Source organism: Carcharodon carcharias, chromosome 9, assembly GCF_017639515.1.
Source record: "Carcharodon carcharias isolate sCarCar2 chromosome 9, sCarCar2.pri, whole genome shotgun sequence".
Classification (NCBI taxonomy): domain Eukaryota; kingdom Metazoa; phylum Chordata; class Chondrichthyes; order Lamniformes; family Lamnidae; genus Carcharodon; species Carcharodon carcharias.
The window spans coordinates 55531960-55601957 of NC_054475.1; the positions used below are offsets into that span (position 1 = coordinate 55531960).

At 50.0% G+C, this 69998-nt stretch overlaps 1 protein-coding gene across 1 annotated transcript; it reads right to left on the reverse strand.

The window, feature by feature from the left end:
• Positions 1-9966: 9966 nt before the first annotated feature.
• On the reverse strand, positions 9967-42516 carry sike1 (suppressor of IKBKE 1). The gene is made up of 6 exons (XM_041194663.1): positions 42368-42516; positions 26948-27109; positions 25365-25470; positions 23171-23313; positions 14086-14199; positions 9967-11392 (listed from the first exon to the last, which is right to left on the reverse strand). The coding sequence occupies exons 2-6, from the start codon at positions 27104-27106 to the stop codon at positions 11300-11302; spliced, it is 615 nt and encodes a 204-aa protein (XP_041050597.1). The 5' UTR covers positions 27107-27109; positions 42368-42516; the 3' UTR covers positions 9967-11299.
• Between the last annotated feature and the right edge of the window lie 27482 nt (positions 42517-69998).

The following is a 69998-nucleotide window of genomic DNA, read 5'->3' on the forward strand; positions in this document are numbered from 1 at the left end:
AAAAACCATCTGGTACACACTGCAGGGATTCATCCGCCACTGTATTTTGCGAATTTGGTTTGCCCAATCTATACATAAAGTCACCTGATTACAGTAGCACCCTTGTTAGATGCATCTCTAATTTCCTGTTTAATGCCATCCTCTACCTTACCACTACTGTTTGAGGACCTATAGACAACTCCCACTAATGTCTTCCGCCCCTTGTTTCTCCTAGCTCCACCCAGATTGATTCTACATCTAGATTTTCTGAGCTAATATCCTCTCTCACTATTGCACTGATTTCATCCTTAACTAACAACGCAACCCCACTTCCTTTTCCTTTTTACCTGTCCTTCCTAAATACCAAGTATCCCTGGATATTCAGTTCCCAGCCTTGGTCACCCTGCAGCCTTGTTTCTGTAATCATAACCATAATCATATCGTACCCGTTTACACCTATCTGCACTACTTATTCATCTACCTTATTGCAAGTGCTCAAGGATTCAGATACAGTGCCTTTAGACTTGCCTTTTTAACACTTCTACACATTTTTTTTGTACTACAGCCCTATTTGTTGCTAGTCCTCGTTTACTCTGACTTCCACTTTTGCTTTCTACTTTGGTCTTTCATTCCTATCTTTGTTTCCCTCTCTTGTGTCTCCCCGTTCAGCTTCCCATCCTCCTACTACTTTGGTTTAAACCCTCCCCCACAGTCCTCGTGAATACCGCTGCAAGGATATTGACCTTGGTCCTGCTGGTGTGCAACCCGTCCAGCTTGTACAGGTCCCATCTTTCCCCTGAATTGGTCCTAATGCCTCAGAAATCTACACCATCTCTCCAGCCACACATTCATCTGGTCTATTCTCATATTCCTGATCTCGCTAGCATGTGGCACTAGAGGTAATCCTGAAATTACTACCTTTGAGGTCCTGCTTTTTAATTTGTTTCCTAGCTCCCTATATTCTGCTTTCAGGACTTCATCCCTCTTTCTATCTGTCATCGGTACCGATATGAATCATGACCTCTGGCTGTTCACTCTCCCCCTTCAGAATGTCCTACAGCTGCTCAGTGGCATCCTTGACCCTGGCACCAGGGAGGCAGCATACCATTCTGCTATCATGCCTGTGGCCACAGAAACATCTCTCTGTTCCCTTTATGATAGAATCCTCTGTCACTATTGCTCTCTCACTCTTTCTCCACCATCCTCCACCCTGGTGCAGCTGAGCCACTCGTGGTGCCATGGACTTGGCTGTTGCTGCATTCCCCTGAAGAACCATCTCCCCCAGCAGAATCTAAAACGGAAAATCTGTCAGAAAGGGAGATGGACTCAGGGGACTCTTGCACTACTTGCATCGTGCTTTTACTCTGTCTGGCAGTCACCTTTTTCTGCCTGTGCACTCTTTACCTGCAGTGTGACCACCTCACTGTATGTGCTATCCATGAAGATCGCATCCTTGTGGATGTTCCAGTGATTCCACCTGCAGCTGCAGCTCCAGCTCCAGCTACGAAACGCAGATTTCAAGTATCTGCAGCTGGAGACAGTTCCTGCACACATGGTCCCCTTGTCCACTGGAAGTGTCCCTGACTTCCCACAAAGCACACGAGGGGCATTCCATGTGGCCGAGCTGCCCTGCCATGACTTACCCTTAAATTGTTCCTTTTACTTTTACTTCCTCTAGTTTAGACAATATCAAAGACAGTAGAAATACTCACCAGGTGCTACTTACCTAGGCTGCTGCTCTTCTTTGAGGAAAGGTAGAAAATGAAAGGATCACCTTCTTCACCAAACTCTAACGTAAGCACTCGAATGCAGCCCAAATCAGTACTCCAGTGCAGACCTGATTCTGCCCCATGACGCATCATCGTAATGCATAACTATCAAAATAAAATAGAGACCTGTTTCCTAAGGTAAATGATTTACCTGGTTTTGTTATGTGCCACCTTGCTGTTGAGGTGTGGCTTTGGTAAGTGGGATTACTGGAATGAGATCTCTGGATTTTTGGTGGAGGGTTATAAAGAGGCAAAAAAATATCAAGACGGGTTTGCAGATAATTCAAAGTTCAGGCAGAATTCTTCTACAGCAGTGCAGGGCTTGCGACACACATACTACTTCTAATAAAACAAAATGAAATACAGCAAAGTCTAAATCCCCAATTAGTCATGTAAAACCCCATCTGCTGACTGTCGGAACAGTCTGAGAGATCTCATTACTGCTAACAGTAACCAGGTTTTTTGTAGTAAGCAGCAATCTGCTCAGTTATTTCTTAAAAGGCATTTTTACAACCGTTCTTCCTTTCCCCCCCCCCCGCCAAAGCATGAATAAAAGGAGAAAAGCAGCAAGCATTGTAACACAGAATGGCCTAACCCAATTTTAAATTGGCCCAGCCCAGCTGCTCTAGTCATTAACATTACTGCAATGCAGATGATATGAGATATCACTTCTTAAAAGGTAGGAATTTGATTTCACTGAGAAAAACTGTCTGAATTGTTTGGGGCACTAATACAGAGTAACCTTTAATGAACCACAAATTAAAATCAATATTTCAAATTAAACTCAATATTCACTTCTTGGCATACTACTAGAGACATTAAGTCATTCAAAACAATGTTCCCAGATTTTAATGTCATGTGGAAAATGTGTTATTGAATCAATGTGATGCCGTCAAGATTTCCAACTCAGGATGGGCTGCAATTCCACACATGGACATATTCCAATCTTATTCACATGTCAGGGTGAGGTACTGAGAAGGGCACCAACTCTCTGTGAGGGGACAATTGTCAACAGGGGCAAAAGGAAAGGCCAGCAAGTCTGCAGGTTATTCATGCACTTTGTTGTGATCTGCCAGCTAGAGTAACAGAGGTCTAGGAGCGATAGGGGAACAAAATTCAGGAGGAAAAAAATCTTCAAATTACAATAATATCAGGATTCCTCCAATATCCTATCATCTCGCAATAAATTTAAATTCACAGAAGGCAAAATACATGGATGCCAGAAATCTGAAATAAAGACCCTTCTGATGAAAGGGCATCAACCTGAAATGTTAACTCTTTTTTTACTGTCCACAAATTCTGCCAGTTCTGCTGAGTGTTTTCATCAAATTCAACTCCTGATTTAACAAATCGTTAGTCGCGGAGAGGTCATCCAGTCAGTTAGCAGCTTTGGAAACAATGAGAATATATTTATACCTCCATTATCTCCCAATCATAAAAAAAACTCTTCTCGACAATATTTATCATTGCTATACATTTAAAAGAGGAAATTTTCCCACTGAACATCATTTATATGATGCCACCACCAAACACATCTTCCCTTCCCCCCCCCCCATCGGCATTCCGTAGGGATCGCTCCCTCCGGGACGCCCTGGTCCACTCCTCCATCACCCCCTACTCCTCAACTCCATCCTATGGCACCACCCCATGCCCACGCAAAAGATGCAACACCTGCCCCTTCACTTCCCCTCTCCTCACCGTCCAAGGGCCCAAACACTCCTTTCAAGTGAAGCAGCATTTCACTTGCATTTCCCCCAACTTAGTCTACTGCATTCGTTGCTCCCAATGTGGTCTCCTCTACATTGGAGAGACCAAACGTAAACTGGGCGACTGCTTTGCAGAACACCTGCGGTCTGTCCGCAAGAATGACCCAAACCTCCCTGTCGCTTGCCGTTTTAACACTCCACCCTGCTTTCTTGCCCACATGTCTGTCCTTGGCTTGCTGCATTGTTCCAGTGAAGCCCAACGCAAACTGGAGGAACAACACCTCATCTTCCGACTAGGCACTTTACAGCCTTCCGGACTGAATATTGAATTCAACAACTTTAGGTCTTGACCTCCCTCCTCCATCCCCACCCCCTTTCTGTTTCCCCCTTCCTTTTGTTTTTTCCCAATAAATTATATAGATTTTTCTTTTCCCACCTATTTCCATTATTTTTAAATATTTTTAAATCTTTTATGCTCTCCCCACCCCCACTAGACCTATACCTTGAGTGCCCTACCATCCATTCTTAATTAGCACATCTGTTTAGATAATATCACCAACTTTAACACCTATGTGTTCTTTTGTTCTGTTGTTTGTGACATCTTTTGATGATCTGCTTCTATCACTGCTTGTTTGTCCCTACAACCACACCAACCCCCTCCACTTCTCTCTCTCTCTCTACCCCCCCACCGCCACCCCCCCCCCACACACACCTTAAACCAGCTAATATTTCAACTCTCTCTTGGACTCGAACTCAAGTTCTGTCGAAGGGTCATGAGGACTCGAAACGTCAACTCTTTTCTTCTCCGCCGATGTTGCCAGACCTGCTGAGTTTTTCCAGGTAATTCTGTTTTTGTTTTGGATTTCCAGCATCCGCAGTTTTTTTGTTTTTATCATTTATATCATGTTCTGGATACACTTCAAATTCCACGAGGTCAGCGAGAGTTTGCCTGTTAGGTCACTCCATGAAATGACAGTACAGAAAAAATCAGAACAAGGTACTTGCTAAATTAAACAATAAAAACATTTTGGTAAGGCTTAACATTTTGGAATAGCATATACATTTTCCTACAGATTTTTTTTCTTGTGAGACCAAATCTTTTCAGATTACTGCCTTCTTCCTCCTTTTTCTTACCAATTGCCATTTCTTTCCCTGAACCTGTTAACTACATGGTGCTCCAGGGGTACCTACCTACCCTGCAACCACCTGCCCATTAATCATGGCTGAGCCTTGACAGTCGTTTCAACTGTGGGGGTGTGGGTCATCACAGCCAAGGCTGATGTTGTTCTTGTCTTGCATGCACGCACATCCACTTTCCTGTGACTGGATAGCAATCAAGTGCAGTAACCTTGGCAGATTTTTCCTTCTAAACACAATGGCACTGAAGCTAGTTATAAAACCTTTACAGCAAGGAAAGATCAGGTTAAAACCTGAAACCATGTGATACTGGATAGTCCAAATACTGAGCACAGGTAGAGTCAGATAACAAATCGATAATTGACTGATTAATTTGGGGGTTAACTTTTTTTGCTCACAACACGAAGGATGTATAGATTGTGCAGATCTCGTGTAATCCCAGACCTCTCTGCCAAATTGATCTCAGTAACTGTCTGAATCCAAATTTAGTTAAATTTCCAAGCTTACACCAGTTGTACTCAAATAATTTTTTAAAGTGGCTGTTCATTTGTACTGAATTCTAGTTGTGGGTCCAAACCTATTAAAACCTGGGTTGGTTGCCAGTAATTTAACTTCCATGAAGGTCGGAAGAAATTTCCATCAGTCTGGGCCAAATTCAAAACTATGTTTCGAAAGATAAGCTCTTAAACGTTAATTATTGGGATATGGCATCACTGGCATTTATTGCCTAACACTTGTTGCCCTTGAGGTGCTGGGGAGCCATCTTATTGAACCGCTGGTGAAAGTGCTCTACAGTGCTGTTAGTTAGGATTGCGTCCCAACGATAATGAAAGTGACATTTTTCAAGTCAGGACAGAACGTGACTGGAGGAGAACAAAGGAAATAATGGAGTTCCCTTACCCTTCTAGCTACAGGAATTCACAGATTTGGGAAGTGCTGTCAAAGAAGCCTTGGTAAGTACAGCAGTGCTTCCTCCTACCTCTTCCTGGACCATGACCCCACCACTGAACATCAAGCCATTGTTTCCAGGACTGTCATTGACCTCATCTCCTCTGGAGATCTTCCTCCCACAGCTTCCAACCTGATAGTCGCCCAACCTCGGACAGCCCGCTTCTACCTCCTACCCAAAATCCACAAACAGAACTGTCCCGGTAGACCGATCGTGCCAGCTTGTTCCTACCCCACGGAACTCATTTCTCATTATCTTGACTCCCTTCTATCTCCCCTTGTCCAGTCCCTTCCCACCTACATCCGTGATTCCTCTGACACCTTACGTCACATCAACAATTTCCAGTTCCCTGGCCCCAATCACTTCCTCTTCACCATGGACGTCCAATCCCTCTACACCTCCATCCTTCACCAGGATGGTCTGAGGGTCCTTAGCTTCTTCCTCGAACAGAGGCCCGAACAATCCCCATCCACCACTACTCTCCTCCGTCTGGCTGAACTTGTTCTCACACTGAACAATTTCTCCTTCAACTCCTCTCACTTCCTCCAAATAAGAGGTGTGGCTATGGGTACCCGCATAGGTCCCAGCTATACCTGTCTCTTTATGGGGTATGTGGAACATTCCTTGTTCCAGTCCTACTCCGGCCCCCTTCCACAACTCTTTCTCTGGTACATCGATGATTACTTCGGTGCTGCTTCTTGCTCTCGTCGGGACTTGGAAAAATTTATTAATTTTGCTTCCAATCTCCATCCCTCCATCATTTTCACGTGGTCCATCTCTGACACTTCCCTTCCTTGACCTCTCTGTCTCAATCTCTGGTGATAGACTGTCCACCAATATCCATTACAAGCCTACCGACTCCCACAGCTACCTCGACTACAGCTCCTCACACCCTGCTTCCTGTAAGGACTCCATCCCATTCTCTTAGTTCCTTCGCCTCCGTCGCATCTGTTCTGATATTGCTACCTTCAAAAACAGTTCCTCTGACATGTCCTCCTTCCTTAACCGAGGTTTTCCACCCACGGTCGTTGACAGGGCCCTCAACCGTGTCCGGCCCATCTCCCACGCATCCGCCCTCACGCCTTCTCCTCCCTCCCAGAAACACGATAGGGTCCTCTTGTCCTCACTTATCACCCCACCAGCCTCCGCATTCAAAGGATCATCCTCCGCCATTTCCGCCAACTCCAGCATGATGCCACCACCAAACACATCTTCCCTACACCCCTCCTGGCGGCATTCCATAGGGATCGTTCCCTCCGGGACACCCTGGTCCACTCCTCCATCACCTCCTACTCCTCAACCCCCACCTATGGCACCTCCCCATGTCCACGCATAAGATGCAACACCTGCCCCTTCACTTCCTCTCTCCTCACCGTCCAAGGGCCCAAAAACTCCTTTCATGTGAAGCAGCATTTTCCCCAACTTGGTCTACTGGATTCGTTGCTCCCAATGCAGTCTCCTCTACATTGGAGAGACCAAACGTAAACTGGGCGACCGCTTTGCAGAACACCTGCGGTCTGTCCGCAAGAATGACCCAAACCTCCCTGTCGCTTGCCATTTTAACACTCCACCCTGCTCTCTTGCCCACATGTCTGTCCTTGGCTTGCTGCATTGTTCCAGTGAAGCCCAATGCAAACTGGAGGAACAACACCTCATCTTCCGACTAGGCACTTTACAGCCTTCCGGACTGAATATTGAATTCAACAACTTTAGGTCTTGACCTCCCTCCTCCATCCCCACCCCCTTTCTGTTTCTTCCCCCTTCCTTTTGTTTTTTCCAATCATTGATATAGATTTTTCTTTTCCCACCTATTTCCATTATTTTTAAATCTTTTATGCCCCCCCCCACCCCCACTAGAGCTATACCTTGAGTGCCCTACCATCCATTCTTAATTAGCACATTCATTTAGATAATATCACCAACTTCAACATCTGTGTTCTTTTGTCTGTGACATCTTTTGATTATCTGCTCCTATCACTGCTTGCTTGTCCCTACAACCACACCACCCCCCTCCACTTCTCTCACCTCACCCAACTCCTCCCACCCCCCCTCCTTAATCCAGCTTATATTTCACCCCTCTCCTTGGATTCACCCAGTTCTGCTGAAGGGTCATGAGGACTCGAAACATCAACTCTTTTCTTCTCCGCCGATGCTGCCAGACCTGCTGAGTTTTTCCAGGTAATTCTGTTTTTGTTTTGGATTTCCAGCATCTGCAGTTTTTTGTTTTTATTTACATGGTCCAGTTGAGTCAATTTCAACCTCCAGAATGTTGCTGATTGGGATTTGGTGATAGTAATGCTATTGAATATCAAGGGGAGGTTGCTAGACTCTTGTTTTGATGGTTATTGCTTGCCACAGATTCACTTAATACTGGTCAGCTGAAGCCTAGATATTGTCCAGGTCTTGCTGAATGAGAGCACAGACTGCTTCATTATCTGAGAAATTGTGAATGGAACTGAACATTGCAGTCATTCATGAACAATCAAACACTTGACGATACAGTAGAGGATGAACATTGATGAAGTAGCTGGAGATAGTTGGGCCTCAGATGCTGTCCTAAGGAACTCCTCCAGCAATGTAAAAATTTGGTAGTGCACAGGATCATCCAGTTCCTCAGCAGAAAGTTTACAGGCAACATGACATTGCCCTTTGTACTAACAAGACACAATTGAACTATTGGCAGGGTAGCACCTTTAATATCTCAAGGCACTTCACAGGAGTATTAAACAAAATATGAGAGATAACCAAAAAGCTGGCCAAAGCTTTAAAAGAGCAGAGCATAGGTCCTAGGCAGCTGAAGGCAATGATCAAATAGTTAAAATTGGGATATGGAAAAGGATAGGACTGAACCAGAAGGACCCATTGCAAACAAAAAACTCAATTAGACCTTCATGATTAAAGTTTTGGATCTTTTCATACTTTGGATAGATCTGCAACAACTCTCCATAGGTAAGTTCTTCATGCAGTTTTAACCAAAAGTGATTGTTCTGTATTGTAGGTTTTTAAACCTGTGCTTTTTAACCATTTTTTGTGACTTACCTATACATTTATTCAATCTGTAAATGGTTGGCACAAACATTCAAGGTGGTATATATCTTGAAACATTTGGTAAAAATTGAGAAAATTTATTTGGACATTTACAAACTTTAGGCTAGGCTGAACAAGTTAAAGGTTTCAGCTATAGCTCCCCAGTCTTATAAATGATGAGATGCAAGATGAGCATAACTCCCATTACTCATACCCTAGGCTCCTCTTAAGTCTTGCTGTCAATGCAGGGCAAGCAAAACTCTTACTGAAAATAAAAGCTCATGGTGTAATGGATATTGGCATGGATAGAAGATTGGCTAGCTGACAGGAAATGGAAAGTAGGCATAAATGGCTCATTTTCTGGTTGGCAGGTTATGACAAATGTTATCCAACAGGGATCAGTGCTGGGGCCTCAATTCTTTATAATTTATATAAATAATTTGGAGGAAGGGAGCAATGGTACGGTTGCTAAATTTGCTGATGACACAAAGGTAGGTAGGAAAGTAAGTTGTGAAGAGGATGCAAGGAGGATACAAAAGGATATAGAAAGGTTAGGTGAGTGGACAAAGATCTGGCAAATGGAGTATAATGTAGGAAAATGTAGGGTCATCCATTTTGGCAGGACGAATAAAAAAAGGCATATTATCTAAACAATGAGGTTGCAGAGCTCTGAGATGCAAGGGGACCAGGGTGTCCTCGTGCATGAATCGCAAAAGGTTAGTAGGCAGGTGCAGCAAGTAATTAGTGAACCTAATAGAATGTTATTGTTTATTGCAAGGGGAATTGAATCCAAGAGTAAGGAGGTTATGTTTCAGTTATACAAGGCATTGGTGAGACCACATTTGGAGTACTGTGTACAGTATTGGTCTCCTTACTTAGGTAAGATATAAATGCATTAGCAGTTCAGAGAAAGTTTACTAGATTAATACCTGGAATGGGCGGGTTAGCTTATGAGGAAAGGCTGGACAGGCTAGACTTGTATCTGCTGGAGTTTAGGAGACTGAGAGGCGATTTTATTGAAACATATAAGATCCTGAGGGTGGATGTGGAAAGGATATTTCCTCTTGTGGGAGAATCTAGAACTCGGGATCACTGTTTCAAAATAAGGGGTCGCCCATTTAGGGCAGGGACAGGAGAAGTTTTTCTCTCAGAGGATTGAGAGACTTTGGAGTTTTCTTCCTCAAAAGGTGATTGAGGCAGAGTCCTTGAATTATCTTTAAGGCAGAGGTAGATAAATTCTTGATAAACAAGGGGATAAAAGGTTATCAAGGGTAGGCAGGAATATGAGGTTAAAATCAGATCAGCCATGATCTTATTGAATGGCACAGCAGGCTAATTCGGATGTTCGTATATCTCCAAATCGTCCCAGAACAGAGAGACTTCCATTCTGGATAAAATATTGTTGTACTGACCATTTTTGTTTTAATCAACAACAACATTTTCCAAACTATTCTCTCAGAGTAGGTTAAGTGCATAATAAGTAATGATCAGAACTCAACGATGTGATCCTTCTAGCCACACAGAGCCATATAAATTGTGGAGGAAAGACAGGAAGGAAAAGAACAAGGAAAACAAAGTAAGATTTGCTTGTGTGGAGCAAGAACACCAGCTGGGCTTACTGTTCTATTTGTTTTCTAAATTCTTGTATATTCTAACTGATTAATCAGCAGAGAAAAAAAGATAACGTGTTACAGTTTAGATCTGCTTGAGCCTTCATCGTAACCATCCTTCTGCATAACGAGAGGGGGCAGCGCGATCACTAGTCTTAAATATTTGCTGCCTCAATTATTCCCCCACATCTCTTCTAAAGATGCTAGCCCATGTTGGGATGACATGTTGACAGTAACAGTAGTCCTTTAGTGACTTATCCAGGTAGTCATTCATCCTGTGCAAGCCTGCGATAGGAGGATAGTCACTCTGTGGGGCATCAGAGTCCGATCTATGCTCATCCCAAGTCCACACACATTCTTCAAAGAGTCAACGAATAAGGAGCCTAATTCTTGGTGGATTAACCCCTCTAGGCTGGAAGATTAAGGCCAATAATACAACATTGGCTGAGATCAGCTAACTCAGCAAGGATCAATCGTGAAGCTTTCAGGCCTGTACAGCTGCGACACCAAGGGGAACTCGGGAATACACATTCACACACACACCCCCAATATTTCTCAGGTCAGAAGTTTGAAGTCAGAGCTGCTGGTCCACTGAAGATTTTCTTTTTGTTTCTCAATTGGCTCATTGCACAGTGCACGAAAGATCTGAGGCAATCTTCCTGGATAAGAGGACCAATAAATCAGGCAATAAATCAGAACCAGACCCACCAAATCTGAGGTGATTGTCCTATTGGTGGGTTCTGGAGCAGTGGCCATCACGTGAAGAGATCGACAGGCTTAGTTCGAAGTGTCTTCTTACCAGAAACAGATCTCAAGGAGATGAGTGACAGTGATGGTGGGATAGAAATGTCAATGCGAAAAAATAAAATGCACCTTTTTTTTGGAACAGGTTGTATTGGGGAAAAGGACACTTGGTTCACTAAAATTTCCCCAAAGCCAATGAAAGCACCGTAACATTCAAATTTAACATACAGCTGCATTGATTTCTAGTGAAAGCTTTGATCTTTGTTCCAACGTCAGTAATATCAGTAGTAACACAGCCACCTGTGAACTGGAGGCACTGTTCCAGTGGCTGCAAGGCAGTGCAGGAGCCTGATTCAGAGATGTTCCAGCACAGTAAATTTACTTTCCACATTGAGGAGGCAGGTGAAGATTCTCTGGAAGTAATATTTCCTTACTGAATGACATAAGCTCCCGTAATTCTTTATTTTCAAGCTTGAAAACAACAGAGAAAAAAAATGACATGAGACTTTGTGCAGCTTAAGATACGTTAATGTACAAGTAATTTCTAGGCCTCGCTTATGTCCCATTCTCTTCTTTCCCCTGTCTTATTGCTTCTGGAGGAGAGTTTAATGCTGAGCTAAGTCTGTAGCTATCAGCTTCACTCTGCCAGCCCAAATAATGAGTTGGCAGGTATTCAATAAAGTGGTGTCACAACCAGACTGCATCCTCCACAGATGTTGTCTGACTGGCTGAAGATGTCCAGCCTTTTCCATTCAAGAAGGGTTAGGTTCGGCTGTGATACCCCTGTTGTTGAATATCTTCCAATTCACTACCTCGACTCATATGAAGAATGTCCGCGGAGATTGTGGGGGGGTAGAACTGAGTCCTATTAATGCATATCGAAGATTAACCCATATTGGTGGATACCATTGCTAAGGGACAACATGAGGATAAGGAAATGAGGCAGATGGATCTTGGGGAACCGGGGATAATGGGACAGGGGCCAAAGCAATAGATTATGATTTTCTAGGTAAGAGTGGAACCAAGTGAGGGTAGTCTCACCAAGCTGAACAATGGAGGAGAGGAGTTGAAAGCTAGAGTGCTGTGTACAGTTCTGGTCATCACATTACAGGGAGGATGTGATGGCGCTAGAGAGGATACAGAGGAGATTTACAAAGATGTTGCCAGGAATGGAGAATTTTAGCCACAGGGAAAGATTGGACTGGCTGGGGTTATTTTCTCTGGAACAGAGGAGGCTGAAGGGAGATTTAATTTAAAAAAAAGATTCATTCATGGGATTGGGTGCTGCTGGCTAGGCCAGCATTTACTCCCCATCCTAAATGCTCTTGTTCAGAGGGCATTTAAGAGTCAACCACATTGCTGTGAGTCACTTGCCTTCCTTCCCTAAAGGGCAACAATGGTTCATCATTAGGCTTTTAATTCAAGATTCTTATTGAATTTAAATTCCACCATCCGCCATAGTGGAGTTTGAACCCGGGTCCCCAGAGCATTACCCTGGGTCTCTGGATTACTAGTCCAGCGACAATACCACTACGCCATCACCTCCCTGAGGTTTACAAATTATAAGGGATCTAGATAGAGCGAATATGAAAGACTTATTTCCCGTAACAGAGAGGCCAATAACCAGGGGATATTGATTAAAGTAATTGGTAGAAGGATTAGAGGGGAGTTGAGAAATGTTTTCACCCAGAGGGTGGTGGTGGTCTGGAACTCTGCCTGAAAGGGTGGAAGAGGGAGAACTCCTCAGTGCAATTAAAAAATACTTGAATGTTAATGCTGCAATCCTGTCACAATGAAGCGCACGCTCTAGTTGTAAAGAGAACAGCCATTACTAACTGGGGAACGGTTAGGAAATTATTCTTAAGTATATATAAAAACCAGTGTGTGGGGGCAAGGAAAAGGGAGTCTTTGCCTGTGTTCTCTGGGTTTTGTTAATAAATGTGTTAAGGAAAGACTAGCTCCAGATTCTTCCTTTACTCAGCGAACGAGCAGTGATTTCCAACATTGAAGCGCTGTAACCTACAGGGCTCCGAACCAAAAGCTGGAAATTGGGATAGCTCTTTTACAGTCAGCATAGACACAATGGGCTGAATGGACTCCTTTTGTGCCATACATTTTCTGTTTCTAAAGAGGATGGGGAAGTTGACTGCAGAGTGGTTGAAATTGTACTGCAGGCACAAGAGGATCTTAGTTAGGACTATGGTAGGGTTGGGAACCAGATTGGAGAGTCGGAATTGGAGGAAAGAGGAGCAGAAATTTGGGAAGTGACCACATGTTCAAGGACATGAGAAAAGGGAATTTAGAGATGCAGCAGTAGTGTGCAAGTAGAGGGGGGTCAACAGGGGGTGGCAGCTAAGTGAGGACGTCAGATTTGAAACAGAAAGGTGACCCATTTACAATATCAGGCAACATGGGGTCAGGAAGAAGAGGTGGATGGTCAGCAGTTTAGAGTCAATGGGATTAATGGAGAAGGAGGTGGGTCTCATGGATAAAATGAGCTTGGAGGTGATACGAAGAGAGATAATGTAGAAAGAGGAGAGAGTTCAAGGCTAGGGCAAGGTCAAAGGGGAGCAAGGTAGATGACGAGAAAGAAATGGTGGCTGAAACAGCATAAACAGAATGGATGAATTCAATTCTAGTGGCAATCAATCCACGAACTCCTCACTAGGTTGAAGGCTAGGGTGGAGGGTGCTTGGAAAAGAGTTTAAGAAGATGGTGGTTAGTGGACAAAATAATTTATGGGTTGTCTTAGTTTTCCAGGGTGGTTCTGGAATAATGGGAGTTTTAGTGGAAAAGAATGAGACCCAATAGCACTTGGCGTGGTCCAGCCAGATGTGATGATGGATGCCTAAACCTAGGCCGCCTTCTTTTGCCCTGTCCCTACTTTTATGTTTTCTGCACCTGTAAATCATCCACCATTCGCTCCAGGTCCACACCAGGACCGACACCCAAAACACACTGTACCAGAAGTCCACCAGCAGGGTACTGGTACCAAGTAAAATATCATAGTGAAGGAACCCACTAAAATATCACAACAAAAGGACAATGAAAAGGAAACCAAGGATATATTGACTAAACAGGTTTTACAGATGTTAACGCATTTCAGAGCTGCACCTGCACAGGGGCTATGTGAAATCCTGCAGCATCCACTGAAAATTTCTTACCTCCAGCTGGGCTATTTTCTCTTGAATTTGACAATACTCTTGATCATCCACTTGAACGGCTTTTCTCATTACTGTGGCCATGTCACATATCTGTTCTACCTGGGCTTGCAGCTCCTGGAAGTACAATAGTCAATAAGGATCACTCAGCTCCATTGGACCTAGCAAAGTACGGAGTCTTGTGTACACAATGACCAAGATGCTCAGTTCTGTAAACATCTTAACCCAACAGGTTTGGATTTTGGGAGAGCCTGCTGGAACACTGCAGCAGTCAGACGATTGTGGTCAGATGCTGCTTGGACATGAGATACCTTGGGGTAGGGTTTGCAAAAAGTCAGACAGCACTTCTAATTCTCACCAAACCTGTTACAAAAAGAGTGTACATGTGGGCATTGGCATGTTCAGGCTCTTTGTAATTCCCTAGTCAAATAGCTGAATAACAGTGTTGTACAGCAACCCAGCAGAGCCCTAATTCAGTATTTTATACCATTTGCTGTGTTGAAGACTTTACTGAACAGCCTTCAATAGAAGTTATAGGAAGCTCAATTGATAACTTGTACGAACATACATATGAATATACAAAATAAGAGCAGAAGTACGCCATTTGGTTCCTCGAGCTTGGTCCGCCATTCAATAAGATCATGGCTGATCTGTTTGGGCTTTGAATTCCACATTCCCATCTACCCCCAATAACCTCCGATTCCATTGCCTAACAAGAACTTGTTACCTTCTGGGGCCTGCGAGGGAGCACGTTCCAGAGCTGTGAAAAAAGAGGGGCCGAGTCTTGGGGCCTTTCACTTACCTTCCGGGGCTGAGAGGAGTTGGACTTGCATGAGAGCACATTCCAAGGCTGTGAATAAAGAGAGGCCGAGGCTTGGGGCCTTTCATTAACCTTCCGGGGGTGAATGGAGTTGAGCCTGCGTAGGAGCACCCCTCGCGAGTTACTCCTTTTGAAAAAAGTGCGAGAATGACATCACAGGAAAGTCGTGAGCTGATTGGTTCTTCAGTAGCTGCTGTTAGGGACTGTGTTTCAACCCCAGTAATTTCGAAAAACATAAACTTCTAAACTAGCGCTGGGAAAGTAAGAATTTATAGGCACAGGAGAGGGGGCGGATTTATGAGTAAGGCCGAAGAATTTCTACTTTCTATTAATCTCCAGTTTATAGCTAATAGCACAGGAGTAAGGTTAAAGTAAGTAAAAGTAACTAAAGTTAAAGTAAACAAAGTGATTTAAAAGTTTGAGGTTAAGGTATGTCAGGACAGCTCAGCCAAGTGGAATGCCTGTCTTGTGGCATGTGGAGAGTAGTGGACACTTCTCATGACACAGAGGAGCCCATGTGCAGTAAGTGCCATCAGCTGCACAGGTTTGAGCTCCGCTTTTCAGAGCTTGAGCAGCGGCTGGAGTCACTGAGGTGCAACTATGTGGATAGCACGTTCAGAGAGGTGGTCACACCTCAGGTTAGGAGCAAGCAGGCAGATAAGGAATGGGTGACCGCCAGGCAGTCCAAGAGAAACAGGCAAGTGGTGCAGGAGTCCCCAGGGGAACTGCTCACTAACCAGTTTTCCATTCTGGAAAGGGAAGTAGTGATAGGAGATTCTTTAGTTAGGGGAACAGACAGGCATTTCTGCAGCCATCAGTGTGACTTCAGGATGGTTTGTTGCCTTCCTGGTGCTACGATCAAGCATGTCACAGAACAGCTGCAAGACATTCTTGTGGGGGAGAATGAACAGCCAGAGGTCGTGGTCCACACTGGTGTTAACGACATAGGTAGGAAGGGGGATGTGGTTCTGCAATTGGAATTTAGGGAGCCAGATAGAAAATTAGAAAGCAGGATCTTGAAAGTAATCTTCTCTGGATTACTCCCACGTGCAAGTGAGTACATATATAGGAAGATTTGACAAACGAATGCGTGACTGGAAAGATGGTGCAGGAGGGAGGGTTCTAGATTCGTGGGATAGTGGGACTGGCTCTGGGGGAGATGGCACCTGTACAAGCTGGATGGGTTTCATCTGAACCGAGCCGGGACTGAGTTCCTTGCGGGGAGTTTTGCTAGTGCTGTTGGGAGGGCTTTAAACTAACTCAGTAGAAGGGTGGGAGCCAGGAGAGAATATTAGAAAGTAATACCAGGGTGCATGAAATGCTGGAAGAGGCAGATAGCACTAAAATAGAGAATAGTAAGTTAATAGATGGAGTCGGAGTAAGGGAGCAAGTAATAAAGTCTAAATCAGGCTTACACTGCATGTACGTGAATGCATGGAGTATAGTTAATAAAATTGGGGAGTTACAGGCACAGATTGCCCCATGGGATTATGATGTTGCGACGATAACGGAGACCTGGCTTAAGGAAGGGAAGATCTGGGAGTTAAATATTCCTGGTTATAAGGTGTTCAGAAAAGATAGGAAGGGAAAAAAGGAGTAGGGGTGGCGTTTTTGGTTAAGGAGAATATTCCAGTACTGGAGAAAGAGGATGTGTCAGACAATTCAAGGACAGAACCAATTTGGCTAAAGCTAAGGAATAAGAAGGGTGCAATTACATTGCTCGTTGTAATATATAGACCCACCAGCTAATGGGGAGGATATAGAGGAACAAATCTGCAAGGAAATTACAGAGAGGTGTAAACATCATAGAGTAGTTATAATGGGAGACTTTAATTACCCATATATAGACTGGAATAGTGGTACTGCAAGGGGTAGTGAGGGACAAGCTTTCCTAGATTGTGTTCAGGAGAATTTCCTACAGCAGTATGTGTCCAGTCCAACAAGAAAGGAGGCACTGCTAGACCTGGTTCTTGGCAATGGGGTGGGCCAAGTAGATAAAGTGACAAGAGGGGAACATTTAGGGGACAGTGATCATTGTATCATAAGGTTTAGGATGACGGTGGAAAATGACATTGGTCAATCCAGAGTAAGGATAATCAACTGGCAGAGAGCGGACTTCAATGGGGCAAGAATGGAGCTGGGTCGGATAGACTGGAACCAAAGGTTGGTAGGAAAAGCAGTAGCTGAACAATGGGCTACCTTCAAAGAGGAGCTGGGTTGGGCACAGTCAAGGTATGTTCCCTCAAAAAGGAAGGGTAGGATAAACAAATTCAAAGTTCCCTAGATGACAAAGGGGATAGAAATTAAGCTAAAGAAGAAAAAGTGTGCTTACGACAGGTGTCAGGTAGTAAATACAATTAAGAACCATGCTGAATACAGAAGGTTCAGAAAGGATGTGAAAAAGCAAATATGAGAAGCAAAGAGGGATTATGCAAATAGACTGGTGGCTAACATAAAACGAAATCCCAAAGCACATCAATTGTAAAATGGTGGTAAAAGGAGTGGGGCTGATTAGGGACCAAAAAGGAGATTTACACATTGAAGCAAGGGGCATGGCTGAGATGTTAAATGAATACTTTGCATCTGTCTTTACCTACGAGGCAGATGCTGCCCAGGCCATGGTGAAAGAGGAAGAAAGTCAGTCACCGGAAGGGTTTAAAATTGATAAGGAGGTGGTATTGGATAAGCTGTCAGTACTTAAATTTGATAAGGCACCAGGACCAGATGAGACGCATCCAAGAATACTGAAGGAAGTGAGAGTGAAAATTGCAGAGACACTAGCAATGATCTTTCAATGTTCCCAGGATTCGGGCGAGGTGCCAGGGGACTGGAGAATTGCAAACGTTATGCCCTTGTTCGAAAAGGTTGTAAAGATCTGCCTTGCAATTACAAACCAGTCAGTTTAACTTCAGTGGTGGGGAAACTTCCAGAGACAATTATTCAGGATAGAATTAATAGTCACATGGAAAAACGTGAATTGATTTGGAAGAGTCAGCATGGATTTGTTAAAGAAAAGTCGTGTCTAACTAACTTGGAGTTTTTTGAAGAGGTAACAGGTTGAAGAGGTTGATGAAGGCAAGGCTGTTGATGTGGTGTACATGGACTTTCAAAAGGCGTGCAATACAGTGCCACACAACAGACTTGTGAAGAAAGTTATAGGTCATGGAATAAAAGGGACAGTAGTAATGTGGATGCAAAATTGGCTGAGGGATAGGAAACAGAGAGTAATGGTCAATGGATATTTTTCGGGCTGAAGGAAGGTTTGCAGTGGAGTTCCCCAGGAGTCGGTATTGGGACCCTTGCTTTTCCTATATATACACACACACTTGAGAGACTAGAATTGTAAACAGTGAGAGCTCCAAAAGGACATTGACCCATTGGTGGAGTGGGCAGGTAGGTGGCAGATGAAATTCAATGCAGAGAAGTGTGAGGTGATACACTTTGGTACAAAGAACATGGAGAGACTGTATAAAATAAAGGATGCTATTCTAAAAGATGTGCAGGAACAGAGAGACCTGGGTATATATGTACATAAGTCATTAAAGGTGGCAGGACAGGTAGGGAGAGCTGTTTATAAAGCACACAGTATTCTAGGCTTCATTAATAGGGGCATAGAGTATAAGAGCAGGGAGCTTATGATGAACTTATATAAGACACTGGTTAGACCTCAGCTGGAGTAATGTGTACAGTTCTGGGTGCCACACTATAGGAAGGATGTGAACAAATTGGAGAAAGTGCAGAAGATGTTTAGGGGAACGGTTCCAGGGATGAGACACTTCAGTTATGAGGAAAGATTGGAAAAGTTGGGGGACTGTTTTCCTTGGAGACGAGAAGGCTCAGAAGAGACTTGATAGAAGTTTTCAAAATCATGGGGGGTCTGGACACAGTAGATAGGGAGAAACTGTTCCCACTTGTAAATGGATCGAAAACCAGAGGGCACAGTTTTAAAGTGTTTTGCAAAAGAAGCAATTGCGAGGTGAGAAAAATACTTTTCCGCACAAAGAGCAGTTAGGGTTGGAATACACTGCCTGGAAGTGTGGTGGAGGCAGGTTCAATTGAGACATTCAAGAGGACATTGGATAACAGAAACAATGTGCTAGGTTACGGAGAAAAGGCAGGAGATTGGCACAAAGTTAAACTGCTCAGAGAGCTGATGCAGATACGATGGGTCAAATGGCCTCCTTCTGCACCGTAACAATTCTCTGATTCTGTGAAGAATCCATTTACCTTTGTCTTAAAAACGTTTAAGGATCCCACCTCCATTGCCTTTGGAGGCAGACAGTTCCAAAGTCGCACAACCTTCAGAAAAAAATTTTCATCATCTCTTGTCCTAAAAGGGCAACCCTTAATTTTAAAACAGTGCCCCCTAGTTCTAGACTCACCCATAAGACGAAGCATCCTTTCCACCTTGTCAATACCATTCAGGATCTTATATACTTCAATCAAATCACCCCTCACTCTGTCTAACATTTCCTCATAAGACAACCCATTCATTCCAGGTATCAATCTAGCAAACCTCCTCTGAACCACCTCCAATGCATTTACATCTTTCCTTAAATAAGGAAACCAAAACTGCACACAGTATTCAAGGTGCGGTCTCACCAACGCCCTGTACAACTGAAGCATAACATCCTTACTTTTATGTTCAATTCCTTTTGTAATAAAGGATAGCATTCCATTGGCCTTCTTTAATTATTTGCTGTACCTGCATACTAACGTTTTGTGACATATTCACTGGAACACCTTGATCTCTCTGTAGCTTGGAATTCTGCAGCCATTCTCCGTTTAAGTAATACTCTGCTTTTTTTATTCTTCCTGCCAAAGTGAACAACTTCATATTTTCCTACATTATACTCCATCTGCCAGATTTTGCCCACTCATTCAATCTATCGATATCCGTCTGCAACCTCCTTGTGTCCTTTTCACAACATACTTTCCTACCTATCTTTGTGTCATTTGCAAATTGAGCTACCATGCCTTCATTCCCCTCATCTAAGTCATTGATATAAATTGTAAAAAGTTGAGGCCCCTGCAGGACTCCACTCATCACATTCTGCCAATCAGGAAAACATCTATTTATGCATACTCTGTTTCCTGCCAGCCAGGCAATTTTCTATCCATGCTAATATGTTACCCTCTACACTATGTTTTTATTTTCCGCAACAACCTTTGATGTGGCATGTTATTAAATGCCTTCTCAAAATTGAAGTACAGCAAGCCTACAGTCTTCCCTTTATCCAAAACACATGTTACTCTTTCAAAAACGCATGTTACTCCTTCAAAGAACTCCAATAAATTGGTTAAACGTGATTTCCCTTTCACAAAACCATGCTGGCTCTTCTCAATTATCTTGAGTTTCTCTAAGTGCTCAGCTATAGCCTATGATCGATTCTAACGCCTTCCCCATGACAGATGTCAAGCTAACTGACCTATAGTTTTCTGCGTCCCTCCATTCTTGAAGAGGGTTATATTTGCTACTTTCCAGTCAGATGGAAACTTTCCAGAATCTAGGGAATTTTGGAAAATTAACACCAGCTGTATCTACTACCTCATTAGTCACCTCTTTTAGGATGAAGTCCATCAGGACCCAGAGACTTGTCAGCCCACAGCTCCATCAGTTTGCTTAGTACTGCTTCCTGAGTGATTGTAATTTCACTAAGTTCCTCTCTCCCTTCCACCTCCTGACTTACAGCTATTATTTTTTTTTAATCCTCTATAGTCAAGACAGAAGCAAAATATTTGTTTGTTTCACCTGCCATTTCATTATCATCTATGATTTAGTCCCCACTGTCACTCTCTAGAGCAGTGACAGGCAACTTAGGCTAGTGAGTGGTGCCGAATGGGTGGCCATCCTTCATCTCAATAACCCACAAAATTGAAATCAGACATATATGATCCATTATATAAAATTTGGGCAATTAAGTTACCAGCAAAAGTTACATAAAAATGGACATCCTCCCAAGTCCACGAGTGTCAGAACCAAGATGATCTCATGGGATAGGGTAATTTTGCTAACTGTATTGGTGCACCTAGAATTTTTGGGGCATGTCGATTGAACCGTAGCAGCATCTTGATTGGGCACAGTTCTCTCAGCCAATGTTGTGTGTAATCAGCACGCACCTCATTTCACGTGCCCTTGATTTGCAAGCGTATAATTTTAGTTATACCGGTAGGAAAAAAAACTAAACGGACAGAAACCAGCAGACTCTGGCAATCCTGCACGCGGGCAACGGTCAACAAAATGTCTCGCAGGCCGCACTCAGGACCCTGATGGACCACATGCAGTCCACGGGCCGTAGGGAATTGCCCATCACTGCGCTAGAGGACCAACACTTACTTTACCTACTCTTTCCCTTTTTAAATATCTGTGGAAACTCTTGCTATCCGTTTTTACATTTCTGGCTAGCTTCCTCTCATTCTCTAATTTCTTTCTCCTTATTAACCTTTTAGTCATTCTCTGCCATTCTTTATATTCTGACCAATCATCTGTCCTGCCACTCCATCTTTGTGCAATTATATGCTTTTTCCTTAAGTTGATGTTTTCCCTAACTTCTTTAACCACGTATGGTGGGTCCTCAATTTAGAATTTTTCTTTATCGTAGGAATATACTTATTCTGAGTATTCCGAAATATCCCCTTAAATGTCTGCTACTGCTTCTCTATTGATCCATCCCTTAGCCTAGTATCCCAGTTCATTCAGCTAACTCAGCTTTCATACCCACATGGTTGCCCTTATTTAAGTTTAAAATATATTCTTAGACCCACTCTTCTCCCTTTCAAACTGGATGCAAAATTCAATCATATTGCTGCTACCTAGGGATGCCTTCACTCAGAGCTCATTAATTAAACTTGTCACATTGCAGAATACCAAGTCTAATATAACCTGCTCTCTGATTGGTTCCAGATGTGTGGCTCTTAAAAAAATCTCTCAAAAGCATTCTATGAACTCCTGATCCAGGCTACTACTGGCAATCTGATTTTCTAGTTTATATGAAGATTAAAATCACCCATAATCATTGCTGCTCCTTGATCACAAGCACCCATTATTTCTTCTTATATAATTTGTCTTTGTCCTATATTGTGGTTATTGTTAGGGGGTCTGTAGATCACTCCCACTAGTGACTTCTTTCCCCTACTATTCTTCATCTCCACTCTAACCAATTCTACATCTCAATCTCCTGCACCAAGGTCATTTCTAACTAAGGCACCAATGCCATCCTCGTTCACTATGCTACTCCTCCACCTATATCTAGCTTCCTATTCTTCTTGAATATCGTACAGCCCTCAATATTCAGGACACAATCCTTGATATCCTGCAGCCACGTCTCCATAATGGCTATCAGATCATATTTATTCACTTCAATGTGTGCTATTAATTCATTTATTTTGTTATGAATTCTACGCGCATTCAGATACAGAGCCTTTCATTTTGACTTTTTGTTATCTTTGTAACATCTAGTCTTGACTTCTGGTGTACTCTTAGGTTTGATCTCCCTGTCCTTTCCTGCTATTTTATGACCCTCATTTCCCAAATTACTATAATGGTCTCCTGCCTTGAATCTACCCCTTGATTTGCCACATCCACCCAAACATGATCCCTCACCCACCTTGTTTAGTTTAAAGCCCCCTCTATGTCCCTAGTTATGCAATTTGCAAGAACACACATCCTAGTACAGCTCAGGTGTAAACCATCCCAAAGTTACAGTCTCCATTTTCCCCAGTATTGATGCCAATGGCCCATGAACCAGAACCCACTTCTCCCGCGCCAGTCTTTGAATCAGGCATTGCCATTGATTAAACTGGTGTTCAGTACTTTGAAACAATCTAGAGTGGTGAATCAATTATACACTATAAAGATCTTAGTTAAACAAAACTAATGTACAATAGAAGCAACTTTCTGTACAAACACAAATTTAATTACATATAACAGATATATGCTTTATAATCTCAATGCTTGAAAAAAAAAATCAAAGTCAAACTGAACGCAGCATAACACTGCTGGAGCTCTACAACAGACACCATTTACACTGATGTAAATTGCCCCATAACCCATAAAATGCAGAGCATAGAACATCATGTAACAGTATTGGTATGGAGAGCCAGCTTGGCTTAAGGACCTTTACTGTAACCTTTTCCAAAGTTGAACACTTCTCAATTAAAGTGCAAACGGAGATGAATTTGCACGTTGAGCCTCAAAGGAAAAATCCGATTTCAGGAATATAGCCTGTGCCTGTATATTAGAATGCAGTTAGGAATGTAGCTTGTTACCTGGGAATGCTCCTGGTGTAAAGTGGTAATTGGTGCACTATCCAGCTTTTTTTTTGATGCTAGAAGCCGTAACATCTGCTTTCGGTATTTACTCATGATCAGTTCTAAGGCATAGCGGTGCTCCTCCAGGGAAAGCCACAACTCTGACAGAAACAAGAAAAGTCACCAGCAAGCTAAAAGATAACTGCTATAATCTCAGGCCATGCAGGTAATAAAAATGTTCAAAACAATCCTCACTGTAGATCTTCACTTCTTAAAAATAACATATTACCACACAGAACTGGATGAAACAGGAAGCCTCCTCCCCCGCCCCCCCGCCTTGATGTGCCATCCTCATAGGAATTTCTGGCTGAAAATGGCCAGTGTCATTAGTTTACCATTTACCATCCTGGCATTTGCACAACAAAGACAACCAAGTTGTTGATTAATCAGTCTCTGTCGATTAGTCCACAGCAGACTCAGGCATGGTGTGAAAAGAAACCACACATGGAGGAGAGCTCTGGGAATCCTTGGCCCCTGTTCCAAGCATGTTGCACTTCAGTTATTGTTCAAATGATTCATTTTTCAGAAAGGAATTTAAATAGAATCCAAAAAGTTCAGTTCTAATCTATTTCATGAGGTACATATTTAGTGAGTTTCCTCTGATAAACTCATGTTCATATTAGCCAGCTGAGTTAAGGCACAATCTCTTTTCTTCAACAATTTAAAATGGTAAGCTTTTGTACTAGTGTTTTGCCCTGTATGGCTTCCATTCCTGTTGAGAAAGTTTAACAGCTTCTGATAACTCATCCAGAAAATCAATTCTTCATGTTTGAGTAAGTAGCCTCTTGCCCACAATTTTTACCAGGAGTTATTGGGTTGTGTTCAAGAGCAGGAACCACCTGCTTTCTTTTCCCTAAAGCCCTGGGCAGAGACTAAACTGAATTACTTCCACCAGTATCCCAACTAATGTACCACAACTATGATGGCAAGCAAATTTACCACAGGGCCATCAAGCCAGGCCAGGGCCTTCCTTCACTGACATATTTGCGCCTTCCAGAAGGGCACACTATCCGGTGTCCCAGGAGTGGGAACCTTGGCTGACTTTCCTCTCCTTAGTTCAGGGGCAGCAATTGTGATGTCACAGACACCCTAGTCGAGATCACCTAACACCACACAGACTTCCAACAGTTCAAAGCTGGAACACACTTGGTCCCGAATACTCAGGACTACACCATGTAATACCCCTACCTCTGTTGGGGAAAATTATCCACTCTTAAATCAAATGTCAAAGATTAAAGAGTAGAAGTTATAGGTACCAGGCTTCAGAAGAAATAAAAATTTAGAAGGGTGTGCAGCACAAAAATTATAGAGTGCACAAATGTTCCCCTACGTCATAGAAATTTGTGACAGGAGCATTCAAAAGGTATACATGCTCAGTGAACCCACCAAATACAGTTTTATGCTGCTGAGAAAAGAAGTTCTATGGTGACTCTCACTTCCTGCTAAACATTTACACAAAATTATTTGACAATTGAACATTTTCAAACTTCCAGAAATAAGCATGGTTCATTTCAAAATATCTAGCTGCTGGGAATTTGAGTTTCAATAAAGTGGTTTCTCTTTGCAGAGAGGGTTTGACAGGCTTTCTGTCTTCAGCTGCCTGTACACACCCACACATCAAGAGACAGATTACAACTGGGAAAGAATTGGATAACCTCATTCAGGTGCCATAAAATAACAGGAATGGCATGATGTTCACAGCTTAGAGTCTATCTTTTCTACAGGCTGTGTGAAATTGCTCTCTCATGGACACTATCCTCTTAATCACCCAATTATCTGAATAACCACACTGAAAGTGTACAAGGTGAAACTCTTGGTTGAGGAGGAATGGCAGAAGAAACAGTACAACCATACTGATGCTGCTGTGAATTATGATGCAATTTCCCTCTGCTTCTTTGAGCCGGGGTTTGCTAGGTTACTGTAGAGGGAGCTCTAAACCAGGCTTCACTTGACGTGCTCACTGAAGGCAAGGAAAAAAATACATTGAAACTGAATTTGCTCAGCATGAAATCCCTCTTCTTCGGTAAACATGTGATATACCATAAAATACGCATCAATATCAGGTTGTAATTGTGTCAACTGAAATAACTAGACACTAGTTCACCATACACATGCACTGTAAATGGGTTTTAATTTGGAAGGAAAGAAAAACCTTTATTTTCCTGCTGCAGATCCCGGATCTGTGTGTTCTCCTGAGCGAGGATAGCATGTGGTTTGTGACTGGCCAGCTTTTTCAGCTCAGCAAAATCTTCTTGGCTCTGAAAATTGAGCAAAGCAAAATTACAGACAATCCGCAGGCCAAACCGTCACCATTTTTCCCTACTCTTCTGAACTTGGAGGCCTGCTGCTATTATCCACTTTACAAATTGTTCATAGGACACATATATGCAGGTGCTGCTGCTTGTTCTTTTAATTAGACTGACACATAGAGCAATTAACAAGTCAGTTTTAATTGGCACGGAGAAATTTCATTCGGCAGTTCCAATTCTGGCCTGCTCCAACTCCCTGCACCAAGCTGTTCCTCTATTCCAGGGGATCCTGAACTTGTAAAATATTTCACTGCAGCTCTGTGACTTGGATCACCAGAGGGCTCCATTCACTGCTGGGAATTAAATGGTCAGCAACAGGGCGTTGTGCGATGACTGAATCCAGCAGGTCCCATGGAAAATGTGTCACAGAGGTGAATGGGAAATAGAAGAGGAACAACTGTAGGGAGGGACTGCAGAAATAAACTGGACTGCTAATGTTTATAAAAGCAAGGCATTTCATAATTAGGTGTTTGGGCCGAATGAAAAAGACACTAAGCTGGGAAAAGTGAAATCAAAGGAGGCCTGACCAAAAACTTGGTGAAATAGATTTGGTTTTTTTTTTGAGGTTTTTAAAGGAGTGAGGTGGAAGTTACAGACAGTAATTTCAGGTGGCTGAAGGCTCTGCTGCCAATGGTGGGCTGAAGGGATGATATCCAACAGCGCTACAGGATCACCATTTTTTTAATTCTTTCATGGGATGTGAGCATTGTTGGCTAGACTAGCATTTGTTGCGTATCCCTAATTGCCCTTGAGAAGGGGGTGGTGAGCTGACTTGAACCGCTGCATTCCATGTGGTGTAGGTACGCCCACAGTACTGTTAGGGAGGGAGTTCCAGGATTTTGACCCAGCGACAGCAAAGGAACGGCGATACATTGCCAAGTCAGGATGGTGTGTGACTTTGAGGGGAATTTCCAGGTGGTGGTTTTCACATGCATCTGCTGCCCTTGTCCTTCTGAGTAGTACAGGTCCCTGCAGGTTTTCTCCCCTTCCTGTTCCCCAGCAATATGTGTACTTCCTCTTCAAACCCCAACTCACCATGTGGACTGAGAAGTTTCAAAGTGGCAACTCGCTAATACCTTGGTAAGGACAACTAGGGATGGGCAATATATGACAATTGTGCCAGCAGCACCCACACCCCAAGAACTAATTTTTAAAAATGCACAAGAGACTGCAGTCAGAGCAATGGAGAGCAGAGGAGCTGAGGGGCCCCTAATGGAGGTGATTGCAGAGTTTGGAGGGGAGGCCCTGGAAAGTGTAATGATGAGGGTAGAAAGAACAAGGGTACAGTTACACAGGGAAAGCTTTGTGGACTGAGCAAAGAACTAGCACAGAGCAGCACAGATAAATGGAAGAAGGCAGCCATTCCATGGCACAAACAGTGCCAGTTAGAGTTTTAGATTTATTTGCCAGCTGGCTTTAGACTTACCCTGTCTGGGATGGCTGTCCCAACTTCCTTCATGCTCTCCACCCGCTTGTTGAGTATTGTTGTCTGTTCAATTAGAGATTCAGCTGCATTATCATGATCCTTCAGTCGCTCCACCAAGACCTTTGCATCAGCCAACACCTTCTCTATTGTACAGGCCATCACCTGGGAACAGAAATAGAAAAAACTGTTGGCTTGGGAACTAACTGAGAGCTGGGTTAGTGAACCTGCTGGTCTAATCTGGTTTTTACTTCTCACTCTCCTTCTGTGAGAATGTTTTAATTCTGAGGTGAACTCCTGCAGTGCATCTTATAGATGGTACACAATGCTGCCACTGTGCGTCAGTGGTGGTGGAAGGGGTGAAAGTTTATGAATGGGGTGTCAATCAATGGGCTGCTGTGTCCTGGATGGTGTCAAGCTTCTGGAGGTTGTTAGAGCTGCACTCATCCAGGCAAGTGGGGAGTATTCCATCACACTCCCGAATTCCGCCTTGCAGGTGGTGGACAGGGTTTCGGGAGTCAGGAGGTGAATTACTCGCCACAGGATTCCTTGCCTCTAACCTGCTTTTGTAGCCACAACACCCAGGATGTTGATAGTGGGGGATTCAGTGACGGGAATGCCATTGAATGTCAAGGGGCAATGGTTAGATTCTCTCTTGTTGGAGATGGTCATTGCCTGACATTTCTGTGGCACGAATGTTACTTGCCACGTGTCAGCCTAAGCCTGGATATTGTCCAGGTCTTGCTGCATTTGGACATGGACTGCTTCAAAATCTGAGGAGCTGCGAATGGTGCTGAACATTGTGCAATCATCAGCAAACATCCCCACTTCTGACCTTATGATGGAAGGAAGGTCATTGATGAAGCAGCTGAAAATGGTTGGGCCAAAGGCACTACCCTGAAGAACTCCTGCAGTGATGTCCTGGTACTGAGATGATTGACCTCCAACAACCACAACCATCTTCCTTTGTGCTAGGTATGACACCAGCCTGTGGGGAGTTTTCTCTAGATTCCCACTGGCTCCAGTTTTGCTAGGGCTCCTTGATGCCACACTCAGTCAAATGTGGCCTTGATGTCAAGGGCAGTCACTCTCACCTGAGGAATTCAGGTCTTATGTCCATGTTTGAACCAAAGCTGTAATGAGGTCAGGAGCTGAGTGGCCCTGGCAGAACCCAAACAGCATCAGTGAGCAGGTTATTGTTAAGCAAGTGCCACTTGATAACACTGTTGGTAGCCCCTTCCATGACTTTACTGATGATGGAGAGTAGACTGATGGGGTGGTAGGGTAGGTAATTGGCCGTGTTGGATTTGTCCTGTTTTTTGTGTACAGGACATACTTAGGCAATTTTTCACATAACTGGGTAGATGCCAATGTTGTAGCTGTACTGGAACAGCTTAAACATAGAAACTAGGAACAGGAGTAGGCCATTCGGCCCTTTGAGCCTGCTCCGTCATTCATTATGATCATGGCTGGTCATCCAAATCAATAGCCTGCTCCCGCTTTCTCCCATATCCTTTGATCCCTTTCACCCTAAGAGCTATATCTAACTCCTTCTTGAGAGCATACAATGTTTTGGTCTCAACTACTTTCTGTGGTAACGAATTCCACAGGCTCACCACTCTCTGGGTGAAGAAATTTTTCCTCATCTCAATCCTAAATGGTCTACCACATATCCTCAGACTGTGACCCCTGGTTCTGGACTCCCCCACCATCAGGAACATCCTTCCTGCATCTACCCTGTCTAGTTCTGTTAGAATTTTATAGGTTTCTATGAGATCCCCCCTCATTCTTCTGAACTACAGCGATTATAATCCTAATCGACCCAATCTCTCCTCATACGTCAGTCCCACCATCCAGGAATCAGTCAAGTACATCCTTCCTCAGATAAGGAGACCAAAACTGTACACAATATTCCAGATGTGGTTTCACCAAGGCCCTGTGCAATTGCAGCAAGACATCCCTGTTCCTGTACTCGAATCCTCTGGCTATGAAGGCCAACATACCATTTGCCTTCTTCACCACCTGCTGCACCTGCATGCTTACCTTCATCAACTGGTGTACAAGGACACCCAGGTCTCGTTGCACATTCCCCTCTCTCAATTTATAGCCATTCAGATAATAATCCGCCTTCCTGTTTTTGCTACCAAAATGGATAACCTCACATTTATCCACATTATACTGCATCTGCCATGCATTTGCCCACTCACTCAGCTTATTCAAATCACACTGAAGCATCTCTGCATCCTCCTCACAGCTCACCCTCCCACCCAACTTTGTGTCATCTGCAAATTTGGAGATATTACATTTAATTCCCTCAGCTAAATCATTAATATATATTGTGAATAACTGGGGTCCCAGCACCAATCCCTGCGGTACCCCACTAGTCACTGCCTGCCATTCGGAAAAAGACCCATTTATTCCTACTCTTTGTTTCCTGTCTGCAAAACAGTTTTCTATCCATTTCAATACATTACCCCCAATCCCTTGTGCTTTAACTTTACACGCCAATCTCTTATGTGGGACTTTGTCGAAAGCCTTCTGAAAGTCCAAATAAACCACATCCCCTGGCTCCCCCTCATCAACTCTACTAGTTACATCCTTGAAAAATTCTAGTAAATTTGTCAAGCATGATTTCCCTTTCACAAATCCATGCTGACTTTGTCCGATTCTGCTAGGGACGCGGCAAGTTCTGGAGCACAAGTCTTCAGTACTATTGCTGGAATATTGTCAGGGCCCTTAGCCTTTGCAGTATCCAATGCCTTCAGCCATTTCTTGATATCACATGAAGCAAACTGAATTGGCTGAAGACTGGCATCTGTGATGCTGGGGATCTCTGCAGGAGTCCAAGGTGGATCATCCACTCAGCACTTCTGGCTGAAGATTGTTGCAAATGCTTCAGTCTTATCTTCTGCACTGATGTGCTGGGCTCCTCCATCACTGAGGATGGGAATATTTGTGGAATCTCCTCCTCCGGCGAGTTGTTTAATTGTCCACCATCATTTACGACTGGATGTGGCAAGACTGCAAAGCGCAGGTGAGTGAAAATGTGAACCAGGAAGTCGCAAACGGCGGGACTTTACTACATATTACCCCAACACCATGAGCTCTTATCTTAGGTAGTAGCCATTTATGTGGCACATTTTCAAATGCCTTTTGAAAATTCAAATACACTACATTCACTGGATCCCCTTTATAACAGCTGCTTGCTAAATTTATCAGCATTCTTTGAGAATGTATCAAACACAATTTCGCTTTCATACAATCAAGCAGAGTCAACATAGTTTTGTTATTATTTTCTAAATATCATGCTTCTACTTCTTTAATAATGGGTTCCAGCATTTTCTGAATGAACGATGTTCGGTCTCTACTTTCGGACTCCCTCCTTTTCTTGATTAGAGGTGTTACATTTGCAGTTTTCCAATCTACTGGGACCTTTGGGAATTTTAGAAGATTGCAACCAATGCAAGATTACAACATCTCTGCAATCACTTCACAGAATCACAGAACTATTACAGCACAGGAGGCTGCCATTTGGCCCAGTCTGTCTCTTTGAATGAGCAGTTCACCTAGTGCCATTCCCCCATCTCCCCGTGATATATTCTTCCTTTCAGACAATGATTCAATTCCCTCTGGAATGCCCCACTTGACCCTGCCTCCAGCATTCCAGATCTTAACTACTGAAAAAGATTTTCATGTCGTCATTGCCTCTTTTGTCAATTACCTTAAATTGGTGTCCGATAGTTCTCAAGTTAAAAAAAAAATTCTTTCAAAGGATGTGGGTATCACTGATTTATTGCCCATCCCTAATTGCCCTCGAGAAGGTGGTCATGAACTGCGTTCTTGAACTGCTGCAGTCCATGTGCTGCAGGTACACCCACAGTGCTGTTAGGATTTTGACCCAGCGACAGTGAAAGGATGGCAATATAGTTCCAAGTCAGAATGATGAGAGGCTTATGCCCCTCCAACTTGCAGGTGGCAGTGTTTCCCATATGACTGCTGCCCTTGTCCTTCTAGATGGTAGAGGTTGCAGGTTTAGAAGGCCACTTCCACCAATGGAAATAGTTCTCCTTATCTATTCTATCCAAACCCCTCATAATTTTGAACACTTCTATCAATCTCCTCTCAATCTTCGGTTCTGTAAAGAAAACAGTCCCAATTTCTCCAATCCATCTACTTAACTGAAGTCCCTCAACCCTGGAGCCATTCTGATGAATCTTTTCTGCACTCTCTTCAACGTCTTCACATCCTTTCTATAGCATGGTACTCAGAACTGGACACAATACTCCAGCTGAGGCTAAACCAGTGTTTTACACAAGTTTAATATAACCTCCTTGCCTTTATACTCTATGTCCCTATTAATAAAGCCCAACAGACTGTATTCTTTATTCATCACTCTCTCAACCTGTCCTGCCACCTTCAATGATTTCTGCACATATACACCCAGGTCCCTCTGCTCCTGCACACCTTTAGAATTGTACCCTCTATTTTATGTTGTCTCTGCACGTTCTATCAAAATGAATCACCTCACACTTCTTGGCATTAAATTTTATCTACCACTTGTCCACCAACCTGTCAATGTCCTCTTCAAGTTCTACATTATCCTCCTCACATTTCAGTGCTTCCAAGTTCTGCATCATCCGCAAGTTTTGAAATTGTGCCCTATATACCAAAGTCTAGGTCATAAATATACATCAGAAAGAGCAAGAGTCCCAAGTTCCACCTTCCTACAGTCCAAAAAACATCAATTAACCACTACTCTCTGTTTCCTGTCACTCAGCCAATTTCATATCCATGTCGCTACTGCCCCTATTATTCCATGAACTATAACTTTCAGCACAAGCCTGTGGTGTGGCACTTTATCAAATGCCTTTTGGAAGTTCATATACACCATATCAACAGCATTAGCCACATTACCCTCTGTTACCTCATTAAAAACTCAAGCAAGTCAGTTAAACATGATCCGTCCTTAACAAATCTGTGCTGACTTTCCTTAATGAACTCCAACAGTCTGGCGCCGGCACCGGCCCTGCGACAGTGCGGCGCTCCCTCAGCACCGGCCCTGCGACAGTGCGGCGCTCCCTCAGCACCGGCCCTGCGACAGTGCGGCGCTCCCTCAGCACCGGCCCTGCGACAGTGCGGCGCTCCCTCAGCACCGGCCCTGCGACAGTGCGGCGCTCCCTCAGCACCGGCCCTGCGACTGTGCGGCACTCTCGCCAAGTGACTATTAATTTTATCCTGAATTATTGTTTCTAGAAGCTTTCCCATCACCAAGGTTCAACTGCCTGGCCTATAGTTGATGGGCTTATCTTTCGATCAATTTTTAACAAGGGTGTAACATTTGCAATCCTCCAATAATCTCAGTCTGAGGAAGTCTGGAAAATTATGGCCACAATTTCTACTTTCACTTCCCTCTCCATTCTTGGATAAAACTCATCCAGTCCTGGTGCCTTATCAACTCTAAGTATAGACAACCTATCCAATACCTCCTCTTTGTCAATGTTAAGTCTTTCTGGTGTCTGAATTACCTCCTCTTTCACCATGACCTGTGCAGCATTTCTTCCTTGGTATAAATAGATGTGAAGTATTCATTTAGTACCTCAGCCAAGCTCCCTGCCTTTTTTAGTCCCTAATTGGCCCTACTCCTCCATTTACCACCATTTTTACTATTTATACACCTGTACAAGACTTTTGGGTTCCCTTTATGTTTTCTGCCAGTCTCTTTTCATACTCTCGCTTTACTTCTCTTATTTGCTTTTTCAAATTCCCTCCGAACATTCTCTATTCAGCCTGGTTCCCAGTTTTATTATTCACTGACATCTGTCATAAACACACTTTCTCTTCTTCATCTTAATCTCTATCTCTTCTAACATCCAGGAGGCTCTGGATTTGTTTGCCCTACCTTTCCCCTTTCTGGGAATATACCTTGACTGCCCCCAAGCCATCTGTTATTTAAAGGCAGCCCATTGTTCAGTAGCAGTTTTGCCAGCCAATCTTTGATTACAATTGATTTGGGTCAGATCCACTTTTACGCCATCGAAATTGAGGTTTACCATCAATTAATTATTCTTACTAGATTTTTCCTTGCCCCTTGCCATTGTCAACCTAAACTTTATGTCACAATGATCACTGTCCCCTAAATGTTTCCCTACTTGATCCACCTTGCCCACCTCATTCCCAGGAACTAGGTCAATAGTGCCTCCTTTTTCATTGGACTGGCAAGATACTGTTCTAGAAAATTCTCCCACCCCTCTCTGGCCTTTATACTGCTACTATCCTGGTCCATGTTCAAATAATTAAACTCCCCATTATAATAACTACTCTATAATTCTTGCACCTCTTGTAATTTCCTTGCAAATTTGTTCCTCTCCATCCTTCCTACTAGTTGGCAGCTATGGGCTGCACCAAGCATTATGATTACACATTGTTTTGTTCCTTAGCTCAGGCCAAATAGATTCTGTCCTTGATCCCTCTAGAGCATCCTCTTTCTGCCATGCAGGTTGAGTATCCTTTATCCAAAACCCCTGGGGCCGAAAGTATTTGGATATTTTTGCTTTTGGATGTGATATGCCTACTGTATTGAGTACAGTAAGGATGATTAAGTAGTGACTTGTGGAAACCTAGCAAGTAATGAGGAGTTGGAGAAAAGCTTTTGTATCCCTCAGTGGTACGTTAAACAGTCTGTGAAGCAAGGCAAAACAGCCGGATTTGGCACTCGTACCTGTACTCCAAAGACATGCTAGATGAGATATTGTTATTTACCCCAGGGGCAGCATTTTCTTAGTTGAACACAGTTGCCGTGATAGGGTTTGGGTTCAGAAGCAAAAACTCTCACAGCAGCTGGGCACACGGTAAGGCAAGCAACTAGACTTCCTGCGCTAAAGGTTGGGGACGATCAGCAAGGTTCGGGTCATGTAGGCTTGGGTCAGGGGCTTTCTGCGCTAAAGGTTGATAAGATTGAAAAAAATGTCCAGTTTTTGGACTTATGGATATAGGATACTCGATCTGTTTTGCAGTATTTTCCGGAATCAATACTGCAAACCCTACCTTCCTTTCAGACCCTAGGATGCAGGCCATCAGGTCCAGGGGCCTTGTCAGCCTTCAGTCTCATTAAATACCTTAGTACTTTTTCTCTAGTGATTGTGATTGTTTAACTTCCTCTCTCCCTTTTGCTCTTGATTTCTACTATTATTGGAATGCTTTTAGTATTTTCTACCAAGGTAGAAACAAAATATTTGTTCAAAGTCTCTGCCATTTGTTTCCCATTATTAATTCCCAGTCTCATCCTCTAAGGGACTAACATTTACTTCAGCTACTCTCTTTTTAACACATTTATAGAAGGTTTTACGGTCAGTTTTTATAAGATTTTAATCCAAGAAACCATCACAACCCAGAAATTATTTCATGATGATACAACTGACATTGTCTTGAGTGGGAGATCTGAAACAGGTGCCTTCAAAATCCGGACCGGAGTCAAGCAAGGCTGAGTGACAGTCCCCCCTCTATTTACAATCTATCTGTCAGCAGACATTCACCTTATCAAAGACCAACTGCCCTCTGGCGCCAGCATTAAATACCACCAAGATATAAAATTCTTTAATCTTAGTCACCTTCGTGCCAAAACTAAACTGACCACCATAGACATACATGATCTACAGTGTGCAGATATCTGCAGTGTCATTTCCCACTCTGCACCAGATTGCAAGCCACTCTCGATCTTTTCAAATCTGCATACAAGAAACTCAGCCTGTCCTTAAATGTTGCCAAAAGCATATCAATCCATACCTGGTCAGCCAAATATTTCACCCCTCATACAAGTGGAAGGAGAGTATCTGGAATATGTTGAGCATTCCCATACCTAGGCAGCCACTTCTCTCAAAAGGTCATCATTGTTGAGCAGATACAACACCGGATCAGCTGTGCCAGCTTAGCCTTCTACAAACTACAACGGTGAGTGTTTGTCAACAAAGACTGCCACAAATCTAGAATTGAAAGTTAGTCTCAGTAATGGTGACCATGAAACTATCATCGGTTGTTGTACATCCCATCTGGTTTACTACTATCCTTTAAGGAAGGAAATCTTCCATCCTTACCTAGTCTGGCCTACACGTGACTTAGACCCACCTCCCTCAAATGGCCTAGCAAGCCACTCAGATCAAGGACAATCAGGGATGGGCAATGAACGCTGACCTTGCCAGCGATGCCCAGGTCCCATGAAAGAATTTTTAAAAAATCAACAAAAGTTCTAATATACAGAGCAGTTGTTGTAACCACACTCCAGTACTGCAATGAGATCTGGACTGTGTATCAGCAACACATAAGGCCGCTAGAGAAATTCCATCAACAATGTCTCCACCACGTTTGCCAGGTTCAATGGGAGGACATTTGGACAAATGCTATTGTCCTTCTTGGAACCAACTCCACAAGCATTCAGTCAAAACTCCTGCAAAATCAACTTCAATGGACTGGACACTGTGTCCGGATGGCCAAAAACATCTCCCTGCCAGGTCCTGTTATCTTATATGAACATATGAATTAGGAGGAGTAGGCCACTTGGCCCCTCAAGCCTGCTTCACCGTTCTAGAAGATCATGGCTGATCTGATTATAACCTCAAACCTATATTCCTGCCTACCCCCGATAACCTTTCGCCCCTTTGTTAAACAAGAATCTATCTAGCTCTGCCTTAAAAATATTCAGACTGTGCTTCCACGGTCTTTTGAAGAAGACAGTTCCAAAGACTCTCAACCCTCTGAGAGAAAACATTTCTCCTCAGCTCTGTCTTAAATGAGTGACCCCTTACTTTTAAACAGTGACTCCTAGTCTTAGATTCCCCCACAAGAAGAAACATCCTCTCCACATCCACTCTGTCAATACCCCTCAGGATCTTAAAGGTTTCAATTAAGTCGCCTCTTAATCTTCTAAATTCCAGTGTAGACAAGCCTAATCTGTCCAACCTTTCCTCATAAAACAACCCATCTATTCCTGGTATTAGTCTAGTAAACCGTCTCTGAACTGCTACATCATTCATTAAATAAGGAGACCAGAATTGTACACAATACTCCAGATGTGGTCTCAACAATACCCTGTACAACTGAAGTATAGCCTCCCTACTTTTGTAATCAATTCTCTTCACAATAAATGATCATTTATTAGCTTTCTACATTACCTGCTGTACCTGCATACTAATCTTTTGTGATTCATGCACTAGGACACCCAGATCCCTCTGAATCTCAGAGCTCAGCAATCTCTCACCATTTAGACAATAAGCTTCTTTTTTATTCTTCCTGCCAAAATCAACGATTTTATATTTGTCCACATTATACTCCAGATCTTTGCCCACTCACTTAACATATCGATGTCACTTTGTAGTCTCATGTCCTCTTCACAATTTACTTTCCTACCCACCTTTGTGTCATCAGCAAATTTAGCAACCATTCCCTCAGTCCCTTCATCCAAGTCATTTATATAAATTGTAAAAAGTTGAGCCCCCAGCACATGCCTGTGGCAGGCCACACATCTGCCAACCAGAAAAAGACCCATTTATGCCAACTCCCTGCTTCCTGTTAGCCAGCCATATCTTCTATCCAAGCCAATATGTTACCCCCTACACCATGAGCTTTTATTTTCTGCAATAACTTTTGATGTGGCACTTTATCAAATGCCTTCTGGAAATCTAAGTACAGTATATCCACCAGTTCCCCTTTATCCACAGAACATGTGACTCCTTCAAAGAATTCCAATAAATTGGTTAAACATGATTTTCCCTTTTACGAAACCTTGTTGACTCTGCCTGATTGTCTTGAATTTTTCTAAGTGCCCTGCTATAACATCTTTAACTCTAGCTTCTAATATTTTCCCTAAGACAGGTGTTAAGCTAACTGGCCTATAGTTTCCTACTTTCTGTCTCCCTCCTTTTTTTGAATAAAGGAGTTACATTTGTTATTTTCCAATCTAATGGAACATTCCCCAAATCTAGGGAGTTTTGGAAAATTAAAACAATGCATCAACTATCTCACCAGCCACTTCTTTTAAGACCTTAGGGGAAATCCATCCGGACCTGGGGATTTGTCAGCCCGCAGCCCCAACAATTTACTTAATACCTCTTCCCTGGTGATTATAATTTTCCCCGAGATCCTCCTTCCCATTTCCTGATTTTCAACTGTGCTTTTATTCAAAGTGATTGGAAAAAATGCAAATGGCAAACGTATGCCCGTCCTATAAAAAAGTGTTTAAGCATGAAAACATGGTAAAGCGCTGAGGATGTGAGATAAAGAAAAATCTGCAGGGCTGGGGAGCAAGATGCAGAATCTTTTAATTTATTCTGTTTGATAGAATCAAAGATTTGGGACAAGTGTATGAGTAACCCATATAATGAGGTTTGCAGGCAATTCCCCTTCATGTGAACAGAGTCAACCCTTGGGCCAGAATTAAAAATTCTCAGTTACAAATAAACACAGCAGAATTGTTATTCAACAATCCCAACAAAATGCACACCCCACCAGCACACCATCTCCCAATGCAGCCCATCCCCACCCCCAATCCCAAACTCCCAGCTCAGCCCATCCCCACCCACAATCTCAATCCACCAGCTCAGCCCATTCCCAACATCAATCGCGATCCCCCAATTTAGCCCATTCCCAACAGCAATCCTGATCCCCCAGCTCAGCCCATTCCCAACATCAACCCCGATCCCCCAGCTCAGCCCACTCCCAACCGCAATCTCAATCCCAATCCCCCAGCTCAGCCCATCCCCACCAACAATCACAATCTCCCAGCTCAGTCCATTCCCAACACCAATCCCAATCATCCAGCTCAGCCCATTCGTCAACACCAATCCTGATCCCCCAACTCAGCCCATTCCCAACACCAATCCCGATCCCTCAATTTAGTCCATTCCCAACACCAATCCTGATCTCCCAGCTCAGCCCATCCCCACCCCAATCTTGATTCCCCAGCTCAGCCCATTCCCACCCTCAATCCTCCAGCTCAGCCCATTCCCAACACCAATCCCAATCCCCCAACTCAGCCCATTCCCCAAACCAATCCCCTAGCTCAGTCCTTTCCCAACACCAATCCCAATCTGTCAGCTCAGTCCATTCCTAACACCAATCCCAATCACCTAGCTTAGCCCATTCTCAATACCAATCCTGAACCGCCAGCTCAGCACATTCCCAACACCAATCCCCTGGCTCAGCCCATTCTCAACACCAATTCTGATCCCCCAACTCAGCCCATTCCCAACGAAAAGAGGGGAAAAGCAATAGTGTTAGGAGGCTCAATAGTAAGAGGAACAGACAGGCGTTTCTGTGGCTTTAGATGTGACTCCAGGATGGTATGTTGCCTCCCTGGTGCCAGGGTCAAGGATGTCACTGAATGGCTGCATGGTATTCTAAAGGGGGAGGGCAAACAGACAGAGAGCGTAGTACATATTGGTGCCAATGACATAGGTAGAAAGAGGGATGGGGTCCTGCAAGCAGAATTTAGGGAGCTAGGAAGCAGGTTAAAAAACAGGACCTCAAAGGTAGTAACCTCTAGATTAGTTCTGATGCCACAGGCTAGTAAGTATAGGAATAGGAGGTTAGTCCAGATGAATGCGTGGCTGGAGAAATGGGGCAGGAGGGAGGGCTTTAGATTTGTGGGACATTGGGACCGTTTCTGGGGGCAGTGGGACCTGTACAAGGTGGACAAGTTGCACCTGAACCAGAATGGGATCAACACCCTTGCAGGGAGGTTTGCTAGTGTTGTTGGGAAGGGTTTAAGCTAAGTTGGCAGGGGGATGGGATCCTGAGAGGAGGTTCAGCAGGGAGAGATGCACAACCAAAGTTAGAAGAGAGAGCAAGTGAGTCTGAAAGGCACAGACATTATATGCCAATTAAGGCACAAGGGAGTTTGGCAAGGTTAGATGGTATTTAATTTAGTGCAACGAGTCTGACAAATAAGGTAGATGAGTTGAGGGCACAAACTGACACATGGAAGTGTGATGTCATTGCTGTCACAGAGACATGGTTGAGAGAGGGACAGGATTGGCAGCTCAACATTCCAGGATGTAGCATCTTCAGGCAAGACAGGGAAGGAGATAAAAGAGGAGGAGGTATCGCAATATTGATCAAGGAATCAATTACAGCAATAAGGAGGGATGACATCTTAAAGGGCTCCTCAAATGAAGCCATATGGGTAGAATTAAAAACTAAAAAGGAGCAACCGCAATGTTGGGTGTGTACTATAGACCCTCAAGCAGTCAGAGAGAAATAGAAGAGCAGATAAGTAGGCAAATTTCAGAGAAGTGTAAAAATAATAGGGTAGTAATAGTGGGGGATTTCAACTTCCCCAACATTAACTGGATTAGTCATAGTGCGATAGGTTTAGAGGGAGCAGAATTCTTAAAATGCATCTAGGGGAGCTTTGTAAGCCAGTACGTAGAAGGTCATACAAGAGACTCCTGGACTTAATTTTAGGGAATGAAGCCGGGCAAGTGGTAGAGGTATCAGTGGGGGAGCATTTTGCAGATAGTGATCATAACTCCATTAGATTCAAGGCTGTTAAGGAAAAGGGCAAGGATGGGCTAGAAATCAGAGTTCTAAATTGGGGGAAGGCCGATTTTAATAAGATCAGATATGATTTGGCCAGGGTGGATTGGGAGCAGCTACTTTTAGGTAGGGGACTCTTTCAAGAAAGAAATAGGGAGAGTACAGGGCCAACAGTAAAGATAAAGGGTGGGACCAACAAATCCGGGGAACCCTGGATGTTGAGGTATATATAGGACTGGATAAAGAGAAAAAGGGAGGCTTATGGCAGATACCAAGGGCTCAAAGCAGCGGAAGCCCTAGAGGAGTATAGAATGTGTAGGGTGGAACTTAAAAAGGAAATTAGGGGAAACCAAAAAGAGGGCATGAAAAAAATTGGCAGGTAAAATAAAGGAAAATCCAAAGTTATTTTACAAGTACATTAAGAGTAAGAGGATAACTATGGAAATAGTAGGGCCCATTAAGGACCATAGTGGTAATTTGTGTGTGGAGCCGCAAGACGTAGGTAGGGTTCTAAATGAATACTTTGTGTCGGTGTTCACAAGTGAGAGGGATGACGTGGTATGGAAATCAGGCAGAAGGACTGTGATACAATTAAAGAAATTAGCATAGAAAGGGAAGAGGTTTTTAGCAGTCTGTCACGTTTAACAGTAGATAAATCTCCAGGCCCAGATGAAATGTATCCCAGGCTGTTGAGTGAGGCAAGGGAAGAGATAGCAGGGGTCTCTGGCCACGGGACAGATGCCAGAGGACTGGAGGACAGCCAATGTGGTACTGTTACTCAAGAAGGAAGGAAGGGATAAACCAAGGAACTACAGGCCAGTCAGTCTAATCTCAGTGGTGGGGAAACTACTGGAAGCAATTCTGAGGGACAGAATTAATCTACATTTGAAGAGGCAGGGATTAATCAAGAACAGTCAGCATGGCTTTGTTAAGGGGAGGTCATGTCTGACCAATTTGATTGAATTTTTCTAAGAGGTGACCAGGTGTATAGATGAGGGCAATGTATTTGACATTGTCTACTTGGACTTCAGCAAGGCTTTTGATAAGGTCTCGCATGGGAGACTGATAACAAAGGTTCAGAGCCAATGGGATCCAAGACAATTTGGCTAATTGGATCCAGAATTGGCTGAGTGGCAGGAAGCAGAGGGTGATGGTCGAGGGGTGTTTTCATGACTGTGTCCAGTGGGGTTCCACAGGGATCGGTGTTGGGTCCCTTGCTGCTTGTGGTATATATAAATGATTTTCACTTGAACTTAGGAGGGTTGATCAGTAAGTTCGCGGATGACACAAAAATTGATGGGATGGTAAATAGTGAGGAGGATAGCCTTAGATTACAGGAGAATATAGACGGGCTGGTCAGATGGTCTGATCAGTGGCAAATGGAATTTAATCCGGATAAGCGTGAGGTGATGCACTTGGGCAGGGAATACAAGATGAGTGGTAGGACCCTGGGAATTACCGAGGATCAGAGGGATCTTGGTGTGCACGTTCACCGGTCCCTTAAGGTAGTGGGACAGGTAGATAAACTGGTTAAGAAGGCATATGGGAATCTTGCCTTTATTAGCCGAGGCACAGAATATAATAGCAGGGAGGTTATGCAGGAACTGTATAAAACACTGCTTAGGCCACAGTTAGAGTATTGTGTCCAGTTATGTAATTTTCATTATAGGAAGGATGTGATTGCACTACAGAGAGTGCAGAGGAGATTTACCAGGATGTTGCCTAGGCTTGAGAGTTTTAATTATGAGGAGAGATTGGATAGACTGGGGTTATTTTCCCTGGAGCAGAGGAGATTGAAGGGGGACATGATTGAGGTGTATAAAATTATGAGGGGCATAGATAGGGTAGACAAGAAGGAACTTTTCCCCTTGGTGGAGGGATCAATAACCAGGGGGCATAGATCTAAGGTAAGGAGCTGGAGGTTTAGAGGGGATGTGAATTTTTTCACCCAGGGGGTGGTGGGAATCAGAACTCACTGCCTGAAAGGGTGGTTGAGGCAGACACCCTCAAAATTTCAGAAGTATTTGGATGTGCACTTGCGCTGCCATGGCATACAAGGCTATGGGCCTAATGCTGGAAAATGGGACTAGAATAGTTAGGTGTTATTAATTAGTAATTATTATTACTATTATTATTTTAAAAAATTATTTCCATCTATTGTTTTATCTGCACCTTTTAGCCTATCTTGAACCCTTCCCCTCACCCCACCCTCACTAGGGCTATCTGTCACTTGCTCATCCTGCTTTCTACCCTTAATGTCACTATTTGCACATACTTGAGCTAATATCACTACCATCAACACCCCTTTGTCCTTTTGTTTATGACATCTTTGGCAATCTCTCCTGTGCCTACACCCATCACTGGCCCTCCATCCAGCTCCACCTGAGCCACCCCCCTTAAACAGCTTATATTTCACCACATTTCTTATTCCTCTTTAGTTCTGATGAAGAGTCATCCAGACTCAAAACGTTAAGAGTCTTCCTCTCCACAGATGCTATCAGACCTGCTGAGTTTTTCCAGCAATTTTTGTTTTTGTTTATTAGTTAGGTACTTGTTTGACCAGTGCAGACTCGATGGGCCAAAGGATCTTTTTCTGTGCTGTCAACCTCTATGACTCAATGACTCTATGACCAATCCTAACTTTCACCTCAGCCCATTTCCAACAACAATCCTGATCCCCCAGCTCAGCACATTCCTAATTTGCAGCACTTTTCCCATCCCCACCTCCCCAGTTGAGCCCAATCTCAGCACCAACCCCAATGCCCCCAGTTTAACCCATTCCTTTCCCAATCTCCACCCTGGTTTCTCCTCTCCATCAAGATGCTGATTTGTCCTTTCCCAGTTATTCAATCCAGTGCCTCGCAGCTACTACTTTAAACGCTTTGACTCTCTCATTACCTCTTCCAATGGCTGCAGCTTCCTCTTTCACCAAGATCTCCTGCTGCTTATTCAACCCTTTTCAAATCTTTCACTGATTCTTCCCCGCTCCCCGCAGCTTTCCCCCACTTCCTGTTCCACACAAATATGCATCACTTCCGCTTCATACCCCAACTCCCCCAGGTCCTAGCGCGCGGGTTACACAAAGGTCATCATCACTCGGTGTCTCGCAGGTCCTAGTGCCCGCATTTATAAAACAACTTTCAATGTTTGCCAGCTCATGCCTGCTGAGTTGCAAGCGAAAGGAATGCCTTGGTGGTTACACTTCATTCAAAGCTCCTTTATTCAAATTATCAGTTAATTTGAATCAGAACAATGCAAGGTAGATTTCCTGTTGAAGATATGTTGAAAACTCAAACATCATTGTACCGTAAATTATTGGGTAACTGGGATTCAAATTCCAAATCCAAGTGCATCGTAATTCAAATCCAAACCCTGTAATAAACATCAAGTGGGTGAGGTGTGGGAATCCTTCCCCTACATCAGGAAGGAGCTGAGAGGAGACCGAGCAGTTTGAAAGGAGTTTTGGATGGTAGTTCAGATAGAAGTTAGTCAGAAGCATAAGATCCCCAAACAAAAATAATGTACTGCAGGTACTGGAAATCCTGCTCCTAATTTGTATGTTTGTATGTATGCATGCACAATGCTGATAAACTCTCAGCAGGTCGGATAGCATCTGTGGCGAGAGAAACAGATATAAAGACACATTGAAGTCTCATTTGGTGATTATGATTTTATGTTATCTAATTATTGATTCATTTACCTGTGGAAATACTTTTTCCTGACAGCATTAGCACTACCTAACATAATGTTGAAATACTTTACTGGATTTCATTTTAACATTCTTTATGAAAATAAAGAGCCCCAGTTCCTCCTTACAACTAAAATCTCTCACCCATGATGTCATATTAATGAATCTGTTCTGCATGGTCTCCATTGCTTCATCAGGTATCCAAAGTAGGACACAATATTCTAAATGTGGCCTAACAAATGATTTGTCTCAATTTACCTTTCCAATATATCTTTGCTTTTGTGCCGTTTGATCATATTTATCCAATCGAGAATCTCATAAAGCTATCTCACAATTCCATAAACTTTTAAAGATTTATGTATCTGAACCCAATTATTTCTGTTCCTCCATTAAAAAAAATTAGCACTTAGTGAATATGTCCTTTCTCCATTCCCACCCCCTATTTCTCCATATTAAATGTAATCTGACATCCCTTTCTGTGATCTACAAATCTCTGTGTGCTTCTGAAGTTACACAAAGTCCTCTTGACACGTAACCATGTTTTTGCGTTGTCTGCAAAGTTTTACTTACTCAAATCCAATTGAGAAGCGCAAAGGTCCCAACACTGACCCCTAGTGACATCACTGTTTCCTTCCCTTCAGCCTGAAACTGTCGATTAAATACCACTCTCTTGTTTTTTGCAGTTTAACAGATGTCCTATTAATGTTGCCAAGTTCCTTTTAATACCATCTGCCTTAAGTTAATTAACAAGCCTTTTAAATGGCAATTTATCAAAAGCCTTTTGAAAATCCATGTAGCCAACATTCATTACATTTCCTTCACCAGTGCATTCTTATTATTTTCTCAAAGAACTCCATCAAAGTTGTCAGACATGACTTTAACAATTCCCAATTGGCTATCATTAATTTAGCTGTATCTTTCTAGGTGAGTATTAATGAATTTCAAAAACTTTCCATATTTTAAGCTGTCCATGCAGTTATCCCGCGGTGTTCCATGGTTAGTCCTCCAGTCCAGCATTTGTATCTAAAGATGTTGAAAGGTTGTGGCTTCAGTGTAAAGAGTTAATGTGAATACTCGCATCAATGTGATGTAAGTGATGTAAGAGCACACGATTATCATGACTGGGTTCTCTCTTGCAGCCTCATGACAAGGATGAAGTCTTGTTCTAGATGTAGTTGTTCTTTATTATTTTTTGAATAAAGTCGATGTTAAACCGTACCTCAGAAGACTCCACAATAATCAATAACAAACTTCAAACACAAGAATATTAGGTGATGGCAGCAGGTAAATGGATAGCAGGAAAACGAACAGCCAGTGACCGAATAGCACGTGGAGAAGCAGCAGATTAAAACAAAGAATGAAATGGAAAAATCGCTGCCATTACCAGAGTGCTTCAAGCAAGTTGCAGGTCCAAATCAAGCTGAATCATGGCCGAACTGGTGGCAAAGATTTGCAAGGTACCACACTGCATCATGTCTCTCTACAAAGCCAAGCAGGGAGCAGATCAGTACATTTCTGTATGGAATGGGTGGTTGTGCAGGCGATATCATAGTGAGACATGGGATCGATGAGCAAACCGCTGCATATGATGAAGTAATGAAAACTTTTAATGCTTACTTCAGTCTCAGGAAAAATACCATTGTTGAGCAGACAAAGTTTAATAAACTCTCCCAGTGATAGGGGGAAAGTGTTGATTTTTTATTAATGATCTATACCAACTGGCAGAAGATTATGAATTAAGAAGATATAATCCTTGATGGAGTCTTAGGTGAAAACTGTTGGACCTCTTGAAGTCAAGGGATGGCATAACACCAAGCAAGGCAGCTCATTTGACCAGGCAAGCTGAGGTTAGGAAACAGAATTGTTCAGTACTTCAAGATAACAGGGAGAGTCATTTGCAAAGAAGAACTGACTCAGTGGAGTTTGTTAAATTTCAGAGTAAAAATGTGGCTCTCCAGAAAGCGGGAGTCACGAAGAAGGCGTGGCAACCGCGATAACCAAATGATATTAGTGTGGCAGGAAAAAGCAGCATTGATGCAGAGATTGTCCCCAAAACTGCAGAGTGCCTTCTTTGTAAGACGATGGGTCATTTTAAAGAAGTGTCATAGCAAAGAGTTAACATTGCAGAAACAAAAAGAAAAATCCTCAAAGATTAGCAGAGCACAACTCGTTAAAGATATTAATGATTTAGAGGTGCCATTCCTGGGCAAAATTAAAGTGTCAACGTGAAATTGTTAGAGTGCAGAAAGTTTAGTCAATGGACACAAAAAACATTAGGATAAAAGCAAAAAACTGCAGATGCTGGAAATCGAAAACAAAAACAAAAATACCTGGAAAAACTCAGTAGGTCTGGCAGTATCTGTGGAAGGGAGCACAGTTAACGTAGTCATGCGAACTTAAAACGTTAACTGTGCTCCCTTCCACAGATACTGCCAGACCTGCTGAGTTTTTCCAGGTATTTTTGTTTTTGACATAAGAAACATGTTTTAAACTGAACAATAGAGATGGGCTTTTGGTTCTTTGCGACACTGAACCATAGTTACATCAAGGCGAGGGCGAGGCAGCAGGCCCCAGGTGACGGGGAGGGAGAAATGCCAGGCGTGGGCAAGGAAGTGAGCCCCAGCAGGAGAGAGTGGGGCAGTGAGCACCAAGAGGTGAGGGTGGGGCAGTGAGACCCAGCAGGAGAGGGTGAGGCAGTGAGTCCCAGCAGGTGAGGGTGGGGCAGTGAGTCCCAGCAGGAGAGGTGGGGCAGTGAGCCCCAGTAGGAGGGGTTGAGGTTGAGCCCCAGCAGGAGAGGGTGAAGCAGTGAGCCCAGCAAGTGAAGGTGAGGCAGTGAGCCCCAGCAGGAGAGGGTGAGGCAGTGAGCCCCAGTAGGAGGGGTTGAGGTTGAGCCCCAGCAGGAGAGGGTGAGGCAGTGAGTTCCAGAAGGTGAGGATTGGGTGGTGAGCACCAGCAGGTGATTGTGGGGCAGTGATCCCCAGCCGGTGAAGATCAGGTTGAGTCCCAGCAGGTGAGGGTGGGGCAGTGAGTCCCAGCAGGCGAGGGTTAGGTTGAGCCCCAACAGGCGAGGGTGAGGCAGTGACCCCCAGTAGATGAAGGTGGTGCATTGAGGCCCAGTAGGAGAAGGTGATGCAGTGAGTCCCAGCAGGATGCAGTGAGGCAGTGAGCCCCAGAAGGCAAGGGTATGTTAGTGAGGCACAGCAAGAGAGGGTGGGGTAGTGGGCCTAGAGCAGGTGAGGGAGATGCTGAGTCCCAACAGGTGAGGGTGGGGCAGTGAGTCCCAGCAGGTGAGGGTGGGGCAGTGAGCGCCAGCAGGAGAGGGTGGGGCAGTGAGCACCAGCAGGAGAGGGTGGGGCAGTGAGCACCAGCAGGAGAGGGTGGGGCAGTGAGCACCAGCAGGAGAGGGTGGGGCAGTGAGTCCCAGCAGGAGAGGGTGGGGCAGTGAGCACCAGCAGGAGAGGGTGGGGCAGTGAGCACCAGCAGGAGAGGGTGGGGCAGTGAGCACCAGCAGGAGAGGGTGGGGCAGTGAGCACCAGCAGGAGATGTTGGGGTTGAGCACCAGCAGATCAGGGTGGGGAAGTGAACACCAGAAGCAGGGGGTGAAGTTGAGCCCCAGCAGGCGAGGGTCAGGCAATGGGCCCCAGGAAGGGAAGGTGAGGCAGTGAGCACCAGCAGGAGAGGGTGGGGCTGAGCCCCAGCAGAAGAGGCTGGGGCAGTGAGCCCCAGCAGGAGAAGATAAGGCAGTGAGTCCCAGCAGGTGAGTGTGGGACAGTGAGCACCAGCAGGAGCAGGTGAGGCTGTGCCCCAGCAGGAGAGGGTGAGGCTGTGAGCCTAGAGCAGGTGAGGGTGAGTCTGAGCTCCAGCAGGTGAGGGTGGGACAGTGACTCCCAACAGGTGAGTGTGGGACAGTGAGCACCAGCAGAAGAAGGTGAGACTGAGCCGCAGCAGGTGAGGGAGGGGCAGTGAGCACCAGCAGGAGAAGATGAAGCTGAGCCCCAGTAGGAGAAGGTGAGGTTGAATCCCAGCAGAAGAGGGTGAGGCAGTGAGTCCCAGTAGGAGAGGGTGAGGCTGAGCCGCAGCAGGTGAAGGTGAGGTGGGGCCCCAGTAAGAGAGGATGAGGCAGTGAGTCCCAGCAGGTGAGGGTGGGGCAGTGAGTCCCAGCAGTTGAGGGTGGGGCAGTGAGTCCCAGCAGGAGAGGGTGGGGCAGTGAGTCCCAGCAGGTGAGGGTGATGCAGTGAGTCCCAGTAGGAGAGAGTGATGCAGTGAGTCCTAGTAGGAGAGGGTGAGGCAGTGAGTCCCAGTAGGAGAGGGTGAGGCAGTGAGTCCCAGTAGGAGAGGGTGAGGCAGTGAGTCCCAGTAAGAGAGGTTGATGCAGTGAGTCACAGCAAGAGAAAATAAGGCAGTGAGCCCCAACAGGTGAGGGTGAGGCAGTGAGTTCCAGCAGCTGAGTGTGGGGCAGTGAGTCCCAGCAGCTGAGTGTGGGGCAGTGAGCATCAGCAGGAGACGGTGAGGCTGAGACAAAGCAGGCGAGGGTGAGGCAGTGAGTCCCAGCAGGTGAGGATGGGGCAGTGAGTCCCAGCAGGTGAGGATGGGGCAGTGAGTCCCAGCAGGTGAGGGTGGGGCAGTGAGTCCCAGCAGGTGAGGATGGGGCAGTGAGTCCCAGCAGGTGAGGGTGGGGCAGTGAGTCCCAGCAGGTGAGGGTGGGGCAGTGAGTCCCAGCAGGTGAGGGTAAGGCAGTGAGATCCAGCAGGAGTGGGTGGGGCAGTGAATCCCAGCAGGAGGACGTTGTGGCAGTGAGCCTAGAGCTGGTGAGGGTGAGTCTGAGCTCCAGCAGCTGAGGGTGGGACAGTGAGCACCAGCAGGAGAGGGTGAGCCAAGACAGAGCAGGAGAGGGTGAGGTTGACTCCCAGCAGCAGAAGATAAGGCAGTGAGTCCCAGCAGGTGTGGGTGAGGCAGTGAGTCCCAGCAGGAGAAGATAAGGCAGTGAGTCCCAGCAGGAGAAGATAAGGCAGTGAGTCCCAGCAGGAGAGGGTGGGGCAGTGAGTCCCAGCAGGAGAGGGTGGGGCAGTGAGTCCCAGCAGGAGAAGATAGGGCAGTGAGTCCCAGAAGGAGAAGATAAGGCAGTGAGTCCCAGCAGGAGAAGATAAGGCAGTGAGTCCCAGCAGGATAAGATAAGGCAGTGTGTCCCAGCAGGAGAAGATAAGGCAGTGAGTCCCAGCAGGAGAGGGTGGGACAGTGAGCACCAGCAGGAGAGGGTGAGGCCAAGACAGAGCAGGATAGGGTGAGGCTGAGTCCCAGCAGGAGAAGATAAGGCAGTGAGTCCCAGCAGGTGAGGGTTGGGCAATGAGTCCCAGCACGAGAGGGTGAGACAGTGAGTCCGAGCAGCTGAGGGTGGGGCAGTGAGCACCAGCTGGAGAGGGTGAGGCCAAGACAGAGCAGGAGAGTGTAGAGCAGTGAGCCCCAGCAGGTGAGGGTGTGGTGGAGCCCCAGTAGGAGAGGGTGAGGCTGAGCCCCAGATTGAGAAGATAAGGCAATGGCTCCCAGCAGGAGAGGGTGATGCAGTGAGTCCCAGCAGGAGCAGGTGAGGCAGTGAGTCCCAGTAGGAGAGGGTGAGGCAGTGAGTCCCAGCAGGTGAGGGTGGGGCACTGAGCTGCAGCAGGAGAGGGTGATGCAGTGAGTCCCAGCAGGAGCAGGTGAGGCAGTGAGTCCCAGTAGGAGAGGGTGAGGCAGTGAGTCCCAGCAGGTGAGGGTGGGGCACTGAGCTGCAGCAGGAGAGGGTGGGGCAGTGAGTCCCAGCAGGAGTGGGTGGGGCAGAGACTCCCAGCAGGAGGACGTTGTGGCAGTGAGCCTAGAGCTGGTGAGGGTGAGTCTGAGCTCCAGCAGCTGAGGGTGGGACAGTGAGCACCAGCAGGAGAGGGTGGGGCCAAGACAGAGCAGGAGAGGGTGAGGTTGAATCCCAGCAGCAGAAGATAAGGCAGTGAGTCCCAACAGGTGAGTTTGGGGCAGTGAGTCCCAGCAGGAGAGGGTGGGGCAGTGAGTCCCAGCAGGTGTGGGTGAGGCAGTGAGTCCCAGCAGGAGAGGGTGGGGCAGTGAGTCCCAGCAGGAGAGGGTGGGGCAGTGAATCCCAGCAGGAGAGGGTGGGGCAGTGAGTCCCAGCAGGAGAAGATAAGGCAGTGAGTCCCAGCAGGTGAGGGTGGGGCAGGGAGCAGCAGCAGGAGAAGATAAGGCAGTGAGTCCCAGCAGGTGAGGGTGGGGCAGTTAGTCCCAGCAGGAGGGCGTTGTGGCAGTGAGCTTAGAGCTGGTGAGGGTGAGTCTGAGCTCCAGCAGCTGAGGGTGGGACAGTGAGCACCAGCAGGAGAGGGTGAGGCCAAGACAGAGCAGGAGAGGATGAGGTTGAATCCCAGCAGCAGAAGATAAGGCAGTGAGTCCCAGCAGGTGAGTTTGGGGCAGTGAGTCCCAGCAGGAGAAGATAAGGCAGTGAGTCCCAGCAGGTGAGGGTGAGGCAGTGAGTCCCAGCAGGAGAAGATAAGGCAGTGAGTCCCAGCAGGTGAGGTTGAGGCAATGGGCCCCAGGAAGAGGGTGAGGCTGAACCCCAGCAGAAGAGGGTGAGGCTGAGCCCCAGCAGGAGAAGATAAGGCAGTGACTCCCAGCAGGTGAGTGTGGTGCAGTGAGTCCCAGCAGGAGAGGGTGGGGCAGGGAGCAGCAGCAGGAGGGCGTTGTGGCAGTGAGCCTAGAGCTGGTGAGGGTAAGTCTGAGCTCCAGCAGCTGAGGGTGGGACAGTGAGCACCAGCAGGAGAGAGTGAGGCCAAGACAGAGCAGGAGAGGGTGAGGTTGAATCCCAGCAGCAGAAGATAAGGCAGTGAGTCCCAGCAGGTGAGATTGGGGCAGAGTCCCAGCAGGTGTGGGTGAGGCAGTGAGTCCAAGCAGGTGTGGGTGAGGCAGTGAGTCCCAACAGGTGAGGGTGAGTCTGAGCTCCAGCAGCTGAGGTTGGGACAGTGAGCACCAGCAGCTGAGTGTGGGGCAATGAGCATCAGCAGGAGACGGTGGGGCTGAGACAAAGCAGGCGAGGGTGAGGCAGTGAGTCCCAGCAGGTGAGGGTTGGGCAGTGAGTCCCAGCAGGTGAGGATGGGGCAGTGAGTCCCAGCAGGTGAGGGTGGGGCAGTGAGTCCCAGCAGGTGAGGGTGGGGCAGTGAGTTCCAGCAGGAGTGGGTGGGGCAGTGAGTCTCAGCAGGAGGACGTTGTGGCAGTGAGCCTAGAGCTGGTGAGGGTGAGTCTGAGCTCCAGCAGCTGAGGGTGGGACAGTGAGCACCAGCAGGAGAGGGTGTGGCCAAGACAGATCAGGAGAGGATGAGGTTGACTCCCAGCAGCAGAAGATAAGGCAGTGAGTCCCAGCAGGTGTGGGTGAGGCAGTGAGTCCCAGCAGGAGAAGATAAGGCAGTGAGTCCCAGCAGGAGACGATAAGGCAGTGAGTCCCAGCAGGAGAAGATAAGGCAGTGAGCCCCAGCAGGTGAGGGTGAGGCAGTGAGTCCGAGCAGCTGAGGGTGGGGCAGTGAGCACCAGCAGGAGAGGGTGAGGCCAAGACAGAGCAGGAGAGTGTAGAGCAGTGGCCCCAGCAGGTGAGGGTGTGGTGGAGCCCCAGTAGGAGAGGGTGAGGTTGAGCCACAGTTTGAGAAGATAAGGTAATGGCTCCCAGCAGGCAAGGGTGAGGCAGTGAGTCCCAGCAGGTGAGGGTGGGGCAGTGAGTCCCAGCAGGAGAGGGTGAGGCTGAGCCCCAGCAGGTGAGGGTGAGGCTGAGCCCCAGCAGGTGAGGGTGGGGCAGTGACTCCCAGCAGGAGGACGTTGTGGCAGTGAGCCTAGAGCTGGTGAGGGTGAGTCTGAGCTCCAGCAGCTGAGGGTGGGACAGTGAGCACCAGCAGGAGAGAGTGAGGCCAAGACAGAGCAGGAGAGGGTGAGGTTGAATCCCAGCAGCAGAAGATAAGGCAGTGACTCCCAGCAGGTGAGTTTGGGGCAGTGAGTCCCAGCAGGAGAGGGTGGGGCAGTGAGTCCCAACAGGTGTGGGTGGGGCAGTGAGTCCCAGCAGGAGAGGGTGGGGCAGTGAGTCCCAGCAGGTGTGGGTGAGGCAGTGAGTCCCAGCAGGAGAGGGTGGGGCAGTGAGTCCCAGCAGGTGAGGGTGAGGCAGTGAGTCCCAGCAGGTGAGGGTGAGGCAGTGAGTCCCAGCAGGTGAGGGTGGGGCAGTGAGTCCCAGCAGATGAGGGTGGGGCAGTGAGTCCCAGCAGCTGAGGGTGGGGCAGTGAGTCCCAGCAATTGAGGGCAGGGCATTGTGTCCCAGCAGGTGAGGGTGTGGTGGATCACCAGCAGGGGAGGGTGAGTCAGTGAGACTCAGTAGGAGAGGGTGGCGCAGTGAGTCCCAGCAGGAGCAGGTGAGGCTGAGACCCAGCAAGAGAGGGTGATGCAGTGAGTCACAGCAGGAGAGGATGGGGCAGGGAGCAGCAGCAGGAGGGCGTTGTGGCAGTGAGCCTAGAGCTGGTGAGGGTGAGTCTGAGCTCCAGCAGCTGAGGGTGGGACAGTGAGCACCAGCAGGAGAGAGTGAGGCCAAGACAGAGCAGGAGAGGGTGAGGTTGAATCCCAGCAGCAGAAGATAAGGCAGTGACTCCCAGCAGGTGAGTTTGGGGCAGTGAGTCCCAGCAGGAGAGGGTGGGGCAGTGAGTCCCAACAGGTGTGGGTGGGGCAGTGAGTCCCAGCAGGAGAGGGTGAGGCAGTGAGTCCCAGCAGGAGAAGATAAGGCAGTGAGTCCGAAAAGGTGAGGGTGGGGCAGGGAGCACCAGCAGGGGAGGGTAAGGCTGAACCGCAGCAGGAGAGGGTGGGGCAGTGAGACACAGCAGGAGGGCGTTGTGGCAGGGAGACTAGAGCTGGTAAGTCCGAGCTCCAGCAGCTGATGGTGGGACAGTGAGCACCAGCAGGAGAGAGTGAGGCCAAGACAGAGCAGGAGAGGGTGAGGTTGACTCCCAGCAGCAGACGATAAGGAGTCCTCCCAGCAGGTGAGGGTGAGGCAGTGAGTCCCAGCAGGAGAGGGTGAAGCAGTGGGTCCGAGCAGCTGAGTGTGGGGCAGTGAGTCCCAGCAGCTGAGTGTGGGGCAGTGAGTCCCAGCAGCTGAGTGTGGGGCAGTGAGTCCCAGCAGGAGAGGGTGAAGCAGTGGGTCCGAGCAGCTGAGTGTGGGGCAGTGAGTCCCAGCAGCTGAGTGTGGGGCAGTGAGTCCCAGCAGCTGAGTGTGGGGCAGTGAGTCCCAGCAGGAGAGGGTGAGGCAGTGAGTCCCAGCAGGTGAGGGTGAGGCAGTGAGTCCCAGCAGGTGAGGGTGAGGCAGTGAGTCCCAGCAGCTGAGTGTGGGGCAGTGAGCATCAGCAGGAGAGGGGGAGGTTGAGACAAAGCAGGTGAGGGTTGGGCAGTGAGACCCATTAGGAGAGGTTGATGCAGTGAGTCCCAGCAGGTGAGGGTGAGGCAGTGAGTCCCAGCAGGTGAGGAAGGGGCAGTGAGTCCCAGCGGGAGAGCGTGACACAGTGAGCCCCAGCAGGTGAGGGTGGGGCAGTGAGCACCAGCAGACGAGGGTGAATCAGTGAGCCCCAGCAGGCGAGGGTGTGTCAGTGAGCCCCAGCAGGCGAGTGTGGGCCAGAGGGGCAAAGCAAGCGAGGATGAGGCAGTGAGCCCCAGCAAGAGAGGAAGGGCAGGTCAGGGTGAGACTGAGCCTCAGGACAGAGGGTGGGGCAGTGAGCCGCAGCAGGCAGGGTAAGGTTGAGCCCCCGCAGGACAAGGTGAGGCAGTGAGTCCCAGCAGGAGAGGGTGGGGTAGTGAGTCCCAGCAGGTGAGGGTGGGGCAGTGAGTCGCAGCAGGTGAGGGTGGGCTAAGCCCCAGATGGAGAGGGTGAGGCTGAGGCCCAGCAGGAGGGTGTAGGGCAGTGTGACCCAGCAGGGAAGGGTGGGTTAGTGAGCCCCAGCAGGAGAAGATGAGGCTGAGTCCCACCAGGTGAGGTTGGGGCAGTGAGTCCCAGCAGGTGAGGGTGGGGCAGTGAGTCCCAGCAGGTGAGGGTGGGGCAGTGAATCCCAGCAGGTGAGGGTGGGGTAGTGAGTCCCAGCAGGTGAGGGTGGGGCAGTGAGTCCGAGCATGAAAGGGTGGGACAGTGAGCACCAGCAGGAGTGGGTGGGGCAGTGAGTCCCAGCAGGAGGACGTTGTGGCAGTGAGCCTAGAGCTGGTGAGGGTGAGTCTGAGCTCCAGCAGCTGAGGGTGGGACAGTGAGCACCAGCAGGAGAGAGTGAGGCAGTGAGTCCCAGCAGGAGAGGGTGAGGCAGTGAGTCCCAGCAGGAGAGAGTGAGGCAGTGAGTCCCAGCAGGAGAGAGTGAGGCAGTGAGTCCCAGCAGGAGAGGGTGAGGCAGTGAGTCCCAGCAGGAGAGAGTGAGGCAGTGAGTCCCAGCAGGAGAGAGTGAGGCAGTGAGTCTCAGCAGGAGAGAGTGAGGCAGTGAGTCCCAGCAGGAGAGGGTGAGTCTGAGCCCCAGCAGGAGAGGGTGAGGCAGTGAGTCCCAGCAGGAGAGGGTGAGGCAGTGAGTCCCAGCAGGAGAGGGTGAGTCTGAGCCCCAGCAGGAGAGGGTGAGGCAGTGAGTCCCAGCAGGTGAGGATGGGGCAGTGAGTCCCAGCAGGAGAGGGTTGGGCAGTGAGCCCCAGCAGGTGAGGATGAGGATGAGTCCAAGCAGGTGAGGGTGCGGCAGTGAGTCCCATCAGGCAAGGGTTGGGCAGTGAGCCCCAGCAGGTGAGGATGAGGCTGAGTCCCAGCAGGTGAGGTGCGGCAGTGAGCCCCAGCAGTTGAGGGTGAGGCAGTGAGCCCCAGCAGGAGAGGGTGGGGCAGTGAGCCCCAGCAGGAGAGGGTGGGGCAGTGAGCCCCAGTAGGAGAAGATGAGGCTGAGTTCCAGCAGCTGAGGGTGGGGCAGTGAGCCCCAGCAGGTGAGGGTGAGGCTGAGCCCCAGCAGGAGAGGGTGGGGCAGTGAGTCCCAGAAGGAGAGGGTGTGGCAGTGAGTCCCAGCAGGAGAGGGTGAGGCAGTGAGTCCCAGCAGGTTAAGGTGTGGCTAAGCCCCAGCTGCAGAGGGTGAGGCAGTGAGACCCAGCAGGAGAGGGTGTGAGGCAGTGAGTCCCAGCAGGAGAGGGTGGGGCAGTGAGTCCCAGCAGGAGAAGATGAGGCAGTGAGTCCCAGCAGGTGAGGGTGAGGCAGTGAGCCCCAGCAGGAGAGGGTGGGGCAGAGAGTCCCAGCAGGTGAGGGTGAGGCAGTGAGCCCCAGCAGGAGAGGGTGTGAAGCAGTGAGTCCCAGCAGGAGAGGTTGAGGCAGTGAGACCCAGTAGGTGAGGCTGGGCAGTGAGTCCCAGCAGGAGAGGGTGAGGCTGAGACCCAGCAGTTGAGGGTGAGGCAGTGAGACCCAGCAGGAGAGGTTGAGGGAATTGTGCCCCAGCAGGAGAGGTTGAGGCTGAGCCGCAGCAGGTGAGCGTGGGGCAGTGAGACCCAGCAGGAGAGTGTTGGGCAGTGAGCCCCAGCAGGAGGCGGTGAGGCAGTGATTCCCAGCAGGTGAGTGTTGGGTAGTGAGCCCCAGCAGGAGGCGGTGAGGCAGTGATTCCCAGCAGGTGAGTGTTGGGCAGTGATCTCCAGCAGGAGGCGGTGAGGCAGTGGGTCCCAGCAGGTGAGTGTTGGGCAGTGAGCTCCAGCAGGAGGCGGTGAGGCAGTGATTCCCAGCAGGAGAGTGTGCGGCAGTGAGTCCCAGCAGGAGAGTGTGAGGCAGTGAGTCCCAGCAGGAGAGGGTAAGGCTGAACCGGAGTAGGAGAGGGTGATGCAGTGAGTCATAGCAGGAGAGGGTGGGGCAGGGAGCAGCAGCAGGAGGGCGTTGTGGCAGTGAGCCTAGAGCTGGTGAGGGTGAGTCTGAGCTCCAGCAGCTGAGGGTGGGACAGTGAGCACCAGCAGGAGAGAGTGAGGCCAAGACAGAGCAGGAGAGGGTGAGGTTGAATCCCAGAAGCAGACGATAAGGCAGTGAGTCCCAGCAGGTTAGTTTGGGGCAGTGAGTCCCAGCAGGTGAGGGTGAGGCAGTGAGTCCCAGCAGGTGAGTTTGGGGCAGTGAGTCCCAGCAGGTGAGGGTGAGGCAGTGAGTCCCAGCAGGAGAAGATAAGGCAGTGAGTCCGAGAAGGTGAGGGTGGGGCAGGGAGCACCAGCAGGGGTGGGTAAGGCTGAGCCGCAGCAGGAGAGGATGGGGCAGTGAGACACAGCAGGAGGGCGTGGTGGCAGTGAGACTAGAGCTGGTAAGTCCGAGCTCCAGCAGCTGATGGTGGGACAGTGAGCACCAGCAGGAGAGAGTGAGGCCAAGACAGAGCAGGAGAGGGTGAGGTTGACTCCCAGCAGCAGACGATAAGGCAGTGAGTCCTCCCAGCAGGTGAGGGTGAGGCAGTGAGTCCCAGCAGGAGAGGGTGAAGCAGTGGGTCCAAGCAGCTGAGTGTGGGGCAGTGAGTCCCAGCAGCTGAGTGTGGGGCAGTGAGTCCCAGCAGCTGAGTGTGGGGCAGTGAGTCCCAGCAGGAGAGGGTGAAGCAGTGGGTCCGAGCAGCTGAGTGTGGGGCAGTGAGTCCCAGCAGCTGAGTGTGGGGCAGTGAGCATCAGCAGGAGAGGGGGAGGTTGAGACAAAGCAGGTGAGGGTTGGGCAGTGAGACCCATTAGGAGAGGTTGATGCAGTGAGTCCCAGCAGGTGAGGGTGAGGCAGTGAGTACCAGCAGACTAGGGTGAATCAGTGAGCCCCAGCAGGCGAGGGTGTGTCAGTGAGCCCCAGCAGGCGAGTGTGGGCCAGAGGGGCAAAGCAAGCGAGGGTGAGGCAGTGAGCCCCAGCAAGAGAGGCAGGGCAGGTGAGGGTGAGACTGAGCCTCAGGACAGAGGGTGGGGCAGTGAGCCCCAGCAGGCAAGGGTAAGGTTGAGCCCCCGCAGGACAAGGTGAGGCAGTGAGTCCCAGCAGGAGAGGGTGGGGTAGTGAGTCCCAGCAGGTGAGGGTGGGGCAGTGAGTCGCAGCAGGTGAGGGTGAGGCTAAGCCCCAGATGGAGAGGGTGAGGCTGAGGCCCAGCAGGAGGGTGTAGGGCAGTGTGACCCAGCAGGGAAGGGTGGGTTAGTGAGCCCCAGCAGGAGAAGATGAGGCTGAGTCCCACCAGGTGAGGTTGGGGCAGTGAGTCCCAGCAGGTGAGGGTGGGGCAGTGAGTCCCAGCAGGTGAGGGTGGGGCAGTGAGTCCCAGCAGGTGAGGGTGGGGTAGTGAGTCCCAGCAGGTGAGGGTGGGGCAGTGAGTCCGAACATGAAAGGGTGGGACAGTGAGCACCAGCAGGAGTGGGTGGGGTAGTGAGTCCCAGCAGGAGGACGATGTGGCAGTGAGCCTAGAGCTGGTGAGGGTGAGTCTGAGCTCCAGCAGCTGAGGGTGGGGCAGTGAGCACCAGCAGGAGAGAGTGAGGCAGTGAGTCCCAGCAGGAGAGGGTGAGGCAGTGAGTCCCAGCAGGGGAGAGTGAGGCAGTGAGTCCCAGCAGGAGAGAGTGAGGCAGTGAGTCCCAGCAGGAGAGGGTGAGGCAGTGAGTCCCAGCAGGAGAGAGTGAGGCAGTGAGTCACAGCAGGAGAGGGTGAGGCAGTGAGTCCCAGCAGGAGAGAGTGAGGCAGTGAGTCCCAGCAGGAGAGGGTGAGTCTGAGCCCCAGCAGGAGAGGGTGAGGCAGAGTCCCAGCAGGAGAGGGTGAGGCAGTGAGTCCCAGCAGGAGAGAGTGAGGCAGTGAGTCCCAGCAGGAGAGGGTGAGTCTGAGCCCCAGCAGGAGAGGGTGAGGCAGTGAGTCCCAGCAGGTGAGGGTGAGGCAGTGAGTCCCAGCAGGAGAGGGTGAGTCTGAGCCCCAGCAGGAGAGGGTGAGGCAGTGAGTCCCAGCAGGTGAGGATGGGGAAGTGAGTCCCAGCAGGCGAGGGTTGGGCAGTGAGCACCAGCAGGTGAGGATGAGGCTGAGTCCCAGCAGGTGAGGGTGCGGCAGTGACTCCCATCAGGCAAGGGTTGGGCAGTGAGCCCCAGCAGGTGAGGATGAGGCTGAGTCCCAGCAGGTGAGGGTGCGGCAGTGAGCCCCAGCAGGTGAGGGTGCGGCAGTGAGCCCCAGCAGGAGAAGATGAGGCTGAGTTCCAGCAGCTGAGGGTGGGGCAGTGAGCCCCAGCAGGTGAGGGTGAGGCTGAGCCCCAGCAGGAGAGGGTGAGGCAGTGAGCTCCAGAAGGCTAGGGTGAGGTAGTTCTCCCCAGCAGGTGAGGATGAGTCACTGAGCCCGAGCAGACGAAGGTGAGGCAGTGAGGCCCAGCAGGAGGGTGTAGGGCAGTGTGATCCAGCAGGAAAGGGTGGGTTAGTCAGCCCCAGCAGGAGAAGATGAGGCTGAGTCCCACCAGGTGAGGTTGGGGCAGTGAGTCCCAGCAGGCGAGGGTGAAGCTGAGCCCCAGCAGGTGAGGGTGCGGCAGTGAGTCCCAGCAGGAGAGGGTGGGGTAGAGAGTCCCAGCAGGAAAGGGTGGGGTAGTGAGTCCCAGCAGGCGAGGGTTGGGCAGTGAGCCCCAGCAGGTGAGGGTGAGGCTGAGCCCCAGCAGGAGAGGGTGAGGCAGTGAGCCCCAGCAGGAGAGGGTGGGGCGGTGAGTCCCAGCAGGAGAGGGTGGGGCAGTGACTCCCAGCAGGAGAGGGTGTGGCAGTGAGTCCCAGCAGGAGAGGGTGGGGCAGTGACTCCCAGCAGGAGAGGGTGGGGCAGTGAGTCCCAGCAGGAGAGTGTGAGGCAGTGAGTCCCAGCAGGAGAGGGTGAGGCAGTGAGTCCCAGCAGGAGCGAGTGAGGCAGTGAGTCCCAGCAGGAGAGGGTGAGGCAGTGAGTCCCAGCAGGAGAGGGTGAGGCAGAGAGTCCCAGCAGGAGAGGGTGAGGCAGTGAGTCCCAGCAGGAGAGGGTGAGTCTGAGACCCAGCAGGTGAGGGTGAGGCAGTGAGCTCCAGCAGGGGAAAATGAGGCTGAGTCCCAGCAGGAGAAGATGAGGCTGAGTCCCAACAGGTGAGGTTGGGGCAGTGAGACCCAGCAGCAGAGGGTGTGAGGGAGTGAGCCCCGGCAGGAGAGGGTGTGAGGCAGTGAAACCCAGCAGGAGAGGGTGAGGCAGTGAGCCCCAGCAGGAGAGGGTGTGAGTCAGTGAGCCCCAGCAGGAGAGGGTGAGGCACTGAGTCCCAGCAGGAGAGGGTGAGGCAGTGTGTCCCAGTAGGAGAGGGTGAGGCAGTGAGCCCCAGCAGGAGAGGGTGGGGCAGAGAGTTCCCAGCAGGTGAGAGTGAGGCAGTGAGCCCCAGAAGGAGAGGGTGTGAGGCAGTGAGCCCCAGCAGGAGAGGTTGAGGCAGTGAGACCGAATAGGTGAGGCTGGGCAGTGAGTCCCAGCAGGAGAGGGTAAGGCTGAGACCCAGCAGTTGAGGGTGAGGCAGTGAGACCCAGCAGGAGAGGTTGAGGGAATTGTGCCCCAGCAGGAGAGGTTGAGGCTGAGCCGCAGCAGGTGAGTGTGGGGCAGTGAGACCCAGCAGGAAAGTGTTGGGCAGTGAGCCCCAGCAGGAGGCGGTGAGGCAGTGATTCCCAGCAGGTGAGTGTTGGGCAGTGAATTCCAGCAGGAGGCGGTGAGGCAGTGATTCCCAGCAGGTGAGTGTTGGGCAGTGAATTCCAGCAGGAGGCGGTGAGGCAGTGGGTCCCAGCAGGTGAGTGTTGGGCAGTGAGCACCAGCAGGAGGCGGTGAGGCAGTGATTCCCAGCAGGAGAGTGTGCGGCAGTGATTCCCAGCAGGAGAGTGTGAGGCAGTGAGTCCTAGCAGGAGAGGGTGAGGGAAGTGCGCCCCAGCAGGAAAGTTGAGGCTGAGTCAGAGCAGGAGAGTGTGCGGCAGTGAGTCCCAGCAGGAGAGTGTGCGGCAGTGAATCCCAGCAGGAGAGTGTGCGGCAGTGAGTCCCAGCAGGAGAGTGTGCGGCAGTGAGTCCCAGCAGGAGAGTGTGCGGCAGTGAGTCCCAGCAGGAGAGGGTGAGGCAGTGAGTCCCAGCAGTAGAAGATGAGGCAGTGAGTCCCAGCAGGTGAGGGTGAGGCAGTGAGTCCCAGCAGGTGAGGGTGAGGCACTGAGTCCCAGCAGGAGAAGATGAGGCCGTGAGTCCCAGCAGGAGAGGGTGGGGCAGTGAGTCCCAGCAGGTGAGGGTGAGGCAGTGAGCCCCAGCAGGAGAGGGTGGGGCAGAGAGTTCCCAGCAGGTGAGGGTGAGGCAGTGAGCCCCAGAAGGAGAGGGTGTGAGGCAGTGAGTCCCAGCAGGAGAGGGTAAGGCTGAGACCCAGCAGTTGAGGGTGAGGCAGTGAGACCCAGCAGGAGAGGTTGAGGGAATTGTGCCCCAGCAGGAGAGGTTGAGGCTGAGCCGCAGCAGGTGAGTGTGGGGCAGTGAGACCCAGCAGGAAAGTGTTGGGCAGTGAGCCCCAGCAGGAGGCGGTGAGGCAGTGATTCCCAGCAGGTGAGTGTTGGGCAGTGAATTCCAGCAGGAGGCGGTGAGGCAGTGATTCCCAGCAGGTGAGTGTTGGGCAGTGAATTCCAGCAGGAGGCGGTGAGGCAGTGGGTCCCAGCAGGTGAGTGTTGGGCAGTGAGCACCAGCAGGAGGCGGTGAGGCAGTGATTCCCAGCAGGAGAGTGTGCGGCAGTGATTCCCAGCAGGAGAGTGTGAGGCAGTGAGTCCTAGCAGGAGAGGGTGAGGGAAGTGCGCCCCAGCAGGAAAGTTGAGGCTGAGTCAGAGCAGGAGAGTGTGCGGCAGTGAGTCCCAGCAGGAGAGTGTGCGGCAGTGAATCCCAGCAGGAGAGTGTGCGGCAGTGAGTCCCAGCAGGAGAGTGTGCGGCAGTGAGTCCCAGCAGGAGAGTGTGCGGCAGTGAGTCCCAGCAGGAGAGGGTGAGGCAGTGAGTCCCAGCAGTAGAAGATGAGGCAGTGAGTCCCAGCAGGTGAGGGTGAGGCAGTGAGTCCCAGCAGGTGAGGGTGAGGCACTGAGTCCCAGCAGGAGAAGATGAGGCCGTGAGTCCCAGCAGGAGAGGGTGGGGCAGTGAGTCCCAGCAGGTGAGGGTGAGGCAGTGAGCCCCAGCAGGAGAGGGTGGGGCAGAGAGTTCCCAGCAGGTGAGGGTGAGGCAGTGAGCCCCAGAAGGAGAGGGTGTGAGGCAGTGAGCCCCAGCAGGAGAGGTTGAGGCAGTGAGAACCAGTAGGTGAGGCTGGGCAGTGAGTCCCAGCAGGAGAGGGTGAGGCTGAGACCCAGCAGTTGAGGGTGAGGCAGTGAGACTCAGCAGGAGAGGTTGAGGGAATTGTGCCCCAGCAGGAGAGGTTGAGGCTGAGCCGCAGCAGGTGAGTGTGGGGCAGTGAGACCCAGCAGGAGAGTGTTGGGCAGTGAGCCCCAGCAGGAGGCGGTGAGGCAGTGATTCCCAGCAGGTGAGTGTTGGGCAGTGAATTCCAGCAGGAGGCGGTGAGGCAGTGATTCCCAGCAGGTCAGTGTTGGGCAGTGAGCTCCAGCAGGAGGCGGTGAGGCAGTGGGTCCCAGCAGGTGAGTGTTGGGCAGTGAGCTCCAGCAGGAGGCGGTGAGGCAGTGATTCCCAGCAGGAGAGTGTGCGGCAGTGAGTCCCAGCAGGAGAGTGTGAGGCAGTGAGTCCTAGCAGGAGAGGGTGAGGGAAGTGCGCCCCAGCAGGAAAGTTGAGGCTGAGTCAGAGCAGGAGAGTGTGCGGCAGTGAGTCCCAGCAGGAGAGTGTGCGGCAGTGAGTCCCAGCAGGAGAGTGTGCGGCAGTGAGTCCCAGCAGGAGAGTGTGCGGCAGTGAGTCCCAGCAGGAGAGTGTGCGGCAGTGAGTCCCAGCAGGAGAGTGTGCGGCAGTGAGTCCCAGCAGGAGAGGGTGAGGCAGTGAGTCCCAGCAGTAGAAGATGAGGCAGTGAGTCCCAGCAGGTGAGGGTGAGGCAGTGAGTCCCAGCAGGTGAGGGTGAGGCAGTGAGTCCCAGCAGGAGAAGATGAGGCAGTGAGTCCCAGCAGGAGAGGGTGGGGCAGTGAGTCCCAGCAGGTGAGGGTGAGGCAGTGAGCCCCAGCAGGTGAGGGTGAGGCAGTGAGTCCCAGCAGGAGAAGATGAGGCAGTGAGTCCCAGCAGGAGAGGGTGGGGCAGTGAGTCCCAGCAGGTGAGGGTGAGGCAGTGAGCCCCAGCAGGAGAGGTTGTGAGGCAGTGAGCCCCAGCAGGAGAGGGTGAGGCTGAGACCCAGCAGGTGAGGGTGAGGCAGTGAGTCCCAGCAGGAGAGGTTGAGGGAATTGTGCCCCAGCAGGAGAGGTTGAGGCTGAGCAGCAGCAGGTGAGGGTGGGGCAGTGAGACCCAGCAGGCGAGTGTGAAGCTGAACCCCAGCAGGTGAGTGTGAGGCTGAGCCCCAGCAGGTGAGGCTGTGCAGTGAGTCCCAGCAGGAGAGGGTGAGTCTGAGACCCAGCAGGTGAGGGTGAGGCAGTGAGCCCCAGCAGGAGAAAATGAGGCTGAGCCCCAGCAGGAGAAAGTGAGACTGAGTCCCAGCAGGTGAGAGTGGGGCAGTGAGACCCAGCAGCAGAGGGTGTGAGGCAGTGGGCCCCAGCAGGAGAGGGTGTGAGGCAGTGAGACCCAGCAGGAGAGGGTGTGAGGCAGTGAGCCCCAGCAGGAGAGGGTGAGGCAGTGAGTCCCAGCAGGAGAGGGTGAGGCAGTGAGTCTCAGCAGGAGAGGGTGTGAGGCAGTGAGCCCCAGCAGGAGAGGGTGAGGCAGTGAGTCCCAGCAGGAGAGGGTGAGGCAATGAGCCCCAGCAGGAGAAGGTGTGAGTCAGTGTGTCCCTGCAGGAGAGGGTGAGGCAGTGAGTCCCAGCAGGAGAGGGTGAGGCACTGTGTCCCAGTAGGAGAGGGTGAGGCAGTGAGTCCCAGCAGGAGAGGGTGGGGCAGTGAGTCCCAGCAGGAGAAGATGAGGCAGTGAGTCCCAGCAGGAGAGGGTGAGGCAGTGAGTCCCAGCAGGTTAAGGTGTGGCTAAGCCCCAGCTGCAGAGGGTGAGGCAGTGAGTCCCAGCAGGAGAGGGTGTGAGGCAGTGAGTCCCAGCAGGAGAAGATGAGGCAGTCAGTCCCAGCAGGTGAGGGTGAGGCAGTGAGCCCCAGCAGGAGAGGGTGGGGCAGAGAGTCCCAGCAGGTGAGGGTGAGGCAGTGAGCCCCAGAAGGAGAGGGTGTGAGGCAGTGAGCCCCAGCAGGAGAGGTTGAGGCAGTGAGAACCAGTAGGTGAGGCTGGGCAGTGAGTCCCAGCAGGAGAGGGTGAGGCTGAGACCCAGCAGTTGAGGGTGAGGCAGTGAGACTCAGCAGGAGAGGTTGAGGGAATTGTGCCCCAGCAGGAGAGGTTGAGGCTGAGCCGCAGCAGGTGAGTGTGGGGCAGTGAGACCCAGCAGGAGAGTGTTGGGCAGTGAGCCCCAGCAGTAGGCGGTGAGGCAGTGATTCCCAGCAGGTGAGTGTTGGGCAGTGAATTCCAGCAGGAGGCGGTGAGGCAGTGATTCCCAGCAGGTGAGTGTTGGGCAGTGAGCTCCAGCAGGAGGCGGTGAGGCAGTGGGTCCCAGCAGGTGAGTGTTGGGCAGTGAGCTCCAGCAGGAGGCGGTGAGGCAGTGATTCCCAGCAGGAGAGAGTGCGGCAGTGAGTCCCAGCAGGAGAGTGTGAGGCAGTGAGTCCTAGCAGGAGAGGGTGAGGGAAGTGCGCCCCAGCAGGAAAGTTGAGGCTGAGTCAGAGCAGGAGAGTGTGCGGCAGTGAGTCCCAGCAGTAGAAGATGAGGCAGTGAGTCCCAGCAGGTGAGGGTGAGGCAGTGAGTCCCAGCAGGTGAGGGTGAGGCAGTGAGTCCCAGCAGGAGAAGATGAGGCAGTGAGTCCCAGCAGGAGAGGGTGGGGCAGTGAGTCCCAGCAGGTGAGGGTGAGGCAGTGAGCCCCAGCAGGTGAGGGTGAGGCAGTGAGTCCCAGCAGGAGACGATGAGGCAGTGAGTCCCAGCAGGAGAGGGTGGGGCAGTGAGTCCCAGCAGGTGAGGGTGAGGCAGTGAGCCCCAGCAGGAGAGGGTGTGATGCAGTGAGCCCCAGCAGGAGAGGGTGAGGCTGAGACCCAGCAGGTGAGGGTGAGGCAGTGAGTCCCAGCAGGAGAGGTTGAGGGAATTGTGCCCCAGCAGGAGAGGTTGAGGCTGAGCAGCAGCAGGTGAGGGTGGGGCAGTGAGACCCAGCAGGCGAGTGTGAAGCTGAACCCCAGCAGGTGAGTGTGAGGCTGAGCCCCAGCAGGTGAGGCTGTGCAGTGAGTCCCAGCAGGAGAGGGTGAGTCTGAGACCCAGCAGGTGAGGGTGAGGCAGTGAGCCCCAGCAGGAGAAAATGAGGCTGAGCCCCAGCAGGAGAAAGTGAGACTGAGTCCCAGCAGGTGAGAGTGGGGCAGTGAGACCCAGCAGCAGAGGGTGTGAGGCAGTGAGCCCCAGCAGGAGAGGGTGTGAGGCAGTGAGACCCAGCAGGAGAGGGTGTGAGGCAGTGAGCCCCAGCAGGAGAGGGTGAGGCAGTGAGTCCCAGCAGGAGAGGGTGAGGCAGTGAGTCTCAGCAGGAGAGGGTGTGAGGCAGTGAGCCCCAGCAGGAGAGGGTGAGGCAGTGAGTCCCAGCAGGAGAGGGTGAGGCAATGAGCCCCAGCAGGAGAAGGTGTGAGTCAGTGTGTCCCAGCAGGAGAGGGTGAGGCAGTGAGTCCCAGCAGGAGAGGGTGAGGCACTGTGTCCCAGTAGGAGAGGGTGAGGCAGTGAGTCCCAGCAGGAGAGGGTGGGGCAGTGAGTCCCAGCAGGAGAAGATGAGGCAGTGAGTCCCAGCAGGAGAGGGTGAGGCAGTGAGTCCCAGCAGGTTAAGGTGTGGCTAAGCCCCAGCTGCAGAGGCTGAGGCAGTGAGTCCCAGCAGGAGAGGGTGTGAGGCAGTGAGTCCCAGCAGGAGAAGATGAGGCAGTGAGTCCCAGCAGGAGAGGGTGAGGCAGTGTGTCCCAGTAGGATAGGGTGAGGCAGTGAGTCCCAGCAGGATAGGGTGGGGCAGTGAGCCCCAGCAAGAGAGGCAGGGCAGGTGAGGGTGAGACTGAGCCTCAGGACAGAGGGTGGGGCAGTGAGCCCCAGCAGGCAAGGGTAAGGTTGAGCCCCCGCAGGACAAGGTGAGGCAGTGAGTCCCAGCAGGAGAGGGTGGGGTAGTGAGTCCCAGCAGGTGAGGGTGGGGCAGTGAGTCGCAGCAGGTGAGGGTGAGGCTAAGCCCCAGATGGAGACGGTGAGGCTGAGGCCGGGCAGGAGGGTGTAGGGCAGTGTGACCCAGCAGGGAAGGGTGGGTTAGTGAGCCCCAGCAGGAGAAGATGAGGCTGAGTCCCACCAGGTGAGGTTGGGGCAGTGAGTCCCAGCAGGTGAGGGTGGGGCAGTGAGTCCCAGCAGGTGAGGGTGGGGCAGTGAGTCCCAGCAGGTGAGGGTGGGGTAGTGAGTCCCAGCAGGTGAGGGTGGGGCAGTGAGTCCGAGCATGAAAGGGTGGGACAGTGAGCACCAGCAGGAGTGGGTGGGGTAGTGAGTCCCAGCAGGAGGACGATGTGGCAGTGAGCCTAGAGCTGGTGAGGGTGAGTCTGAGCTCCAGCAGCGGAGGGTGGGACAGTGAGCACCAGCAGGAGAGAGTGAGGCAGTGAGTCCCAGCAGGAGAGGGTGAGGCAGTGAGTCCCAGCAGGAGAGAGTGAGGCAGTGAGTCCCAGCAGGAGAGAGTGAGGCAGTGAGTCCCAGCAGGAGAGAGTGAGGCAGTGAGTCACAGCAGGAGAGGGTGAGGCAGTGAGTCCCAGCAGGAGAGAGTGAGGCAGTGAGTCCCAGCAGGAGAGGGTGAGTCTGAGCCCCAGCAGGAGAGGGTGAGGCAGTGAGTCCCAGCAGGTGAGGGTGAGGCAGTGAGTCCCAGCAGGAGAGGGTGAGTCTGAGCCCCAGCAGGAGAGGGTGAGGCAGTGAGTCCCAGCAGGTGAGGATGGGGCAGTGAGTCCCAGCAGGCGAGGGTTGGGCAGTGAGCCCCAGCAGGTGAGGATGAGGCTGAGTCCCAGCAGGTGAGGGTGCGGCAGTGAGCCCCAGCAGGTGAGGGTGCGGCAGTGAGCCCCAGCAGGAGAGGGTGGGGCAGTGAGCCCCAGCAGGAGAGGGTGGGGCAGTGAGCCCCAGTAGGAGAAGATGAGGCTGAGTTCCAGCAGCTGAGGGTGGGGCAGTGAGCCCCAGCAGGTGAGGGTGAGGCTGAGCACCAGCAGGAGAGGGTGAGGCAGTGAGCTCCAGAAGGCTAGGGTGAGGTAGTTCTCCCCAGCAGGTGAGGATGAGTCACTGAGCCCGAGCAGACGAAGGTGAGGCAGTGAGGCCCAGCAGGAGGGTGTAGGGCAGTGTGATCCAGCAGGAAAGGGTGGGTTAGTCAGCCCCAGCAGGAGAAGATGAGGCTGAGTCCCACCAGGTGAGGTTGGGGCAGTGAGTCCCAGCAGGCGAGGGTGAAGCTGAGCCCCAGCAGGTGAGGGTGCGGCAGTGAGTCCCAGCAGGAGAGGGTGGGGTAGAGAGTCCCAGCAGGAAAGGGTGGGGTAGTGAGTCCCAGCAGGCGAGGGTTGGGCAGTGAGCCCCAGCAGGTGAGGGTGAGGCTGAGCCCCAGCAGGAGAGGGTGAGGCAGTGAGCACCAGCAGGAGAGGGTGGGGCGGTGAGTCCCAGCAGGAGAGGGTGGGGCAGTGACTCCCAGCAGGAGAGGGTGTGGCAGTGAGTCCCAGCAGGAGAGGGTGGGGCAGTGAGTCCCAGCAGGAGAGTGTGAGGCAGTGAGTCCCAGCAGGAGAGGGTGAGGCAGTGAGTCCCAGCAGGAGCGAGTGAGGCAGTGAGTCCCAGCAGGAGAGGGTGAGGCAGTGAGTCCCAGCAGGAGAGGGTGAGGCAGAGAGTCCCAGCAGGAGAGGGTGAGGCAGTGAGTCCCAGCAGGAGAGGGTGAGTCTGAGACCCAGCAGGTGAGGGTGAGGCAGTGAGCCCCAGCAGGGGAAAATGAGGCTGAGCCCCAGCAGGAGAAGATGAGGCTGAGTCCCAGCAGGTGAGGGTGGGGCAGTGAGACCCAGCAGCAGAGGGTGTGAGGGAGTGAGCCCCAGCAGGAGAGGGTGTGAGGCAGTGAAACCCAGCAGGAGAGGGTGTGAGGCAGTGAGCCCCAGCAGGAGAGGGTGAGGCAGTGAGTCCCAGCAGGAGAGGGTGAGGCAGTGAGCCCCAGCAGGAGAGGGTGTGAGTCAGTGAGCCCCAGCAGGAGAGGGTGAGGCACTGAGTCCCAGCAGGAGAGGGTGAGGCAGTGTGTCCCAGTAGGAGAGGGTGAGGCAGTGAGCCCCAGCAGGAGAGGGTGGGGCAGAGAGTTCCCAGCAGGTGAGGGTGAGGCAGTGAGCCCCAGAAGGAGAGGGTGTGAGGCAGTGAGCCCCAGCAGGAGAGGTTGAGGCAGTGAGACCGAATAGGTGAGGCTGGGCAGTGAGACCCAGCAGGAGAGGGTGAGGCTGAGACCCAGCAGTTGAGGGTGAGGCAGTGAGACCCAGCAGGAGAGGTTGAGTGTATTGTGCCCCAGCAGGAGAGGTTGAGGCTGAGCCGCAGCAGGTGAGTGTGGGGCAGTGAGACCCAGCAGGAGAGTGTTGGGCAGTGAGCCCCAGCAGGAGGCGGTGAGGCAGTGATTCCCAGCAGGTGAGTGTTGGGCAGTGAATTCCAGCAGGAGGCGGTGAGGCAGTGATTCCCAGCAGGTGAGTGCTGGGCAGTGAGCTCCAGCAGGAGGCGCTGAGGCAGTGGGTCCCAGCAGGTGAGTGTTGGGAAGTGAGCCCCAGCAGGAGGCGGTGAGGCAGTGATTCCCAGCAGGAGAGTGTGCGGCAGTGAGTCCCAGCAGGAGAGTGTGAGGCAGTGAGTCCTAACAGGAGAGGGTGAGGGAAGTGCGCCCCAGCAGGAAAGTTGAGGCTGAGTCAGAGCAGGAGAGTGTGCGGCAGTGAGTCCCAGCAGGAGAGTGTGCGGCAGTGAGTCCCAGCAGGAGAGTGTGCGGCAGTGAGTCCCAGCAGGAGAGTGTGCGGCAGTGAGTCCCAGCAGGAGAGTGTGCGGCAGTGAGTCCCAGCAGGAGAGTGTGCGGCAGTGAGTCCCAGCAGGAGAGGGTGAGGCAGTGAGTCCCAGCAGTAGAAGATGAGGCAGTGAGTCCCAGCAGGTGAGGGTGAGGCAGTGAGTCCCAGCAGGTGAGGGTGAGGCAGTGAGTCGCAGCAGGAGAAGATGAGACAGTGAGTCCCAGCAGGAGAGGGTGGGGCAGTGAGTCCCAGCAGGTGAGGGTGAGGCAGTGAGCCCCAGCAGGAGAGGGTGGGGCAGAGAGTTCCCAGCAGGTGAGGGTGAGGCAGTGAGCCCCAGAAGGAGAGGGTGTGAGGCAGTGAGCCCCAGCAGGAGAGGTTGAGGCAGTGAGAACCAGTAGGTGAGGCTGGGCAGTGAGTCCCAGCAGGAGAGGGTGAGGCTGAGACCCAGCAGTTGAGGGTGAGGCAGTGAGACTCAGCAGGAGAGGTTGAGGGAATTGTGCCCCAGCAGGAGAGGTTGAGGCTGAGCCGCAGCAGGTGAGTGTGGGGCAGTGAGACCCAGCAGGAGAGTGTTGGGCAGTGAGCCCCAGCAGGAGGCGGTGAGGCAGTGATTCCCAGCAGGTGAGTGTTGGGCAGTGAATTCCAGCAGGAGGCGGTGAGGCAGTGATTCCCAGCAGGTGAGTGTTGGGCAGTGAGCTCCAGCAGGAGGCGGTGAGGCAGTGGGTCCCAGCAGGTGAGTGTTGGGCAGTGAGCTCCAGCAGGAGGCGGTGAGGCAGTGATTCCCAGCAGGAGAGTGTGCGGCAGTGAGTCCCAGCAGGAGAGTGTGAGGCAGTGAGTCCTAGCAGGAGAGGGTGAGGGAAGTGCGCCCCAGCAGGAAAGTTGAGGCTGAGTCAGAGCAGGAGAGTGTGCGGCAGTGAGACCCAGCAGGAGAGTGTGCGGCAGTGAGTCCCAGCAGGAGAGTGTGCGGCAGTGAGTCCCAGCAGGAGAGTGTGCGGCAGTGAGTCCCAGCAGGAGAGAGTGGGGCAGTGAGCCCCAGTAGGAGAAGATGAGGCTGAGTCCCAGCAGCTGAGGGTGGGGCAGTGAGCCCCAGCAGGTGAGGGTGAGGCTGAGCCCCAGCAGGAGAGGGTGGGGCAGTGAGTCCCAGCAGGCGAGGGTGGGGCAGTGAGTCCCAGCAGGAGAGGGTGGGGCAGTGAGTCCCAGCAGGAGAGGGTGAGGCAGTGAGTCCCACCAGGAGAGGGTGGGGCAGTGAGTCCCAGCAGGAGAGGGTGGGGCAGTGAGTCCCAGCAGGAGAGGGTGGGGCAGTGAGTCCCAGCAGGAGAGTGTGAGGCAGTGAGTCCCAGCAGGAAAGGGTGAGGCAGTGAGTCCCAGCAGGAGAGGGTGAGGCAGTGAGTCCCAGCAGGAGAGGGTGAGGCAGTGAGTCCCAGCAGGAGAAGGTGAGGCAGTGAGTCCCAGCAGGAGAGGGTGAGGCAGTGAGTCCCAGCAGGAGAGGGTGAGGCAGTGAGTCCCAGCAGGAGAGGGTGAGTCTGAGACCCAGCACGTGAGGGTGAGGCAGTGAGCCCCAGCAGGAGAAAATGAGGCTGAGCCCCAGCAGGAGAAGATGAGGATAAGTCCCAGCAGGTGAGGGTGGGGCAGTGAGACCCAGCAGCAGAGGGTGTGAGGGAGTGAGTCCCAGCAGGAGAGGGTGTGAGGCAGTGAGCCCCAGCAGGAGAGGGTGTGAGGCACTGAGCCCCAGCAGGAGAGGGTGAGGCAGTGAGTCCCAGCAGGAGAGGGTGAGGCAGTGAGCCCCAGCAGGAGAGGGTGTGAGGCAGTGAGCCCTAGCAGGAGAGGGTGAGGCAGTGAGTCCCAGCAGGAGAGGGTGAGGCTGAGACCCAGCAATTGAGGGTGAGGCAGTGAGACCCAGCAGGAGAGGTTGAGGTAATTGTGCCCCAGCAGGAGAGGTTGAGGCTGAGCCGCAGCAGGTGAGTGTGGGGCAGTGAGACCCAGCAGGAGAGTGTTGGGCAGTGAGCCCCAGCAGGAGGCGGTGAGGCAGTGATTCCCAGCAGGTGAGTGTTGGGCAGTGAATTCCAGCAGGAGGCGGTGAGGCAGTGATTCCCAGCAGGTGAGTATTGGGCAGTGAGCTCCAGCAGGAGGCGGTGAGGCAGTGGGTCCCAGCAGGTGAGTGTTGGGCAGTGAGCCCCAGCAGGAGGCGGTGAGGCAGTGATTCCCAGCAGTAGAGTGTGCGGCATTGAATCCCAGCAGGAGAGTGTGAGGCAGTGAGTCCTAGCAGGAGAGGGTGAGGGAAGTGCGCCCCAGCAGAAAAGTTGAGGCTGAGTCAGAGCAGGAGAGTGTGCGGCAGTGAGTCCCAGCAGGTGAGTGTGCGGCAGTGAGTCCCAGCAGGAGAGTGTGCGGTAGTGAGTCCCAGCAGGAGAGTGTGCGGCAGTGAGTCCCAGCAGGAGAGTGTGCGGCAGTGAGTCCCAGCAGGAGAGAGTGCGGCAGTGAGTCCCAGCAGGAGAGGGTGAGGCAGTGAGTCCCAGCAGTAGAAGATGAGGCAGTGAGTCCCAGCAGGTGAGGGTGAGGCAGTGAGTTCCAGCAGGTGAGGGTGAGGCAGTGAGTCCCAGCAGGAGAAGATGAGGCAGTGAGTCCCAGCAGGAGAGGGTGGGGCAGTGAGTCCCAGCAGGTGAGGGTGAGGCAGTGAGCCCCAGCAGGAGAGGGTGTGAGGCAGTGAGCCCCAGCAGGAGAGGGTGAGGCTGAGACCCAGCAGGTG

Coding starts and splice junctions, on each gene's coding strand:
- sike1 (XM_041194663.1), bottom strand. CDS start 27,106: ATGGCCTGTACAATAGAGAAGGTGTTGGCTGATGCAAAGGTCTTGGTG. Junction 25,471..26,947: donor GGACAGCCATCCCAGACAGG/GTAAGTCTAAAG, acceptor CTCAATTTTCAG/AGCCAAGAAGATTTTGCTGA. Junction 23,314..25,364: donor TCTGCAGCAGGAAAATAAAG/GTTTTTCTTTCC, acceptor TGTTTCTGTCAG/AGTTGTGGCTTTCCCTGGAG.